Below are 72,089 nucleotides of genomic sequence, written 5' to 3'. Positions count from 1 at the left end.
GATGAAGAATCCCTATTGTTTAGACTAAGACATGTAGTTGAAAGGGAAATCCATTTATTTAATCCATCAATATCTAGCAGAGTAGCTAGCCAACTATTGCTAGGTACTTGCCAGGTAATAGCCTGAGTCCACAGGAGCTAGAGACCTTTCTTTTCCTTCCTCATCCTTTGTCCTGATTTCATTGCTCTGGGCTTGCCTGCCTCCTCATTGGGGAGCTAGGCTCCCAGCATTTCAATTCCACCCCTACCTCAGATGCCTGAGAAAAAAATTAGTCTATGGCTGTGGTCTAAAAAGTCATCTTCAGTAGGGTGCGGAGGGAGAGGAGGAAGTAAAAAAGAGGTAGCCAGAGTACAAACATGAACCAGGTATGGAACAGGCAGCTTTGTTCCTAGAGAGAAAGGCAAATGCTAAGCAATAAAGAATTATAGAATGATTATGATCTAGTACTCAAACCTCACTGGAACATTCACAAAGTGCTCCATATTAGGTTTTTAAATTTTTTTCTTCCACTGAGTATAGCCCAACCAATGCTAAATAGGTTTTTTTCTTCTTTCTTGAGGTCTGTCTGTCTCTCTCTCAACTATTTCTTTTTTCTTGACTCATTAGCCACTGCCTCTGATGCTGGTGACATTGCAATACCTGCAGTTGCTGATACCCCGTTACTTGGGTGCCTAGGAAAAACAACTGCCTTTTGAGATTTCACAAGGCCTTGTACCAAAGGAAAAAAGACACAAGCAAAAAGTAACCCCATTCTAGTCCCAGACTCGCTAGGAAGCTATGAATTCATTCTACAAGACTCAGTGGGAGGAAAGGTATCCTCCCATTGACCCTCTAGATCTCAAAAAGTCAACCTTACACTTTAAGACCTGTAGGAAGAAGAGGCCCCAGGAGCAAAGATTTCCCCTTTAGTATATAAAAGGAGTTTTGTCTCAGTAGTCAATTAAAAGAGTCTTCATAACTGACAAGAAGCCATTAGAGATTATCCATACCTGCTCTGAAGTAGGATATTGGGGGTAAAAGGGAAGGGACCCTCAATCACATATCCCCAATGGAAAGCTAAACTCACATATATCTTCAGCAATGGAAATGAAAGAATGACTAATGATGAAAAATATTTATTAAGTGTTTATTATGTGCCAAGTATTGTGCTAAGCACTAGAAATACAAAAAGAAAAAAGAGATTATCCCTGCTCTCAGGAAGCCAACCAGCACCTTCTATGCTTTTATGTTGGTGAGGACAGATTACTGCATTAGGGGAAGGTCTTTCATGTGACCTGGACTGCATTTGGGAAATAGAGCAGTATTTTCAATGATCTCAAGCTGCTCCCTGTGACAAAAACGTTTTCCTACTAGTAATTTTGCAATGTAATATAGGCATGCATCCTGGAATACTACCATCTCTGAAGAATCATAACTACCAAATACCTCAAAGACAATGGAGAGACGGATGGTGAAAGTCAAAAGACAAAACATCTTACCGGAAATGAATTTCACACCAGAGATAAAAATTGTCATCCAGGAAATACACAATCATAAAAAGAATATGAGCCAATCAAGCTTTGAAAATGAAGTATAAATTAGAAGGAACCCAGATAACTGAGGGAAAATTTTTTACAGTAATTTTCTCTGATAAAAGCTTCATTTCTCAAATACATGGGGAACTGAACCAAATTTCTGAAAATAAGAGCTGTTCCCCAATTGATAAGTAGTCAAAGAATATGAATAGGCAATTTTCAGAGGAAGAAATCAAAGGTCTCAATAGTCATATGAAAAATACTTAAGTCACTATTGATTAGAAAAATGTAAATTAAAACCACCCTGAGATACCACCTCACACTTATCAGGTTGGTTAACATGACAGAAAAGGAAAATTATAAATGCTGGAGAGGATATGGAAAAATAGGGATACTAATACACAGCTGGTAGAGTTGTGAGATGGTCCAACTATTCTGGAAAGCAATTTGGAACTATGACCAAAGGGCTATAAAACTGTGCATATCCTTTGATCCAGCAATATCACTGGATAGAGATCATAAAAAGGGGGAAAAGATCCACATGTACAAAAATATTTCTAGCAGCTCTTTTTGTGGTGGCCAAGAATTAGAAATTGAGGGGATGCCCATCAATTGGGAAATGTCTGAACAAGTTATGGTATATGATTGTAATGTAATACTATTGTTCTATAAGAAATGATAAGCAGGTGGATTTCAGAAAAAGCTGGAAAGACTTACATGAACTGATGCTAAGTGAAGTGAACAGAACCAGGAGAACATTGTACACTGTAACAGCAACATTATACGATGATCAGCTTTGATAGACTTAGCTCTTCTCAGCAATACAATGATCTAACACAATTCCAAAAGACTCATGAGGGAAAATATTAACCACATCCAGAGGAAAAAAAAAAAACTATGGAGTCTGAATGCAGATCAAAGCATACTATTTTCTCTTTTTCTTTTTTGTGGTTTTTCCCTTTGTTCTGATTCTTTTTTCACAACATGACTAGTGTGGAAATATGTTTAATATTAATCAAGTACATGTACAGCCTATATCAGATTACGTACTGTCTTGGGGAGGGAAGAAGGGGAAAATTTTGGAACTCAAAATCTTATAAAAGTGAATGTTGAAAACTAAAAATAATAAATAATTAAAAAAAACATATTGAACCAACAGTACTGCTACTAGTTTTGTATCTCAAAGAAAGAAGAAAAGGACCTATATGTACAAAAATATTTATTACAGCTCTTTTGTGGTAGCAAAGAATTGGAAACAGAGAGGATTCCCACTGATTAGGAAGTAGCTAAAGAAGCTGTGGGCATATGAGTGTGACGGCATACTATGGTGCTCTAAGAAATGAAGAAGGAAATGATTTCAGAAAAACCAGGGAAGACTTATATGAATAGATGCAAAGTGAAGTGAACAGAACCAGGAGAACATTGTACATGGTAATAGCAACATTGTAGCACTGATCAACTGTGAAAGACTTAGCTACTTTGATCAATACAGTACGAAACAATCAATATAGAACAATAATACACCATAATTCCAAAGGATGCTATCCACCTCCAGAGAGAAAACTGATGAACTCTGAGTGCAGATTGATGCATATATTTTCACTTTATTTTTTCTTGCTTTCCGCCATCACAACATGGCTAATGCAGAAATATGTTTTGCATGACTTCATATGTAAAATGTGTATTGTATTTCTTGCTTTCTCAATTGGTTGGGGAGGGGATAAAGGAAGGGAGAAAATTTGGAACTGAAAATAAAAATAAAACAAAATATATAAATGAGACGGAAAAGAGAAAATGAAGTACAAGTTCTCAAATATCACACAAATAATGAGAATGCATTTTAGGGGATTTCTCATGGCTCATTGCCCTCACTTAGGAAATCTGGGAATTTTATTATATGGCTACATCCAGTCCGTTTTCACGACATCCATTTACAAACACATAAGTCACAAGTTCAAGGAAGAAAAATATTTTTTTACAGTTCAATAAAGCACTTGGAGTCTGGTACACCCAAGTTCAAATTCTATCTTAGATGCTTACTAGAATGCCTGAAACTCAAATAAATTGTATTATTTCTTGAGTTTCAGGCACTTATCTGTAAAACGAAGGGGGCTGAGCCAGATGACTCTCTAAGGTCCCTCCCACTTCAAAATCTATGGTATGACCTGTGATCCTATTATCTCAGAGGTCATGGAAGATTTGTGCACCTGCCAGTAAACAACCTTTCCCTAGGGACCTATAGAGTTTCAGTTTCTTATAGTCATGTACCAAGTAGGATGCCTAACAGGCATTATGTCTCAAAGTTTCTTAGCCCCTGGCCTCTGCCATGACTCTGTAACAGCTCCCTGCAAAAAGTGACTTCTATCACTCCACCTCAAGTTTTCCTTAGCCCCCAATAAGTGGTATGGGCAACTATTTTTTCCAGAGGAAAAGCTTCCGTGCTCCCAGGGCCCTACATCCAAAATGAGGGGAATCTTTTAGTTTCCCTGTTACAGTGGGAGGGTACAGCTCTGATGTCATGCCAGATCCCAATGCCTCCACTCTGAAGCTTCTCCCTACCCCTAGGGTTCATTTTAACCTTGGAATAGTTGATCAAAAGGCCAGGAACTCACCACCTCTGATCTATCTCTCTGTCTTGGATTCTGATTCTGATCTGTTAGAATTCATGTTCTAATGAGCTTTTGGCTCTTGGGCTGGATATTTCTCACCTAAGACAGTATTTCCCATGGATCCATAGGTCTACAAATTATTTTGTTTTAATCTCCACCCCCCCTACCCCCATCATCCTTCGAAGTCTTTCAGAGTCCAATCAGGAAGTATAATTCAAATGACTTAGGTCTATTGACCAAAACACTTAGAGTATGGTTCTGGGAGGAAAGACTTGAGCATTCTCACAACATTATTATGTGACAGATATATGTGTGTGTATATCTATCTATCTAGATATATGTATACATGTGTATGTATACATGTTTGTGTAGATATATGGGTGTATATCTATACAAACATGTATACATACATATGTATAGCTATATCTAGATAGATATGTACACATATATTTTAAGTAGTAATATAGTAGTAATAATATATAATTCTACATATCATAGTAGTAATAGTAATAATGATACATTTTATTATAATATAGTAGCAATAATAATACTATAGATAAATAGATATAGATAATACCCACCACAAAGGAATAGATACTATTAACCAAAACATTCCTTAACAATACACAGCAACATACGTGTAGCATTTATCAGACAGGCTTTCTTGACATGAAAATTTATCGTTACGTATTTTGAATCCTCTCCTATGATCTACTATGCACATGACATGCTTTTTCTCCTTTTCTTACTTTGTAATTAAGTGTCAGTATTTAAGTTTATGATATTTTTTTATTTTTTATTTTTTCTATTCTGTATTTGTGTTCCAGTGTTTGAGTCTAAGATAAAATTCAATTTAAAAAAATACACAGCCTGACAGTTGTGAGGCAAAGAAATCAAAAATATCTATAGTCACATTAAAAAAATGCTCAAAATCACTATTGATCAGAGAAATGCAAACTAAAACAACTCTGAGGTACTACCACACCTACCAGAGTGGCTGATATGACAAAAAAGGAAAATTTTGGATGTTGGAGGGGATGTGGAAAAACTGGGACATTAATGCATTGTTGATGGAGTTGTGAACTGGTCCAACCATTCTGGAGAGCAATTTGGAACTATAATTGTGCATATCCTTTGATTCAGCAATACCACTGTTAGGTCTATATCCTGAGGACATCCAAAAAAGGGGTAAAGGACCTATTTATGCAAAAACATTTATAACAGCTCTTTTTGTGGTAGCTAAGAATTGGAAATCAAAGGGATGCCCATCAATTGGGGAATGGCTAAACAAGCTGTGGTATATGACTGTAATGGAATATTATTGTCCTATAAGAAATGACAAGCAGGATGACTTCACAAAAACCTGAAAAGACTTACGTGTACTGATGCATAGTGAAGTAAACAGAACCAGGAGAACGTTGTAGATAGTAACAGCAATATTGTTCAATGAAAAACTGACTTAGCTATTCTCAGAAATACAATGATCCAAGACAATTCCAAAGGACTAATGATGAAGCATACTATCCGCCTCCAGAGAAAGAACTGATATTGATTGAATACAGACTGAAGCATTCTATTTTTCACTTGTTATTTCATTTTTTTTCTTTTATTTGAGCCTTCTTGTACAAAATTACTAATATGGAAAGGTTTTACATAATTGCACATGTATAACCTATATCTGACTGTTTACTGTCTCAGGGAGGGGGAAAGGGAAGGAGGGAGTGAAGGACAGAATTTGGAACTCAAAACTTTAAATAAAAATGTTTAAAAATTGGGGAAAAAAACTATATGCAGAATAAGTGAAATACAAGTGCCTACAGAATGTTAAAAGACCTTGAGGAAAGCCTCCAGTCCAATGGGTTGATCCTCTATGGAGTATTTATGGAATGATGTGGACAAAAATAACACAGGATGAGGTCTCCTCAGTTTCCCCGTCTGTAAAATGAAGGGTTGGACTAAATAAGTCTCTAGTATTTATTTCCTCTGCACCAAGTCATCTTCATTCTCATAGTTTAAAAAAAAATCCCAGACCCACACTGGCCCCCAGTATTTGAGTGAGCTATAATGAGCAGCAACACCAGGAAAAAAATGAAGCATTTTAAGATATCCATCCCTCCTTTTTTCACCTCCCTCTTCAGTCTTGACTGAGAAGACGTCACCAAGGCTTTCTTAGCTCTGAGTTCTACTTCACTGTGGCCATTAACTTTCTGTGTGACCTTGGACAAATTCCCCTCTCTGGGCCTCAGATTCCATCTTTGTGGGGGAAATCTTTGTAAGGTTCTATGATCCTGATGGCCCTCGTGGAAGCCCCTCCTCTGAGCCTGCCTCGCAGCATATACCACGGCAGGCAACCCTTTAGGCTGCAAGAGCACCAGCTCCCCATGCTTGGGAGACCAGCCCTGCCCTTTAACAAGCCCTATAATTAGAAACTAGGTTTCTAAATGAGTGAAAAATGTAATGTTAGCCTCTGTTTGTTCGCTGGATGCTAAACTCTTGTTCCATGACCCAGAGGGGCTGTGACCTCTAGTTTCCAAGAAGACTTAATAAGGTAATGTTTATGAGGTTACTATCTTTATAACTCTGGTCTATTACAACTCTGTAAAAAAAATATTTGGGACCAACCATAATTCCAAAGAGATTTTTTTTGCCCTGCTTAATCCTACTCTGATGTAGACAAAGTAGTAGAGTGTGCAGAGAACTGTCCTCCTAGTCAGGAGACCTGGGTCCTAATACTGCCTCTGCCACTAATTCAATATGGTTGTTAGACAAGTTGCTTTCCCTTTCTGGGTCTCAGTTTGCCCATCTGTAAAAGAGAGGGTTGGACGAATAATCTCTAAAATCCTGTGACTATATGACGATATGGTCTGCATGGAAGAATGGAAAGAGTTTAAGAGGAAGGCAGGCAGGCAGGAAAGAAGGAAGAAAGGAAAAAATGAAGGAAAGAAAGAAGGAATGAAGGAAACAAGGAAGGAAGGAAGAAGGAAGGAGAAAGTGGAAGGAAGAAGGAAAGGAAGGAGGGAAGGAAGGAAAAAAGGATGGAAGGGAGGGAGGGAGAGAAGAAGGAAGGAGGGACAGAAGGAAGAAAGGAAAGGAGAGAAGGAAGAAGGGAAGAAGGAAAGGAGAAGGGGAAAGGGAGGAAGGAAGGGAAAGAGAGAAGGAAGAAAGGAGGAAGGGAAGAAGGCTGGGGAAGGTAGAAGGAAGGAAGGAAGAAAAGAAAGAAAGGAGGGAGGGAAGGAAGAAAAAAGGATGGAAGGGAAGGAAGGAGGGACAAAAGGAAAGAAGGAAGGAGGAAGGGAGGGAAAGAAATTGGAAAATACTTAACAAAATAAATTTTAAAAAAACAATAAAACATAGATAACATTACATTTAAAACTCAGTCAATATGAGGCCTGCAGGATCCTTATGTATGGAGCAGTGGTTGCCATTTCTATTTGAGTTTGATACCACTTCTCTAGATGACCTTAGGCAACTCCCTTCCTCTCTCTCTAACTCAGTTTTTTCCTTTGTAAAATGAAGAAGCTGAGCTAGTTAAGTCTTAATGGTGCCTTTTAGCTCTTAAATTCTGTGACTTTTTGACTTGATATCAGCATCTCTGTTCAATATCCTGGATCATCCCCCTTTGACCTTGGCTTGGCATCTCCCTGTCTGGATATGAGGTTATCTGGGAAGGACACTCTATCAGCCCTGAGGATCTGAATTTATACTGAATGATATGATCCCAGATTTTTTTTTCATAATTTTCAATTTATATATTTTGTTTTGACACATCACTCACTTCCTAATAAACACCACCAATCTCCATAGGACCCTCCCATAGTCAGTCAACAATTATTAAATAACTGCTATATGTCAGGCTTGTCACTGGAGACACAACTTCTCTACAGCCTCTGCCCTATATGAGCTTCTGGTTTGTTTCTGCCCTCATTTTAAAAAATAAATTTAGCAAAATCCCCAATACAGTGATTGCTGCTAATAGCATAAGCCCAGATTCTTTCTCTCTTTCTTAGTGCTAAAACATGGAGTGGGAGAGGAAGGAGTCTAGAGTTGGCAGGGCAACGGGGGTAGTTCTCTGGAATAGGACAAGTTATGGGCCTCCCTTGAGAGAGTGAGGCCTTTGCTGAGGTTAGAGGTCTTGGCAATGAGAGGGATTTTGCTGAGGAAGAGACTGGGGTGGGGTCAGGTGGGGTGAGACCTTTGCTGAGGGGAAGAGAACCTTGCTAAAGAGAAAAGACTTTAGCTAGGGGAGTGAGGGGGAGGAGGGATCTTTGCTGAGGAGTGACGTGAAATGTTTGGCAGGAGAAGACTTCCAAAAAAGAGTTTACAATCTGTCTTTAAGCTCCCTGTCTGACAACTTAATGGCTTGTAGTGAATGCCAGGTACAGACACAGCAGTAAATGTCCAGATGCGTGTGTCCTAGAGAAGGTCCTTCTGTAGTCAGGCGTGGCTCCCAAGTATCTGGCCTTCTTCCTCCAGCACCCTCTCAAGACTACTCCATTACCTATTAGGAAATTATCAGGAGTTCAAATTTATGAAGGCATCCAAATCCACACCAGGGAAAACAGGATTAATTCCCCATGGTCTCTAACAGCACTAGGCTGAGCCCCAACATGTCCAGCCCTTACATTCCAAGTCATAGAGCAGCCTCTCTTGACACAGCTTGGACCCTTGTCAGATGCCTCCTACGCCTTCCTTGCAACGTGGCATCCCAGTCACCCTCCCCCCCATCCAGGACCCTATACCTCATCTCCCAGTCCTTAACCCCTTGAATACAACCCCACAATCCTGAGACTACATAATCTCTTGGCCGGTGGATCCAGAGATCCACCTGGTAGGAATCACCTGGGCTCCAGCTAAGAACAGAGGGATTATGGGACTGGCAGAGCTACCCGATAGGAAGGACTTGCTCACCTCCTTGTCATCCTTAATGTCATCCTCTGGGAACTCTTACAAAATGATATTGAGACTTCTGACTGTAACAGATGAACCAGCAAGAAGCACCAGGACCCTGAGAAGGTAACCACTTATCAGTCTGATGTCTCTGGCCTGTTCTTGGAATCATCCCACAGCCTTGCACTGTGGTAGGCTCTGAGCCAATGAGCCAATGAGCCTATTTTTGACAGCATCTTAGTTGAAAGGGATCTTTGAGATAATTTAGTTCTACTCCCTTATTTTACAGATAAGGAAACTGAGGCTCAGAGAGATTAGGTGATTTATTACACTTCTATTTGCAGAGTGGGAATTTAAGCCAAGGATTCCAGAATCAGTATTTCTTTGATGACAGTAAATGGCCTCTCCTTCTCTTCAGTTTCCAGCTGAATCTCTTTCTACCTGAGCAATTCAAATAAGCAGATAAGGATTTTCTTGCCTTGAATGCTTTCGCTGGGTGCTTGGATTCCCAAAATAGATACAACTAAGACCAGGCCAAGACCAATGTGCAAGGGAGATGACAGCTTTGGGGAGAAAGTTGTGAGTCTGGAACTCATAACCCCAGACATCCTGTAAACTGTGATGGAAGGATAAACATCCCAGGAGGCTGCAAGGCAGGATGTGCTGGGCCAGCCGGCGCCACCGGCTGCTCTGGGGAGCAGACTGTTTATTCCCTGTCAGCCTTGGGGCTCCCTCTAGCTCCCCAGGAAACCAATATGAATGGGAGTCAGAGCCCTGGGGTGTGTGGGAGGCCACATAGGCCCACGTTGGGGAGGAAGGATTTCCCCAGGCTGATTGAACTCGATGTCATCCTTGGACAAGTCACTTTCCATCGCTGGGTTCTTACTTATACCTCTGTAAAATTAAGAGTCCTACTAAGTGGTCTGTAAGGTCCCTTCCAACTTTAAAATCCCAAGTCTAAAGTCCCATCCAGCCACCCACCAGAAAACATAGGCCTACAAGGAGGCGTCTTGTCCTCTGCCCTGTTATTATACCCACAGTACCCAGCCCCTAGCTCCTCCCCTCCCCTCCCCAACCATTTTCCACCTCTTACTCTGGGAACAGTAATCAAATCAATACTCCCATTGCTTCTGGACATTAGACTGTCTTTTGGTCCTATCTGCAGTCCTTGGGATGACCTAGATTCTAGGTCCTAGACCAAAACCATTTTATCCTGGCCACCACTTTCCTTTATTTGCTGTTCTCATCCCTCCCCTACACCGAATTAGAATGTAATCTCCTTAATGACAAGGACCCTTCTGAATTTGTACAGTACATGACTTAATAAATGTCTTAAGCTCAAGTACCTAGTAAATACTTTTTTCTTTCATTTATTTATGTTCCTAATAATAATAATAACTTACATTTCTTTGGAACTTGACCATTTATGAAATACTTTTCTCAAAACAATGTAATAAGGTCAGAAAGACAAATATGATTTTATACATTAGGAAGCTAAGGCTTGGGTAGGCTGGTGTGACTTCCTCAAGGTTCATAGCTACTGAGTATCAAGAGTTAGGATTTGAATTTAGGTGTCTTGATTCTAACTCCTTTGTGCTTACCGCCACGATGCTTCTCTTTGGGCTGCTCTGAGATGGTTTCTTCTGAGAGTGGCAAGCATTGACCAGGTGTTACTTGGTGCTGTGTATTGCCGGTTTTTGGTTGGAGAAATGAAATCGCAAAGAAGAAGAATATACCCTAATGAATCAGGGCAGTGGTGAAATGAGAATATATCCAAACTTATTCTCTAACACAGATGCAGATGAAGAAATCTGGCTTTCCTACAATCCAGATGAAAAATCTAGGAGGAGGGGGAGGAATCTTAGTCAACTAAGAGTTTAGTTGAGCCAATAGTGTGGCATGGCAGCTACAAGAACTAAATTAGCTGTATTAATTAAAAACATTAATGGTGTTTGGTTCGATCATTCATTCAACAAGTGATCATAAATTAAATTCATTTCGACATTGTTTATTAAATAACTACTAAGTGCAGAGCATTGTGCTGAGTGATACAAATCTCAAATAAGGCGCAGCCCCAGAACTTTTCCCAAGATTAAGAAAGTGTATTGTTGCCTGACCATCAGAAAAGGCTTTCTGGAGGAGGTGACATTTGACTTGGGCTTTTAAAGACAGGTAGGAGGGGCAGCTAGGTGGTACTGTGGATAGAGCACAGGCCCTGGAGTTAGGTGGACCTGAGTTCAAATCTAGCCTCAGACACTTATTAGCTGTGTGACCTGCGCAAGTCACTTAACCCCAATTGCCTCCAAATAAAATAAAAGACAGATAGGAATTCCAAGTGTGTGTATATATGTTTGGGGAGGGGGTGCAGTTAGGGGAAGAGCTACTCCAAGCAATAAAAACAAGAATGCATAGGTAAGGAGGGCATGTGGGGGTGGGGTGGGGAGGGTAACAAGTAGTGTAATTTAACTGGAAGGTAGCATAATTAAAAGGAAGTAATATGAAATAATCCATAGGGAGAAGTTGTGTAGTATAGTGGATACAGAGCTGGCCTCAGAATAAGGGATACTCTGGTTCAAGTCCAGGTTTTGCCCTATGAGTGAGTCACTTAACCCTCATTGCCTCCAGGCAAGTAGATGTCCCTTAAGGGGAAACTTCATACTCTGATGACATCACATATCCAATCCAAAAAGAAATAAGGCTATAGAGGTAGCTTGGAACTACCAATTTTGCAGGGGTGGGGAACCTGTGACCTTGAGGCCACATGTGGCCTTCTAGGTCCTTGGCTACGGCCTTTTGACTGAGTCCGAGTTTTACAGAACAATCTTTTCATCAGGGGGATTTGTTCTGTGAAGTTTGGATTCAGTCAAAGGACCACACTTGAGGACTTGAGGCCGCATGTGGCCTCGAGGCCCCAGGTTCCTCCCCCCATAGCCAATGAATGGCCTTGAGTGCCAAGTAAGGGAAATCGAACCTTACTTAGAAGACAATAGAAAGCCATCAAAGGTGTCTCCACAGAGGAGCAACATGATGTGATCAATACACAAAGATCAATCTGGAAATGGCATGAAGGTTGAACTAAATAAGGGAGACTGAAGGTGGGAAGACTTTTTAGAAGGTTCTTACAATAAATGAAGCAGGTAATAACAGAGGCCTTGATGATGGTAGAGGTGATTTTAATAGAGAGGTAGGATAATAATTTTAGATTTAGAGCTGGAAAGTACCTCAGAGATAATCTAAACCCTTTCATTTTATAGAAGACAAAAATAAGGCCTAGAGAAGTTAACTGACTGGCCTAATCTCATATAGCTAGACCAGGATTCATATCCAAGTTCTGTACAAGAAATGAAAGCAAAACATACTGAACAGGTAGAATTACCCGGGATTGGTAACTGATCAGTGAATGAAGAAAAGAAAAGAGTCGAAGCTAACACCAATTTTTCAAAAATGAGAGATTAGGTGAACGGTGCTCCCTTGGATAGAAATAGTAAAGTCAGGAAAAAGAGAATGTCTTGGACATTTTGAGTTTGTGGTCCTGGTAACACAAAACTTGTAGACAACTAGAGATGCAGGTGTAAAGATTAGGAGAGACAATGGGCTGAAGATATAAATTTGAGAATCATCTGTATGGAGTTCATAGTCAAAGTCTTAGAAATGAAGAGAGGAAGGCTGAGGACTGAGTTTTGGGTTTAAGAGACCAGTCAGTCAATGATTGTTTATTAAGCATTTACTATGTTCCAGTAATGGAGCTAAAGCCTGGAAATGCAAAGGGAAGCAAAAAACCAGACCCTGTCCTCAAGGAGCCTATTAATGTAGGAGACAACATGCAAACAACTATGTACATACAAGATAAATAAAAGATAAATTAGAGGTAATCTCAGAGAAGGTACAAGCAGTATGGTGACCAGGAAAGACTTATTGAAAAAGGTTGGATTTTAATTGAGACTTGAACAAAACCAGGGGATTCAGGAATCAGAGACAAGGAAAGAGAATTTCAGGGGTGGGGGCCAGCCAGTGAAAATATATTGAGTCGTTCCCCAATTGATAAATGGTCAATGTTTTCAGAGGAAGAAATCAAAGCTATCAATAGTCATATAAAAATATTCTAATTCACTAATAATTCAAGAAATTCAAATTAAAATAACTCTGACATACTACCTCACATTTCTCAGACTGGCTAACATGACAGAAAAGGAAAATGACAGATGCTGGAGAGGATATGGAAAAACAGGGACACTAATGTATTGTTTGTGGAGTTGTGAACTGGTCTGACCATTCTAGAGAACAATTTGGAACTATGCCCAAATAGCTATAAAACTGTGCATGCTCTTTTAACACAGCAATTCCCCTACTAAGTCTATGCTCCAAAGAAATCAAAGAAAAAGGAAGGGGACCCATATGCACAAACATATTTACAGCGGCTATTTCTGTAGTGGCAAAGAATTGGAAATTGAGGAGATGCCCATCAATTGCGGAATGGCTCAGCAAGTTATGATATATAATTGTGATGGAATATTACAGTGCTATAAGACATAAAGAAAGGGATGGTTTCAGAAAACTGGGAAGACTTATATGAACTGATGAAAAGTGAAGTGAGCAGAGCCAGGAGAATAATCAACATGGTAACAGCAATATTATAAAAATAATCAACTGTAAAAGGCCTACATACTCTGAATACAATGATCTAGCGCGACTCCAAAATACTTACGATATAAAATGTTTTCATCCTCTAGATAGAGTTTTGATGGTCTCAGAGTACAAATTGAATATTTTTTCTTTATTTATTTCCCCTGATTTTTTTCCAGAACTTGGTTAATATGGAAATATGTGTTACATGACCTTATATGTACAATGGGTACCATATTTCTTGCCTTACCAATGGATAAGAGGGAAAGAGTGGAGGAAGGGAGGGAATTTAAAACTGAAAAATACAAGTAAAATTTAAATTTGAAAAAAGAAGATGCATTGAGTCAGTGGGGAAAAACAAGGAAATCATTGTCACTGGATCACAGAGACTATGGAGAACAGTAAAGTGTTAAGAAAATTGGAAACATAGGAAGGAGTAATAAAAGGCTTTGAAAGTCAAACCAAGGATTTTATATTTGATCCTGAAAGACGTCAACCAAATGTAAACAAAAAAATTTACTAAATTAGAAAAAAAATACAGGGCATCTGTCAGGAGTTCCTTCTCCCTCAAGTGAACACTTTAAATCCCTTCAAAATCATTCTACATTCTCTCCTTTGCTTTAGTCTCTGAGAAAAACATCTATCTTCTCCTTGCCAAGATCATCTCAACTCGTCACTTTGATACCTCAAGATTTTGCTACTTTGATAAATCATTGCCCTCCCTTTATCCAGTGGTTCCTTCCCTAGTACCTACAAATGTGACCAGAGTTCCCACTTCCCTTTACCTTGCCATTCCCTCGAACTATTTTCTATATCTCCCCTCCCTTTCATAGCCAAATTCTTGGAAAAATATTTCTACACATCTAACCTCCATTTCCTCACTTTTCATTTTCCTTAAGATTCATTTAATTCTAAATCCTATTATCCTATTGATATTGGAGGAAGAGTTTGAAGATTTAGTGGAGTTACCTGAAAATAGGTCCAGCTGGGCGGAGCCAAGATGGTAGAGTAACTGAAGCTCTATAGCCCAGCTCTCCCAATATTTTGTTCTAAATAACTTTAAAATGAGACCTCAAATTGAATTCTGGAGTAGCACAGCCAACAAAAGGCTGGGGTGAGACATCTTTTTTCCAGCCCAAGACAACTTAGGAGATCAGAAGGAGAGGTCTTGCCCAGCTGATAAATGGTCAAAGGATATGAACAGGCAGTTCTCAGATGAAGAAAGTAAAGCTATCTATAATCACGTGAAAAAATGCTCTAAATCACTATTGATTAGAGAAATGCGAATCAAAACAACTCTGAGGTACTACATCACACCTATCAGATTGGCCAACATGACAAAACAAGAAAATGATAAATGTTGGAGAAGACATGGGAAAATTGGAACACTAATGCATTGTTGGTGAAGTTGTGAAACAATCCAACCATTTTGGAGAGCAATTTGGAACTATGCCCAAAGAGCTATAAAAATGTGCTTACCCTTTGACCCAGCAATAGCACTTCTAGGGTTGTATCCCAGAGAGATCACACAAATGGGAAAAGGACCCACATGTACAAAAATATTTATAGCAGTTCTTTTTGTGGTGGCAAAGAACTGGAAACTGAGAGGATGCCCATTAATTGGGTAATGGCTGAGCAAGTTTCAATATATGAATATAATGGAATACTATTGTGCTATAAGAAATGATGAACAGGCTGACTTCAGAAAAACCTGGAAAGACTTGTATGGTCTGATGCTGAGTGAAGTGAGCAGAACCAGGGGAACATTGTACACAGTAACAGCCACGTTGTGCGATGACTAATATTGATAGACTTAGCCCTTCTCAGCAATGCAAGGATCTAAGACATCTCCAGAGGCCTCATGATAGAAAATGCTATCCACAACCAAAGAAAGAATTATGGAATTTGAATGCAGATTGAAGCATATTGTTTGCTATTTTTTTTTCTTCTGTTGTGTTTTGTTTCCTCTTTCTGGTGGTTCCTCCTATTGGTTCTAATTCGTAGAACTTACAACATCACTAATGTGAAAATATGTTTAATAGGAATGTATATATATAGCCTACATCAGATTGCGTGCCGTCTTGGGAAGGGAAGTGGGGAGGGAGGGGGAGAAAAAATTTAAAACTCAAAAGCTTATGGAAGTGATTGTTGATAAATCAAAATAAATTAATTTTTTAAAAAAAGGAGAGGTCTGTGACACTGGGGTTGGGGCTGGCCTAGAGTGCAATGCAATGGTAACATCAGCTGTGGGTCTTGGAGGTGGCTGTGACAACAGTAGCAGTTTTGGAAACTCTCAGCCCAAAAACAGTAAAGGGATTGGACAAATGAACAGAAAGAGATTGCAGAAGACCCCTGTGCTATCACTGGGTGAAGGACCAGGAGCTGTTTGGCAACTGTATTACCCAAATGTAGTTCCAGGTCACAGTCCCAGGGTAGAGAGGAGAGCTAGGTTTGCAGCTACAAGGGAGCATCAGCTCTTCCTGGGGAAGTACTGTAGCACAGAGCAGTAGAGCAGTGATCATACTTCTCCCCAGATCACATCACCTTGGAAGTACTGGAAATATGTTTTGTATGACTTCACATGTATAATTGATGATATCATATTGCTTGCCTTTTCAATGGATGAGAGAAAGAATTTGGACCTCAAATTTTTAAAAACTGAATTTTAAAATAAATAAAGCATAATTATAAAAAGAAAAAAGTAATAATCAAGAAATTAAGGCAAAAAAAAAGAAAAAGAAAAACTGGTTTGCTACAAAAAAGAAATGAAAGAAACAAAAGAAAGAAAATAGGTTAGCCACAGTAGAATAGGCACAAGGATGGGGAACTTGCAGCCTTGAGGTCACATGTAGCCCTCTGGGGCCTCAAGTGCAGCCCTTTGACTGAATCCAAACTTCACAGAACAAATCCTCTTAATAAAAGGATTTGTTCTGTAAAACTTGGACTCAGTCAAAAGGCCGCACCCAAAGACCTAGAAAGCCATATATGGACTCAAGGCCACAGTTTCCCCACCCCTGGGTTAGGAAAAGAGCAAACCCCATCAGAGTGCAGCTAGGGAAGAGTAGGCTTGGTCCGAATAGGGATGAGAATTTGAAAGAAGTGGTAGGGATAAGCAGTTTGCATCTAAAACAGTGAGAATAAATCAGGATGAGGAACTAGTGTGATGGAAAATAATAATAACAGTTCATGTGTCTGTAGTTCTTTAAAATTGACAAGATGTTTTTCTCACAACCACTCTGTGAGATAAGAAGTACAAAGACTATCTTAACCATTGTTGCCACTCCACTCTCTAAATAGGATTTTTCAAGACCATACCTGGAAGGAGCTGAGCCATTCTTCTCTGAACTCCCTGGGACTATGTAACCTCATCTTCTTCCAGCTATTTTCAGCATTACTACCACATAAGTGCTTCCACCCTTCTTTCTACCTCTTGTTCTGAAAGCTATAAAAAGATCAGCACCACCAATGACTCTGAAAAGGGCAGATCAGTGGACTGGCCTCTTGTTCCATTCATCATCTTTGTAATTTTCTGGACCATTCCTCCTTTCTCTGGACATCACTCTCCTATATTTGTTGTCTCCCAATTAGAAAGTAAGAACCTTGAAGAAAAATACTATCTCACTTTTGTATTTGTATCCTTAGAGTTTAGCAAAATGTTTGGCCAGAGTAAGCACTTAAATGGTTAAGCAATAAATGATTTTCAGAGTAAGCAATAAATGATTTTCATTCATTTATAATGAATGAGGTAACTGAAGAAAGAGCTATTAAGTGGAAGAGTTGGGACTTGAATCAAGGTTCAGATATCCTGATGCCAAGTCTGATGCTTTATTCACTATACCACATGTAGTGGTATGCAGGTAGTTGGAACTTATAGAATTGACTGGCCCTACAGTCCTATAAGCAATATTGGAATGTTGATGTTTCAAAGTGTTTGCATTCTCAGTGTTAAGCAGTAGGATCACCTTGCACAAGAGAAGATACTTCATAAATGATGAATGAATGAATGAATGAATGAATGAATGAATGAATGTAGAAATTCTGAAAATCAAAGAAGTAGTTTTTGAAGAAATTTGTGTGCTGGATTTTTCAATGAACTGATTGTAGAGGCAAATCATTAAGCGATTTGAAAAAATGAGGAGACAGAGCAACACAGAGAAAGAAAGGAAAACTGAATTATAACAAAATGAAAAAGCTATTTCACAGCAAATGAAGAGAAAATAAAGGAAATTATTAGAAATAATTACATAAAATTATATGCCAACTGAACTAAAATGTAATGGAAATGGATGAATTTTTTTCAAATATGTAAAATACTCAAATTGACAGAAAAACAAAGAATTTAAAGAACCCAACCTAAAGAACAGAAATTATTTAACACACTATTAACAAACTCCCAAAAGAATTTTTAAAAAGGGCTCCAATGCAGGCCCCAATGGATTTATAAGTGAATTCAATCAAACATTCAAAGCATGATGGGGGTGGGGGGGGCAGGGTAAGCTAGATTTGAAGTCAAAATACCTGGTTTCAAAGTCCAGCTTTTCCATTTGCTGGCTCTGTGATCTTAGAAAAGTCATTTAACTTATTTAAAACTTAGTTTTCTCATCTATAAAATAAGGAGGTTAGACAAGATAACCTCTTCAGTCCCTTCCAGCTTTAGACCTAAGACACTATAATCTATGATTCTAACACCACAAAGCGTAATAAACTTCCAAAAAATACACCATCTAAATATAAAATCCTCTATTTGGTATTCAGATACCTTCATAACCTAGCCCCCTCCTGCCTTTGCCTTAAATCATTAAAATTTGCCTAAAATCAATTAAAAACTGACCTCCTGGCTGTTCCATGAACAAGACACTCATCTCTCAGTTCTAGGCATTTTCTCTGACTGTCCCCCAGGCCTGGAAAACTCTCCCTCCTTCCTCGTCTCTGCCTACTGGTTTCCCTAGCTTACTTTAAATCCCAACTAAAATCCTACCTTCTACAGGAAGCCTTTCCCAGCCCTAATTCTAGTGTCTCCTTCTCTTAGTTATTGTTGTTCAGTTGTTTCAGTCATGTCTGCTTCTTTGTGAGCCCATTTGGGGTTTTCTTGGCAAAGATACTGAAGTAGTTTGCCATTTCCTTTTCTGATTCATTTTACAGATGAGTAAACTGAGGCAAACAGGGTTAAGTGATTTACCCAGGGTCACACAGCTAGTAAGTGTCTGAGGACAGATTTGAACTCATGAAGATGAGTCCTCTGATTCCAGGCCTAGCACTCTACCTACCACACCACCAAACTGCCCAAAATGTTTATGTATTGACTGACTAAAAGATTGCCTATTTTTTTTATTTAGAGGAGTGTGGAAGTAGGTATCCTGCACAAATGTGACTAGGGGAGTAAGTCATAGCTAAACAAGGATGGAGAAATAGAAGATAAAATGAGCAATTTGGATTTTATAAAATTGAAACACTTTTAAATGACCAGAATCAATGCAGCTAGAATTAGAAGCCAGACAATTAAATAGAAAAAATCTTTGTGTAAAATATTTCTGGTAAAGGTCTGACATATATTATTTGCCATAAATTGATACAAACCTATAAAAGAACAAGATAAGTGTTCAAAGGATATGAACAGCCAACTTTCAAAAGAGAAAATATAAACTATCAACAATCATATGGTGAAAAGTCCTCCAGATTAAATGTGAATTAAAACAACTCTGAGGTTTTACCTCTCACCTATCATATTGGCAGAAATGACAAAAGATAAAAATGATCAAACGTAGAGTGGTTGTGGGAAGACAGGAGTGATTTCACTGTTGGTGAAACTATGAATTGGTCCAACCATTTTGGAAAACAATTTGGAATTAAGCTTTAAAAGTCATTAAACTGTATGTGTCCTTTTACCTATTGCTAAGGGATACAGCCAAGAAGATCACAGGTAAGGAAAAAGGCTCCAGTGTACAAAAGTACTTATAACAGCATTTTTGTAATAATAAAGTACTGGAAGGGAAGTAGGTGCCCATTGATTCAGAAATGACTCAAGAAATTATGACTTATGAATGTCAGTGAATAAAATTATACCATAAGTAATGCCATATAATCAAGAGATTTGTTTGAACCAATGAAGTGCAAAATAAGCAGAACTAGGAGAGCGATTTACATTACAACCATAACTATATAAAGGAAGACAGCATTAAATAGCTTCATAATTCTGATCAATACAGTGGTCAATGTTTATTGACTTCAGAGACCTTGATGCCAGGACATGTCTCCCATCTATCAGAAAAGAAATGGTAGTGAATAGATGTAGAATAAGGCATGCCTTTTCAGACATGGCAGTATGTTGATTTGTTTTGCTTGACTATGCTTGTTTGTTACCAAGGAGGTTTCTGTTGGTGGGGTTGGGGTAAACATTGAGAAATGACAATGATAGTAGAAAAAAAAAAGAGTAGAGCATCAATCAAAAATACTTAAGAGAATGGTGTTGGACAGAGCAAAGAGGTGTCAAGGACTGAATATATTTAGAGAAGAAAGATCTATGCTGTTTGACTAGGGGTATGTGGCAATCAGTTGTAGGAGATGAGGCTGAAGAATTAAGATAGAGGATGACAGAATGTAAAGTTGGAAGACTCCATATAGATCCTTTAGCCCAGACTCTTTATTTTGCAGATAGAGTAGACTGGGACCAGTTTATGGATGCCTTGATTGAATAAAGGATGCTGGACTCTATGACCAGGGGTGGGAAACCTGTGGCCTCAAGGACACATGTGGCCCTCCAGGTCCTCAAGTGTGGCTACCCTTTGACTGAATCCAAACTTCACAGAACAAATCCTCTTAATAAAAAGATTTGTTCTGTAAAACTTGGACTCAGTCAAAAGGCCACACCCAAGGACCTAGAAGGCCACATGTGGCCTCGAGGCTGCAGGTTCCCTACCCCCTGCTCTAGACAGTAGGGACCCACTCAAGGTTAATTTTTGAGCAGAGCAGTGACAACACCAGAATTGTACTTTAGGAGGCCAGTGATAAGTACAGGATATATTGGAGGGGAAGAGAGTCAGGGAGGCCAAATAGAAGGCAGTATTTCAAGGCAGAATTAATAAGGAAATGGACAACAAGAAAGGGCTATAGTAGAGTATATAAGAAAATTAATGTGACAAATATTATCAAGAGAGGTAACTTGGCACATTGGACAGACAACAAGGTTTGAAGTTGAGACCATCTGGATTCAAATTACAATTCTACTACTTACAACCTGTGTGATGGTATGCAAGTTCACATGACCTCTCTAAGCTCCATTTCCCTATTTCCACAATGAGGAGGTACATACAAAATGAGGTAACGTCTAAGGTCCATTCCAGATCTAAGTCTGTGATCCTTTAAGATGCTTTGGTGAAGGATGAAGGCAAAGGAAGAGTCAAAAACAACACAGGTTTTCAACCTGAGTGCCAAGAATTAGATTGCTATTAACAGAAGTAGGGAAATCTGGTTGGAAAAATTGGTTGGAAGTGTTCTGTTCTGAACAGAAATCTGACACCCATATTCTTTGACCCAGAAATACTATTAGGAATATGTCCCAAGGAAGTTAGAGGCAGAAAGGTCCCATATATTCCAAAATATTCATTGCAGGACTTTTATGGTAACTAAAAAGTAGAAACAACATAGGTGTCCATCAGTTAGGGAATGACTGAATAAACTATGGTACAAGAATGTAATTAAATATTATTGTTCTATAAGAAATAATGAGTGTTACAAATTCAGAGAAACATGGGGACACTTTTATGAATTGATGCCAAGAGAAATAAACAGAACCCCCAAAAATATATATACAACTACAATATAAATAGACAGAACAGTGATGGAATAATGTGTGATTATAATGACCAAGGTTGGAGCTAGAAAAGAGTACAGAGAATGCCCCTTTCTCCATTTAATGCAGAGGTGGGGCCCTAGAGTGTGAATAATTATATATGTATGCTCTAAGATGTGGCCAATGTGTTGATTGGCTTTTGCTGACTACTTTCTTATTTTTTAAATCTTTGTTACAAGAGAAGGTTCACTTGGTAAAGGAAGGGGGACACATCCAGAAACAAATAGAATGTAGAGACAGAAGGATTCAATAAAAATATATTTGTATAGCCCCCAAAAGAAATAGACCTGTGCTTATCATGGAACCTCCAAATCAGATGTCCTCTGAGATGCTTGTCAATTCTGAGATTCTTTAATTATTCATCAAGCTGGAAGTGTCAAGGAAGGAGCCATAAAGATAAAGAGGGATCATAGGATTTAGGACTTTAGAGATAACCTAAATTCCAAACTATGTCATATGAAGTTTAGCTTAAGAAAATAGTGATTTAGTCTGGAGAAGATAAGACCTAAGGAAGACATCGCCGGCTTCAAGTATCTAAAGGATTATCGTATAGAAGAGCATCATAGAACCAGAGCTAGAAGGGGCCTTGGAGGCATTCTAGTGCAGCTCCTTTATTTTACAGGTGAGGAAACTGAGGGGCCAAAAGAGTAAGTGGTTTGCCCAAAGTCACACAGCTGGTAAGTAGCAGAGTCAAGATTTGAATCCAGATCCCACGGAGACAGTGTTCTTTCCACTTAACCACATTGCTACCCCCAGGGAATTAGAATTATTCTCTTTGACCTAGAGGTAGTGTGGTACAATGAGGAAAGTAATCAACGTGGAGTCAGAAGTTTGGTTCAAATCCTAGATACTACCTCACAACCTTAAGGAAGACACTTAACATCTCTGGGCTTCATTTTCTTCATCTATAAAGTTAGGTTGGACAAGATGACCTCTGTGTTTCCTCCCAGTCAGAAGTATGCTAATAAATGCTTATCAACCACTCACCAAAAACCCATGTAGGCACAGCACATTTTAAAAGTTTAATCTGTATTATTAACATTTTCTCCAACACTTTCTTAAATCTAGACAATCAACTAAATAATAAATCTGGCTCTGATTTGAGGTGTTTGCAGATTTCCGAGGTGTCAATGGTCAGGCCGAAAAAATTACTAATCGGTTCTTACGAGCTGGCTACAGGCACTCTTGCTTCCAGGTCAAAAATTAATTCTATGAATGGAGGAATGGTGATCAAATATGACATTTGCTACCCATATGACCATTGACAAATCACCTAACTTTCCTGGGCCTCAGCTTCCTTATCTTAAAAATGAGTAGGATTGGTGCCAATGGGCTTAAGTTGGGGACTTAGTCCCCAAACCACCTACCTACTCTTCTCCTGGTTGATTTCTCACCAACAGGTATGAGTATGGAACTCTCAGAAGCAGCCAGCATGTGAGCTCCCAGGCCCAGGACTGTGTGCCTAGGCAGAGTGGGCATGGAGCAGATGGGCAAGTCAGCCAGGCCTCCCTCCATGTTTATATTATCCAGAGGCTCTGACCGGGTGGTTTTCCCTTTTTTGAGAATGGAGAGCTCACAGGCCTGTCTCATTCCCACCAAACAATGTTCCTTTCCAGGGAGCTTAAAATAGCTCCTTTTGGACAGGACTCCAGAGAGAGCAGTGAGCAGGCGTTTGTGCAAATATGGGCCTGGGCAAGGAGCCCCCAAGTGGGGCTGAGCTGCAGGGGGGCTGATGGCAAGAATCCTTGGCCAGGAGTCTACCTCTCTGGACTCCCGCATGCAATGCTGCTTTCTGACTCCTCAACCTGTTCACCCCTAGGTCTTCTGCCCGAGACTCAGATTTCTCCCCTCCCTCACCATTGTCCCCCTGCCCCTTACATTAAAAAAAGCACTAGCTCTGAGATAAAAAGCCTGCCTCTACCACGTATTGCTTGTATGACAGACGTTGGGTAAGTCACTAGAGCCAGGGGTGGGGAACCTGTGGCCTCAAGCACACATGTGGCCCTCTAGGTCTTCAAGTGTAGCCCTTTGAATCCAAACTTCACAGAACCTCAATAAAAGGATTTGTTCTGTAGAACTTGGACTCAGTCAAAAAGCTCTGCTCAAGGACCAAGAAGGCCACGTGTGGCCTCGAGACCATAGGTTCCCCACCCCTGCATTAGACCTTCCCATGTTTCAGCTTCCTCATCTGGAAATTGAGGGTTGGTCTAGATGGCCTCTGGGCTCCCTTCTGGCTCCAGACTATGATCTCTTTACCTGTCCCTTCTCTTTCTCACTCATTTGGAACACGCTCTCCTCTTTCCTTTACCCTACCTATTCTCTGCTCCCAAATCTACTCTGTCCTCATTATCCTAAACTTTGTTCCTTGCCGCTCCCCTCCCTGTAAATTAATAGATCCATTCTCCACCTTCTGTCCCTTTGAAGTCTCCTCTGGCAAATTATTTTTTCCCTCTTCTCTTTCCCACTGTCACTCTCCAATCAGCACTGATTTTGGCCTTACCTCAGTCTCATGCCCCAAAATGCTGCTATCCCCCCTTAGTCCCCTTTTCCTCACCCTGCCCCTATCCCCACCTGATTTACTCTGTCCCTACCCCACTAGACTTTGTTTTTTTACCTCCACTTAAATCATTCAGTCCACTCTCCATATTCTGTCCCTTTGCCTCCTCACACAGTCACCTCTCTGACAAATTCTGTCCTTTCCCCCTTCACACTGAGGCTCCCCACTCCCCACCACTGCACCATTCCCAAAACATAGCTGTCCCTTTCCTCCCTCCTGCTTATTCTACCACCCCCCCACATAGTTTTTAGGCTCGACCAAGGAGGTAGAAACTTCATTTCATCACCCCACCACTTCATATCCCCAGACCAAGGGTCTTAGTCCTTGTTTCATTCCCCTCAAAAACCTGCTCTGCCCTTTTAAGAGCTGGGACAGTCCTTAAGTCATCTAAGGACAACTTGTATGTACACAGCATTGCAGCCAGGCCTCCCTCATTCTTAGGCTCTTGGCATTTAGCGTTGGAGGAACCTTAGAGATAATTTAGTTCAATTTTACTTTACAGAGGAAGAAATTAAGGTCTGAGTAAAGGAAGCAACCTGCCCAAGGTAACACAGGTAAAAAGAAGAGAAATTGCGAATCCAGGTCCATTTAATACCTAGTATTTACATAGTATGTTACAGTTTGCAAAGCACTTTACACATTTATCTCATTTAATCCTCACAACTACCCTGGGTGGAAGGTGGTATTATTATTCCAATTTAACAAATAAGGAAGCTGAGACAGGCAGAGATTAAGGGGTACCCAGCTAGTAAGTGTCCCAAACTCAAGTCTTCCTGGCTCTAGGTCCAGTACTCTATCCACTGTGCCTCCAGCTGTCCCTTATGAAGCAACTGCTTTGTTCAGAATCCTAAGAAAGACACTGGGCCTCAAGCACAAGCATGTGGTGACTCTAGTACAGGATAGAGAAGCAGCATTGTATAGTCAAAAGCAATGGCCTGGGAGTGGGAAAACTTGAACTGAAATCCCAAAGTCAGCTGTTTACCAATTGTGTGACCTCAAGCAGGTCATATCTGCTCTCAGCCTCAGTTTCCTCATAGCTGGCATTCATATCACACTTTAAGGTTTGCAAAGCACTTTACATGTATTATCTCACTGGATCATCCCAATAACCCGAAGAGGTAGTATGTCCTTATCTGTCAACCAGTCATTCAACAAGCATTTATGAATTACCTACTATGCATCAGACATAATTCTAAGTCCTGAGCATCCAAAAAAAGGCAAAAATATGGTCCCTGCCCTCAAGGACCTTATACTCTAATGTGGAGGTAACATGCAGATGACTATGTACACACAAGAACTACACCCCGTAAGTTCCCAAAGTGGGTGATACCATTCCCAGGGAGCACTGGAACGATCCAAGGTGGGTGGTAGAAGCCTCGGGTGCAATTAGGGGGCATTGAATAAAAATAAAGAGGTGGTGGAAGCATAAGGAAAGAAGAAAAGAGAAGAAAATTTTGAAAAACAGTTTGTACATCTTTCATCATTGTATAACAGAGTTAAAGTAGTAATGATTGCATTAGTTTCCAAATAAACACACAAAGTGCAAGTTATAACTGATCAATGGTCAAGTCCACTGAAAGGACTTAATAAGCAAGTGTTGGCAGGTGAGCATATCACGCATTGTTGGGAAGTCCAGCTTGCATCAGCAGGAATATATGTGTGTCTGACTTGTTTACAATATGATTCTATACTATTATATGCCACAATATTGCATCGTCAAAATTTTAATGTATGATAAATTATTAAATTTAAGATATGTCCTTTTTTAAAAAAATATATTATACTTTTTTTGAAATGACACAAATTTTTAAAAAAAACATTAAAGGGTTAAAGAAAGTAGATTTCCAGGGGGCACTGAGTAATTTTTTTTTGGAAAAAGGGGCAATGGGCCAAATAAGTTTGGGAACCTCTGTGATGGAAGATTATTTCAGAGGAAAGGAACTAATATTTGGGAAAGGAGGGCAACAGAAAAACCCTCCTATAGAAATTGAAATTTGAGCTGAGTTTTAAAGGAAGCCAGGGAAGCTAAAGAAATCAGATGTGATGAGAAAGAGCATTCCAGGCATGGGGGGACAGCCAGTGCAAAAGTATTGAGTCTGGACATTGAATGTTATGTGTGAAAAACAACAGGTATGAAAGTGTAGCTGGATTATAGAGTACATTGGAGTAAAGTGTAAAATGATCAGAAAGGTTAAAAAAAAAGGAGGGGGGCTGATTGTGAAGGGCTTTAAATGCCAAAAAATTCAATCCAATCAATCAACATTTATTAAGCACCTTCTATGTGCCAAGTACCTTACTAAGCACTGGAGATACAAAAAGAGACAAAAGACAGTCTAGGACCTCAAGGAGCTTATTTTTATATCTGATGCTGGAAGCAATAGGGAGCCATTGGAGTTTATTGGGAGAGAGAGAGGGGTGATATATTCAGACTGTGCACTTTAGAGAGATCACTTTGATGGCTGAGTGGATGATGGATTAGAGATTATAATACTTGACTATTTACGCCATTGGGTGTTGTGAGGTTCATTTGAGATAATGAATATAAAAGAACATGCAAATATTTACTATTATTATTATTATGAAATATGCTGAGTGCATGAGAGGTACAAACAGATTACTCTACAAAATCAGAAAGAAGAATCATTGCTGCCTGGAAGGATCTCCACTGGGAGAGGCTTGCTTTTGAACTCAGCCTTGAAGACTAGGTAGGATTTCCAAAGGACAGTGGAAAAGATCCCACACAATTTCTGGAATCAGAAGACCTGCCATTAAATTCTGACTCTGAATTTACAACCCAGATGATCCTTGCCCAAATCCGTGAACTTCCCTGGACCACATCCATAAAATTAGAAGATTAAGTTAAACAATATCTGAGGTCCCTTCCAGTTTTAGGTCTATGATCTTATGATTCTGAGTGTTGGGTTGGGGGGTGAGGGTGGAGAACTGTGTGAGCAAAAGTCCAGCAGCAGAAAATGAGTTCCCGACAGAGCCAGGAAACTGACTTTATAGCATCGCCACCTGGCGGCCAAACAAGGCCTCCCACCACCGTCATCAACCTTACGTCCCTAATTCTTCAACAGGTTGCTGATCTTCTCCTTCATTCAACAGTTACCAATGCCTTCTGTGTTTGTTTTAAGGCCCCTGTGGAGGAGATAAAGCTGAATAATACCTAGTTCCTGTTTGGAGGTAGTCCATCCTTTAGTTTGTTGATGTTGTTCAGTTGTGTCCAACTCTTTGTGACCCCATTTGGGGTTTTCTTGGCAAAGATATTGGAGTGGTTTGCCATTTCCTTCTCCAGTTCATTTTACAGATGAGGAAAGTGAGGCAAACAGGGTTTGCCCATGGTCACAAAGCTAGTAAGTATTTGAGGCCAGATTTGAACTTAGGAAGATAAGTCTTCCTGATTCCAAACCCAGTGCTCTATCCACTTTGCTACCTAGATGCCCCTGTCCTCTAGTAGAAAAGATCAGAAATAAACCCAGACTCAGACTGAGAGGAAACAGATCTGCAGTAGTGGAAAAAGTACCAAACAGGGTCAGACAACTAGAACTGGAGGCCAGGTTCTGTCTTGAACTGGCTATGCAATCTGGTGTGGAGGACCTTCGCTGAGGAGACAGGATGTTATCTCAGAGGGAATGGGGAACCATTGAACGTTTCTGAGAAGGGGAGTACTATGATCTGAGAAGCAATTCAAGTACGATTATCCAGACAGAATGTGGACTGATCCAAGGAAGAGAGACTAAAGGTAGGAAAAGTATTACAATAGTTCAAATGAGAGGTGATGGGAGTCTGCACCAGAGTGGTTGTAGTGGAAGTGTAAGGGATAGGAAAAATGTGAGACAGTTTGTTTGGAGGTAGACCTAAGTGGATTTGGCAACAGATTGGCTAAGTGACATATTTTAGGAAAGATATTGATTAATTGGAGAGCCTCCAGAGGAGAGTGAGTAGAATGGGGAAGGGCCTCAAGATTAACCCACATAAGGATCAGTTGAAGAAATGGTGATATTTCACCTGGAGAAAAGAAGGTATAGTGGGAAAAAGAGGAGGAACATGGGCTGTGTTTTTAAATACTTGAAAAGTTATCATGTGTAAAAGACTTTAGACGTGTTCTTATTCAGTTAAGTCATTTTTCAGTCATGGCCAACTCTTCAGTATCCCATTTAGGGTTTTCTTGGAAAAGATACTGGAATGGTTTACCATCTCCTTCTCTAACTCATTTTATAGATGAAGAAACTGAGGCAAACAGGGTCAAGTGACTTGCCCAGAGTGACACAACTAGTAAGTGTCTGAAGCCAGATTTGGACTCAGGAAGAAAAGTCTTTTTGACTCCAGGCTAGCATTCTGCTCAGACCTGTTCTACTAATCCCCAAAGAGAAGGAGTATAAACAATGGTGAAAGTTTTAGAGACAGATTTCAACTTGATTTGAGGAAAAATTTCCTAACTTGTAAGAATGGGCTGCTTTAGCCAATGGTGAATTTCCTATCACTAGAGGTCTGCAGAGGGAGATGTAGAGGAGATTTTCAGTATTTATGAGAATAGGTGGCCTCCTGAGCTTCCCCTCCGACTTTGAGATCCTCCAATTCCATTGTGCAGCGACGGAGGACTGGAGCAAAGGATATTTGCAAAGGGAAGCAAGAAACACCTAAAGCAAGTCTTGTCTATGTCAGACTTTCTGCAAGACCAGCCTTGTCTTGGTGGTATGAGAGAATAAGTGCTGCCATAGAAAAAGCTTTGGGTGGGTTCCAGAGACAAAGTTCCACTTCCTACTTCTGCTATCTTCCATGTTCTAAAGTCTTTTGGCATTCTGTGTTTCGTCTTTTAAGGTCTCTTCTAGCTCTGAAATTCTGTGCTCTGTGTTCTAAATGCCCCTCCAGCTTTGACATTCTATGTTCTAGGTTCCAAAGTCACTTTCAGCTCTGACATTCTATGTTCTAAAGCACCTTCCTGTTCTGAAACCCTGTGTTCTATGGTCTAAGGTCTGGGGAGCACAGGGGATCTATCTGGTAGATAGATCTGATATTCCATGTTCTAAGGCTACTTCCTACTCTGACAATCTGTTCTACGTCATCTTCCAGCTGACTGAAGAACATACTGGATGTATGTTCTATGTTCCAAGGCCCCTTTCAGCTCTGACGTTCCATGTCCTATGTTCTAAGGTCAATTTCAGAGCTAAAATCTATATTCTAAGTCTATAGACTTTGGCAGTCTATATTCTAACTTCTAAGGCTACTTCCAGCTCTGACATTCTATGTTCCATGTTCCGAGTCTCCTTCCAATTCTGACATTCTATATTTTGTGTTCTAAAGCCCTATCTATTTTATGAGCTTCGTGAGGTCTTTGGTTGGTTGTTATCCTCTGTTCTCGAAGAGGATCAAAATGACCTCACTATGTTGGAGTCAAGGTACAGTGTGTCCAATTGTGGCTGATCTGACCGATACAAGCCCAGAAGGTTCTACCACAATTCAGGCACAAATAGTCCATATGAACATTTGGGATGGAAATGTCTCTAAATTTGTACGTCTCATGTTTCTTTTGAGCTATTGCAATTCTACTTTGCTCGTAGAGCACAGTGCTTTCTTTGATGCTGGCATGCCATGCTAGGTGGTCCTGTGCCAGTGTCTCCCAAGTCATGCAATTGATTCCAAATTTGGAAGTGGAATGAAGTCTTTAATAATGAGTAGAATGGAAAGTCACCTGTGTATCACTGTGAACGAGATGATCATGGGAATCATATGGGATCAGAGACCTAGAGGGAAAAGGTCCTCAGACTCCTTAGTGACGGGAGGGATCAGATAGACAGACCCCTGTGCTCCTGCTCAATAATAAAGAATATAGAGAGGGATGAAGAGGCAGAAGGCTGAGGACAAAGTCCCACAGCTCTCCAGTCCTGCCAACCCCCACCCAGGGTTATTTATAGGAAAGGGAAGAAGGCAGGAAAGTGAAGCTCATTTGTAGGACGAGAACCACTTTGGAATGTCACAAGATGGATGGGTCCAGGGGAGGTTTGCACTATATGACTGAAGAGCTGGCAAGGGCAGAACGATATGGGGAAATACCACCATATTTGGTCAAATACCAAGCAGGGCTCAGCTCTATCACTGGAAACTTTGTAAGGAAGATGACTCTGAAAACATGTCCTAAGGCACAACCTCCTTGCCCCTCCCCTTGCTCTCCCACAGATTGTCACCCATTTGGGGGAGGGCATGATGTGCTGCCTCCCCAGATCTATTTCCTGCCTTCCTTCTGCCAGACCCCCCAGGCCTTGCTCACAGAAGAGCCTTGTTGGGAGGCTGGTACAGTAGGAAGAGACCTGGCCTAGCAGGCTGAAGATTTGGGTTCAAGGGTTTCATCTGCTGCTGGCTAGCTATGGGATCCAGAATGAGTCATTTTGCTTTTTCTGACCTTCAGTTTCCCAATCTGTAAAATGGAGACAATAATATTTGCATCATTTTCCACATAAGAGTACAATAAGGAGCATGTTTTGTATACTCTTACCTAAATAAGAAGCAGCTAAGTCTGTGCAGTGGAGAGAATGCTGGACTTGGTGTCAGAAGACTTGAATTCAAATCTAGCCTACAACACATACTAGTGTATATGACCCTAGTCAAGTCACTCTATCTGCCTCAGTTTCCTCAATTGTAAATTGGGATAATAATGGCACCTACCTAAATCTGTGGCCTATGTAGTCCACTTGGTACCTGAGCAAGAATCCTCTCTGTAATATCCCTGACACATGGTCATCCACCCTTTGCTTGAAGATTTCTGGTGAGGGGAAAACTACCCATTCTACTTTTAGATGGTTCTAATTATTAAGGATTTTTTTTTCTTACCTCCAGCTTAAATCTGCTTCTCTGCAACTTTTACTCATTGTTATTAATTCTTTCTTCCAGGGCCTAGCAGAACAAGTTCAATCCCTCTGCCATATGAATATGTTAAGGGAGCTATCATCATCTCTCCACTACCACCCCACCCTGCCCCAGACTTTGCGGCCTGGAAGAGTTCCTTCAACCAGTCATCATAGAATATGGTCTCAATTCCCCCTCACAATCCGGGTGGCCCTCCTCTAGGCATACTTCCATCTCACAGGTTAGGAACTTTCCTCTAAACAAAGTTGAGAACAACTGCAGTCTTCGAAGTCTTTGGAATAATCATGCCACTTCCATATCTCTCTAATTTTAAGAAATACCTGATATTTCCTCTGAATAAAAGGATACATTCTCTATCCCATCTAGAATGCCAGAGCTAAGACAGGCCTTAGAACACAGAACATAGAATGTCAACGCTAAAATTGACTCTAGAACACAGAACGTAGAATGTCAGAGCTGAAATAGATATTAGAATATGGAATGTAGAATGTCAGGGGCGAATGCATCTTTGAACATAGAAGGTCAGAGCTGAAGGCATCTTAGAGCATTGAGCATTGAGCGTTACAGCTGCAGAAGATGTCAGGAACTGTCTGTTCCAGACCCTTCATTTTACATTCAGATAAATTAAGGCTGAGAAATTGGAAGTGACTTGCCCAAGGTCACAGGATAGGTTAGTGGCAGAGCAGGAATTACAGCACAAACCTCCCGATTCTTGTTGAAAACATGGCTTCTTTGCAGAGCTCAGGAGCTGTTTCCCTGTAAGATTAGGCTGGGCTCCAGCTGCAGCCAAAGAAACTGCTGAGGACGTTTGCTCTTCTGACCGCACCTCCCCAACCTTCACCCTCCCCCCAAAGTCCATCCAGGGAACCTGATTGTCTCAGCCTGTGCTGTGGGTGCTGGTGGTCAGGTGGCCACAAGCCAAGAGCAGAGATGCTGTCCAGCCAGGCTCCACCAGACACACAGGACATTGTCCTTTTGTCAACAGCCCAGGCAGCACCTTGGGCAGGTTCCGAGGCTGCCCACGGCCCCCCTCTCTTGCCAACATGAATCTAGGCCAGACATGGTCAGGGGCTGAGGCTCTGAACCATCCCACCCCCCTAGTCCCCACAAACACACCCCTTTTTATCTGTAATTGCCTTGTTCCATCCTCTCTCTGCCAGTCCAAGGGAGGCATCCTTGCTGTTGCTGCTGCTGCTGCTGCTGCTGTCATCGACTGCTTCCCTACAATGCCTTCAGCTCACACTCTGGTACGTGGCTGTCCCTCACCCCTATCCTTCTGCTTCTCTCCCCTTCCCCCCATTTAGGGATCTTGGGGCCCAGTTATTTCTTTCTTATTGGTGCATGGCTGGGACTGTCTGGCCTGGAAGTACAGTCCATCAGAGAAACATTCCTTCACGAGTCCCCTCTTCTCCCTTCATGCCTGGGAGGTCCCTCAGGCCAAGGAAGGAACAGAGCCTAGTTTTATAACATTTGCCAGCGGCTGACTATTAAGAGGGTTGGATCACAGTCCTCAGGCTGCAGATTCAAAGCAATGGAAATGAAGAAAACATGGGTTCAAATTTTGTCTGTCACTTATCCACACTGTCTGTGAGGTCTTAGGTCAATCACTTACCCTTTCTGGGCCTCAGTTTCCTCCTCTGTAAAATGAAGAGGTTAGCCTTGATGATTTCTAAGGTGCCTTCAGTATCTTAATCTGATAATAACACAGTTGTACTATATGATACATAGAGGTTTACAAAGGGAATAAGGTTCAGGAAAGGTGAATGATTTGCCCAGGGTCCCACAGCTATCAAGTTATCTGAGGCAGGATTAGACCTAGATCTCTCATGATTCCAAGCACGTAACTACTTTCAACTCTCCTACCCTCTGTGATGGAGTGGAGTTGGACAAGGCTGAAACTCCCCACTTTGAGGCCGTGTCTAAAAGATACAACATCTGCACGACACCTAGCAAAGTCTTCCCAATCACCTAGTCTTTCCAAAAACGCAGCATATGAACCCAACTAAAAGCTCGACCGACTGCTTCATATTTCATTTTGGATAGTTAATGTCACGCTGGCAAAGAAGGGGAGACAGTGTTGTGTAAAGAAAAGAGCGTGGAATGGTCAAGAGACCTAGGTGCTACTCCAGATTCTGCCAGTGACACAGTGTAACCTGGAGCAAGCCCTGTTCCTTTCTACTCATTTTTTTAATGGGTCCTATGATTTCTTCAAGGATGGCAGGGTAGTGCAGTGGATAGAGTGCCAGGCCTGAAGTCGAGAAGATTCATCTTCCTGAGTTCAAATCTAGCCTCAGACACGTACTGTGTGACCCTAGAACCTATTGAACCCTGTTTTCCTCACTTTTCTCATCTATAAAATGAGTTGAAGAAGGAAATGGCAAACCAGTTTCTTTGCCAAGAAAACCCCAAATTGGGTCATGAAGAGTCATATATGGCTGAAACAACTAAACAACAACAGATTACACATGGCCATATAGGAAATCTCTCCAATGGACTGAGCAAGAGACCATGGCTGGGCCTACGGTAGCTAACCCATTCTCCTTCCAAATATTTGAGTAGCATATCAGTCAATGAATCAATCAATAAGACTTTATTAAACACTTACTTTGTACCAGGCACTGTACAAGGCACCAGGAATACAAGAGCAAAAATGAAACAGTCCCTGTCTTCAATGGGCTTATATTCTATTGGGGTAAACAACAGGTACACATATAAGCAAACACAAAACACATACAAAGTGAATAGAAGGGCCCTCAACCAGGTATATACTCTGTGCCATTTGCACCCAATTCTCCCTGTGCCAGCTCTGACCATGTCCAGAAGCTTCCCCATCACGATGTGGTTCCCAATTTGCCCAGATGACTTTGAGTGGTAGAAAGTTGCATTTTTTTCCAGGATCTCCCAAAGTTCTTCCATTTCCCTCACATGGAAACGAGGATGTGGGGAATGCCCCACTAACAGAAGAGAATTACCAAGTGTGGAGTAGCCACACTCTCCTTCCCTATAGATGCTGTCTTGACCCACCAGCAAGAGAAACTTTCATCCCTACCTAGGGAGCTAGGGATCAGGTCAATATCATCCACACTTTTAATGGGATTAGTTGCAAGGTTATCCTTGCTACATCCTGTCCACAAGTCTAAAAAATTTGGGGGATTCTGGCACAACCCTCATCTCTGATACTCTCCAGATAATAAAACAGCCAGTTCTCGTGGTCTCTAAGACTGGTCGCTAAAGCTGTTCATGTGCTGTGCCGAGGCATGCTTCCATACCTTAAATCCATGTAACCACCTATGGACTACATTCTTCTTCTCTTTGGGAATGTAGAAATGAACATCTGGCTCTACCTAATAACCATAAATCTACTTGTTTATTTTCTGTTATGCCTTCTTGGAAATAAGACATTGTACTTAGTCAAAATCAGAATCCCTCTGGTGTTACCTCATCTGCCACTAAACTGCCTTCTATCCCATCAGCCACTCAGAACAATCATCACTTTCCCTTCAGTAATTTTATTTTATGGTCATGGCTGAATGGTCCCTATATACTACAATGACAGTTCTCCACAGTCTTATTTCATATTATCTCTTCACTCTGGGTGTATTGTTTACTCTGACTCTCCACCTTCTACTATCTCCAACCTACCTCCACTTTAGTGCTATTGGTTTTACAATATTGGGTTTTGTTTTGGGAGTCTGTTTTGTTTGTTTGTTGTGGCAAGTTAGGTGATCATAGGATCACAGAACTAGTAAGTATCTGAGGGCAGATTTGAACTCAAGTCCTCCCTACTCCAAGGCTGGTACTCTGTCCACTGTATCACCTAGCTGCCCCTTATAATATTGTTTTAAAATATACCTATTCAGGTTTGTAGAGCAGCTAGGCAGGGCAGTGGATCGAGCTCTGGCCTTGAAGTCAGGAGGACATGAGTTCAAATCCAGTCTCAGACCATTGACATTTACTAGCTGTGTGACCCTGGGCAAGTCACTTAACCCCGATTGCCTCACCAAAAAAAGAAAAAACAAAAAACAAAAAACCCAAATGGAGTCAAAAAGAGTCAGACAGAATTGAAATGACCAAACAACAACAACAACTCAGGTTTGTCTCAAAAACAACTTATCACGTGCTTACAAAAGAGCTTATCCACAAATATTATTTGAATTCCCAATTCCTACATCAAGAAAAATACCCAAACCTCATATTGTGCTTTAATGCTAGGGAGCACTTCACATATATTACTTCTTCTCAATATCCCTTTGAAATAGGAGCTTCAGGCATTATTATTACCACTTTATAGTAGAAGAAACTGAGGCCCTAAGAGGTTATGTGAGAAACTTCATGCTTCCACAAGTGTCAAAGACGAGATTCAAGCCCAGATTCAAATCCAAGTCCAGCTAGCCTTCCACACCACACTCTCTATGTCCAGATTGTTAACGCCTGGTTTCCCAATTAAATAGTCCATGGGAGATAGGAGATTCACCACCAAAGATGACAAGTGACATGCCACTTCCCGTAGGGAGGACTCCTTTTTCCCATCAGCAGGGTATCCTACATGCCACTGAGGTCAATTTTAATCTAAACAATGAGCTACAATGTAATGCAGGGATGGGGAAAGGGTGGATTTGGAGTCAGAGGACCTGGATTCAAAACACAGTTTTGCAATTACCACCTATGTGACACAGGGTGAATCACCTCTCTGGGCCTCAGTTTCTTCATTTTTAAAATGCGGAGGTTGGGTGAGATATTCTCCCTGATCTATATCTACGAGCCTATTAATTACATCCAATTACAATCATATGAAATTTCAATTTCCAGAAATAAATTAAAATTTCATTCTACTAAATACACATTTAACAAAATTATAACTGTAAAGAATTCTAATTAATAAGACCAAATAAGCAAAATGTAGAAAAAGTTTACTCACAGCTCATATACTGATCCACAAATTTATGTAGCACCACTACAATTAATTAAGGGCTGAAATTTATTGTCCTATGTGGGTCAAGTATGAAAAAGTAGTCATCTAAAAATCAACTTGCAAATTACCAAAATCCAAGGACCTCTGAATTTATTAATCATATGAATCATCACTTCCCTCCCCATGATCACCATTTTTTTTACTCCAGCCCTGATAGAATTTCATAGTTTTTTTTTTTATCCTACCTTCATCTACTTCTGCCCAAGTACTCAGTTAGAAGCCAACATAATTTCCCACCATTACCCAAGGTCTTTTGTACAACGCAACTTGTAAAAAAAAAAAAAAGGAAAAGAAAGAAAAAGAAAAGGAAAGAAAAAAAGTACTTTTCCCAAAATAGAGTATTCTCTAACATGCCAGTGTACATACATTTAAATCATTTTCACATAAGCGCGTATCTGAACACCCACAGATACATTTAATACTGAACCAGCTTTCAAAGCTATCATTTCTTGAACGAGGTTAAACCTTTGTAGACTTTTTTCAGGCTAGAGCACGGATGTCAGGAAGACTTGGGTTTAAATCCTGTTTTAGGCACTTACTAGCTTTGTGACCCTAGGTATTGGACTTAAAGAGTCGAGAGGTAAGGCAGCTAAAACCTTATAATCCAAGCATTTATTAAATGCTGACTCTGGGCTTCAGTTTCCTCATCAGTATAAAAAAGGGAGAGAAGGTATCAGCCTCAATGGCCTGTTAATTTTCTTCCAACTCTAAACCTATAACCTGATGATTACATGAAACAGAACTTGATGCAGTTTGGGGAAGACTTCCTCCTTTTTTTCAGGGCTGCTCACCACTTTGGAAGAAGTCTCCTTTCTTCCACTCTTTGCAACCTTATTTGGCTCCTGCCTACCTGCTACTCTCCTCCATCCCCTATGGGCTTTGACCAGTGATACAGACTCTTCTCTGTGTCTTGTGGATAAGGCACACACACACACACACACACACACACACACACACACACACACACCCCATTTGTAATGGGCAGTATGCCAAACAAAATTCATGGCAAAGCAGCACCGGCTGTTCCAAGTTCCTACTCTCCTCTCTGTGCCTGTTCAGCCTCACAGGATTCCAAGGGCTTTCCCCGCCTTAACTTAACTCGCCTTGACCATGTCACGACTTTAAGCTGTCTCCTAGCCTCAGTCCTTTGCTCTGGGACCTCAGGCCTGGAGCTTTTATTTCCCTAAGATAAACTTATCAGCTATTTTCTCTCTTGTCTCCTTTTCTGGGACAATCATAGAACATGCCCCAAGAGCTCTCTTAGAGGAGAGGATTTATCATCCTGCTTTCAGGGATCCTAGTGAAACAGTCTCCCAAGAAACTCCTTCAGGCTTACTTTTGCCGCGTGTCCCAGACTTTCTTTCTTCCCTTCAGGGAAGTCAGCAACACAATTCATTTATTCTGCAATGCTGTCCCATCATAAACATGAGCTCCTTTCTCCTGTTTCTCCTAGGCATCCTATAATTCTTTCGGTAATGTTTAATATTCCCACGGTCATAGATAGTATGGCAATGAATGAAAGCCTGATATCTTTCAGTCTCTGCCCCCAGCTCCGGATTTAACTTCCACAATTGTTCCTTTGTTAACTCTTGTGTTTCACCAGTTTACTTTCAGGCTTCCTTATCTTGCTTAAGGGGTAACCCACCTAGCTCTTGATCCCATTTCTCCTTTTTATATATGTCTGTTCCTCATTTCAGTGATCTGGGGCATCAAAACCTGCCAGAGCAGCACCCTCCCCCTCCCTTTGCAGATTCCTTTCCTCTTATTACTCAAGTTATAAAGACTACAATGAAGGGCTGTAACTAGGTTAAAGCCACCAGGACTTTGTCCCAGGAAACAGACATTCAGTAGGATAGAAATAACTAATTCTTATATCTAGTTAGCAATAGTAACTAGTTAAATTAGGAAGCATAGTACTTCCTTCCAGAGACCAAATTCTAATTAGGTAAGCTCCTCCCCATAGCAGGAAGTATTTTAGTGTTTTTTCCTCACCTAGGCCAAACTGAATGTATCTTTAAAAAATTGATTTAAAGGCTTGTTTTGTGTTATTTGTCCCAAGCATTGATTTCCAATTGCAGCTCTGCTACAATGTTTATCAACTAAGCTTTCTAATTCCTCCTTAATGGAAGAACAATCTTCTTTCCCCAGGAACAAGTATCTGCCCCACATGTTAACTGTTTTAAAGTAGCTTGTAAATCTCCCTTTTCCCTATCTGTAATTTGGATTCCTAGTATGTAAGTATTATTGTCCTCTCTTCTACAGCATCTTGAACCCACCATATAATCAGCTCCCCGAAGACCAACAATCAGTCAAGTGCCATGTTGCCAACTGCACCAACTCCACCCACAGCTCCCAGACCCTGCCCCTGAGCCCCATCGTAGCTAAGGGGAGTTACAAGAGAAATATGAAGCAAACCTGGATTCATCTACTTTCCTTGAACCTGTACCACTCTGACTAAAGGCTATGAGAACTGAAAGTGCCATCTGAGCCCAACTCTCTCCCAAAACAGGATAACAAATTCAGTAAACCAAACCCCACTCTCCTCCCGCCCATGACACTTGCCCAAATTGCTCCTCCCACACCCATTCCCAAATGTCATTCAAACATTAGTCCTGGATCTCTCGCCCCCATTGCTTGCACAGTTCTACATATGCTCAATCCACCACCCAGTAGGGGAGCACCTCTGTTGTCCAGGTAACAGTCTTACTGCCCATGCATGTTGATGCATCTGTTCATCTTCTGGTCATCTTGACCTGGTCATTCATTCTTGTGATCTGCTAAGTCTCCCTGTTGTATTGGCCCCCTTTGTCCTGTGTTCTCTGCAGTCCTTGAGCTAACAAGCTTACAACAGTGGATTCTCAAAGCCTCCCACCCTCGGAGCTGAACCTAGTGGTCTAGACGCTTGTCGGCCTCCAGTCAGCAGCCATTTTTAATCTCCTTTGCCACAGTAACAGGGATGGCTTGTTTATAATGCTGACAACTTGGTGTGCAACATGAAAACATACCTATTTCTTTACTCCCTGCAAGACTCTTTCATATAGCAGACAGAAAGGAGTCTATGTGGTCTTGCAGAGTTATGCAGTCTTAGTGCTAGAAGGCCATTAGAGACTGTCTTCTTCAATGTCCTCATTTGACAGATAGGAAACTGAGGCTCCATGTGGTTAAGTCACACAACAAAAGGCATAAAGGTTGTAAGGGTCACAAGTGGTAAGGGTCAAAGCCAAGCTGTGGGGATGTTTTCTGTTTTGTTTTGTTTTGATTTGTACTCTGAATCCAGGGTTCTTTTGCTACACCACTCTGATTCCCAAATATATAAAATTTGCCAGTCAATGAACAAGCAATTATTGAATATGCACTCTGTGCCAGGCATTGTGCTAAACACTCTGCTCACACAAAGAAACTCTGGTTCCTGCCTTCAAAGAGCTCACATTTCAATGAATGTTAAAGTACTGTAGAAATTGCTAGGATATATGTATGCATGAATGTATACATGAAAATCCCTCCCTAAGCAATGCTCATAATTGTAACTGTAATAATCATATGTAGATATAAAATCGTATTCCTTTCCTAAGCAATGCTCATAATTGTAACTGTAATAATCATATACATAATCATATTCCTTCCCTAAACAATGCTCATAGCTACTACTATAATAATCATATATAGATATATAGTAATAATCATATATAGATATAATTAATATTATAACTGTAATAGTATTACAGTTACAGCTATGAGCTTCACTTAGGGAAGAATTAGGTATAGACTGGAAATTAAAGGTAAATGTCAAAACTTTGATTTCAATTCAATTTACTAAGCAAAGGAGACAAAAATGAAGAATGACATAGTCCTGTTCCACACACTTACTCTCAGTGTGATCCTAGACAAGTCACTTTGCATCTGCTTGTCTCAGTTTCCCCATCTGTAAAATAGGGATAATAATAGCACCTACTTCCTAGAGTTATTGTGAGGATCAAATGAGATAATGTTTGCAAAGTGCTTTGCAAACCTTAAAGTACTATAAAATGCTAGCTAGTTATATTTATTATCTCTGCCTTCAGGAACACTAATTAATTGGTTATTTAATTTAAAAGCCTTTATTAAGAGTTTACTACATGTCAGGCACTGTGCTAAGTCCTGGGGGCATATATAGAAGAGCCAGTCTCTGTCCTCAGGGAGTTTACATTCTAACAGGGAGAGTAGTAACCAAAGAAGGAAAAGTGAAGTTATAGGGATGATGAGTAGAGCCATAGAGCAATCTAATGATGGGACATTTCCAGAAACAATCGGTATTGATTTGATTACTGTTCCCAGAGCAAGTGAGAGGGGAGGAAGGGTCGTACAGTGACAAGGAATAGCAAGGAGGTGAGTGTCACTGGATTATAAAATACATAAAGGAAAGTAATATGTAAGAAGACTGGAGAGGTAGGAAGTGGCTGTGTTACGAAGGGCTTTAAAGGTCAAACAGAGGATTTTATATTTGATCCTAGAGGTAATAAGGAGCCACTGGAATTTATGGAATGGTTGGGTTGCCATGATCAAACTTGTGCTTTAGAAAGATAAATTTGATAGCTGACTGGAGGGTAAATTAGAATGAGGAGAGACGATTGCAATGGTCCAGGTAGGGGTTGATAAGGGCCTGCACCAGGATGGTGGCAGTGTCAGAAGAGAAAAGGCGTGTATACTAAAAAGTTGACGTGACAGTTGATTGAATATAGAGTGACCTCTCTCACTGGAGTGTTTTAAAAACTGCACGACCACTGATCAGGTGTGCTGTAGGGGGAATTCCCTGTTCAGGTATTCTTCAAGCTAGATCATTCTTGAGGTCTTGAACAAATCTGAGAAACTGTGATTCTGCAACACAAGTTAAAATGTGATGGGGACAGGGGATAGGAGGCATTATGGATAAAATAGAGATCCAAACAAAACACTTTAGGAAAATTAGGAAGGTAGAGATTACTTTCATCTGGAAGGAATTAGGAAAGGCTTCATGGAAGAATTGGCATTTAAACAGAGTCTTCGAGGAAGGGAAGGATTCCAATAGGTAGAAATAAGGAGGAAATACATTTCAGGCATGAGAGAGAGCCAGCAAATGTACAGAGGCAAGAGATAGCAGTAGAAGATTAGAGATTAACTGGTAATGCAATTTGCTTGGAATTTAGAGTGTGTCTAGGGGTGAAATATAAAATAAGGCTGACAAGGTTATTTGGACCCAGATTATGGAGGGCCCTAAATGACAAGTTAGGGAGTGAGCATTTTATCTTATAGGCAATAAAGGGGCAATGGAGGGTTTCTGAGTTAGGGAAAGATAAAGGTGGTAGCTGTGTGAAGGCTGTACTAGAAAGGGAATACAGTAGTGGCAGGGAGGCTAATGAGGAAACTTCCATAATAGTCCAGGTGAGAGATAATGAGGTATGGAATTAGGTGATGTGATTGGAGAGGATAAATGCAAGAAATATTTTGGAGATGGAATCAATAGGGTTTGGAAACTCATTGGATGCATTGATGAGAGAGAGGGAAGAGTCAATCATTACATCAAAGTTCTGAGTCTAGATAATTGGGGAGATAGGGCAGGTAGGTGGTAAAATGGATAGAGTGCTGGCCCTGGAGTCAAGAAGAGCCATCTTCCTGAGTTCCAATCTGACTTCAGACACTTATAGCTGTGAGACCCTGGGCAAGTCACTTAATTTTGTTTGCCTCAGTTTCCTTATCTGTAAAATGAGCAGGAAAAGGAAATAATAAACCTCTCCAGTATCTCTGCAAAGAGAACCCCAAACAGAGTCACGAAGATTTAGACTAAACAATAACAACAATGACAATGAACAGGAACATGACAAGTCCCTAACAGAAGTATGGAATTAAGTAAGATCTTGACTTTGCCACTTACTGTCTATATGGCTTTTGGCAAGGCACTACTTCCCCTCTCTTAGCCTCAGTTTCCTCATTTGTAAAATGAGGAGAACAGACTAGATCATTTTAACAGTTCCTTCCAACTAGAAACTCGAAAATCTCATGATGCTAGAGCAACTCTTCTTAATATTTTGATAATTATTTTGATATAACTGTTTTCCTTTGCAATCTTATGTATTTTATGATAGGGGTGAGTGAGTAGGGGTAAATGTGAACGGGTAGGTATGTATAAAGCCATATGGAATTGAAGAAAGGTATAAGTGAGGTAGGGTGGTTGACTGTTGATGGAAGATAAGTGTGAGTGGTTTTAGTGGAAGGAGAGAATGTGTATGATTATGTGTAGAAATGTGTGAGTGAGGGGCAGCTAGGTGGCGCAGTGGATAGAGCACCGGCCCTGAAGTCAGGAGGACCTGAGTTCAAATCTGACCTCAGACCAAACACTTGACACTTACTAGTGTGACCCTGGGCAAGTCACTTAACCCCAACTGCCTAAGCAAAAAAAAAAAAGAAAAAAAATGTGTGAGCGGGAATGGGGATGGGTGGATAGGTGTGAATGAGTGGTACTAAATATGTTTGTGGGTGGGTAGGGAAAGACAACAGGAGGCCTGAACATTGCAGCAGTCAGTTAAGGAAGAAGGTTCTGGACAATATGGAATCCTTTTCTCCTTGGGCTACCTTGCAGGGTCAGGGCTGTGGGGCCACGGATGCCTCTTGCTCCTTGACCTTACAAAGGTTCAGGATTGTGGCCCTCGGCTTGGCTCTCTGCTAAATCAAACTAGATTGTAACACTCTTATGGGCTCTTTCTTTAGCTTGGACTCCTTGCTGTCTCCATCTTTCTCTCCCTGACACTGGGTGTCCCAGGCCAGCCAAAGACCAAACTCCAAAATCCTAAAGGAAAGAGAAAAGGGACGGCAAGGCCAAAAGTTCTTCCCTCAATGGCTCAGGGACCCTTAGACTTGGTCCAAAGGGTGAAGCTGCCAGGGGAGAAGGTATTTGCCTTAATGGAAGAATATGAGAGGAGCATTCAGGAGATGGTGACCCAGCTGAGGAACAGCTCAGAGCCATCCAAAGGCAAATGTGAGGTCAACCTGCAGCTGTGGATGTCCAACAAGAGGAGCCTGTCCCCATGGGCATACAGGTGAGTCCAGGATCTGGTCCCCAGAATAAGAGAAGAGTGATAATAGAATCTTAGAATGGTAGAGCCAGTAGATACCTTTCTAAACCCTTCATTTTACAGATAAGGAAACTGAAGCCCAGGGAGGGAGTGTGTTTTAGTCAAGACAACATGGTTGTCACCATGAAGCCTGATATCTTGGGTCCAAGCCCAGCCCTCTCTCCACTATACTATGGTCCTGTAGTGTTCCACTATAGGAACTCATGTTCCTATAATATATTAAGATTACAAAGCACTTTCCTCACAACAAACCTATGAGATAGGTTGGGCAAATACTATTATCAAATGAGAGAATAAAGCATCACAGGAGTCGTCACTTGCTGAAGGACACGAGGTGGTGTTGGAACTGGGATAGAAATTCATAGCTATAGAAGAGTGCTAAAATCATAGGATATATGGCAGGAAAGAGACAAAGTCCGTCCTCCTCATTTTTCGTTGTTGTTGTTTGGTCCTTTTCAATTATGTCCAACTCTTCACGACCCCTTTTGGGGGTTTTCTTGGTAAAGATACTGGAATGGTTTTGCCACTTCCTTCTCCAGCTCATTTTATACATGAGGAGACTAAGGCAAACAGGATTAAGTGCCCTGCCCAGGGTCACACATAGCTGGTAAGTGTCTGAGGCCGAATTTGAACTTGAGTCTTCCTGACTCCTGATTTGGCTCTCTATCCACTGCGCCAACTAACAGCCCCCTCCTCATTTTATTGATGTGGAAAATGAGGCCCAGATGAACTTGCCCAAAATAAATCAGGTAATAAGTAGCAAAGCCAAGATTTGAATCTAGGTTTTCTGATTTCAAGTCAAGTATTGTTTTCACCATACTATATTCACGTGGGGAAGAATATTAGACCAGATTACTGCTAGGGTCTATCCCAACTCAAAGGTTGCTCTACCACAGTAAAAACAAAATAAAGTTGAAGATATTAACTATGTAGAAAGAGCCAGTGACAATTGACCTGAGCCTGAACAAATTGTGAATAAAATCAAGTGAAGGTAATAATAGAAAGAGTGCTCATAATGTAGATAGTGCTGGCCTTGTATTTGGAAGACCTGGGTTCCAATTCAGGCTCTGTCCCTTACTGACTATACACTCCTGAACAAGAAACCACTTTTTATGAGCCTCTTTCTTCCCATCCATAAAATGGAGATAATAATTACTTGCTGTTTGGCTGTAGTGAGGTTCCAGAACCATCACTGACATATATTGGCTGTGTGACCCTGGAAAAGTCACTTAAGTTCTAAGCCTGAGACGCCAACTAACTTGCTGAACAGTTGCTGATATACTTGGTAGAGGAAGTTTCTTCTGTAGCTCCCTACACCAATGAAATCACCAGGTTGTTGTGAGAACCAAATGAGACAATGTATGTAAAGCACTTTAAATTCCTACATAAACATGAGTTGTTACTTATTACTATTGTTGCTGTTAGAACTTTCTATGAAAAGAATCACCAGTGAAACACTGATCTCAAAACCTAGACATGTACAGAAGTTGCCTGAAGAGTTTTTTGCTCAACGCTGTCCACATGGGTCTCTTCTGACTAAATTACAGGCTCGAAAAATAGCCTTCCAAAGGACGTTTGTAACCCTCTGCTTATGCCTCCAAAATAATAATCATAGCTAGTATTTCCACACAAGATCTCTTCAAGATAGATGGTCCATGCATTATTTTCTCCATTTCTGTGGTTCAGAAAAAGGAAGTAACTTGCCTCAGTGGCTTATACAGCTAATAAATATTAGAGCTGAGACTTGAACCCAGTCTTCCTACTTCAAGTCCAAAGTTCTTCCCATTGTACCATGGCTGTCTATTTAGAAGGTAGTAAGATGTCACGGAAAGAGCATTAAACTTACAGAATGGAGTCACCACATTCATAATCCTGACCCTGGCGACAGCAAGATATGATTAATGCATTTACTACTTGCTCAGTTTCCTTATCTGTAAAATGGGGATGATAACAATAACACTATTTAGTAGAGTTGTTTTGAGTATCAAATGAGTTATTTGCATTAAAGTGCTTTTGCAAACCTTAAAGGACTACATTACTGTTAGCTGTTATTACTTGAGGCTGTAAAAATTGGGATGTTTGAGGTGGAGAAGATCAGACTTAATGGGGGAACATGACCACCATCTTCAAGCATTTGAAGGGTGGTGATGTGGAAGAGATGCAGTGTTTATTCTGCTTGGTCCTAGAGCACGGAACAGGAGCAGCGGGGCAAGTTGCAGAAAGGCAAATTTCAGCTCCATTTAAGGAGAAACTTGGAATTAGAACAGTCTCTAAAGATCATGAGTTTCCCATCATTAAGAGTATTTGAGTAGAAACTAGATGAACACTTATCAAGGGGATGTCCAGGGGAGGCCTCCTCAGAGCCAGACCAGGTTGCCTCTGACATCCCCTTCTATCTCTGAGATTCTAGGATTCTGCAAATACTTTGATACTACAATGTTAATTGTATGTTTAATATAATTTTTGAATAGAAGATGGTACTTCAGAGAATCATCCTATGTTTAGTCAAAGGCTCTTTATATTACACCAACCTGGGGGTTGGGGAGAGGTGACCGGAGGACAAAGGCCTTGGGTCTTCGTCTTAGCCCTTACCTCTGGGCCAAGGGGACAAGGGAGCACTTGGTGATCAGCCCCTTCTCTGTGGACTTCCCTCCCGCATCTCTCCTGCAGCCTGAATCATGACCCAGCTCGAATCCCTGTGGACCTCCCTGAGGCCCGCTGCCTTTGCCTGGGCTGTATCAATCCCTTCACGATGCAGGAGGACCGAACCATGGTGAGCGTTCCTATTTACAGCCAGATCCCTGTACGTCGCCATCTCTGCTCCTTGTTTCCCCGGGCTGGCTGGAGGCAGCAGAAGGCCTGTGCCCCAAGGCGTGTCATGGAGACTATCGCTGTGGGCTGCACCTGTATTTTCTAAGCAGGGCCCAGAGAATGGCACTCTCTCCTCTCTGATGACAGACCTACGATATTGAATCACAGCAGGGCTGCCTTTAGCACTGCTGATCCAACAATTCAATTTGATTCAACAAATATTTATTAAATGCTTATTGTATGTGAAGCCTTATACTTGGATATGAAGATGGAAGATGGTATGGTCTCATAGGTTTTTGGACATCACCAACATGGGAATTTGTTTTGCTGGGCTATGCATATTTGTTATGAGGAACTTTTTTAATTGTTTAATTGTTGGGGGGAGAGGAAGGGAGAGATAATAAATGCATATAAAAAATAACAAGTCTCTTTTTAAAAAGAAAGCCAATGAACTATAATAAAGACTAGACTTAGGAAAAAGTGGGGAGGAGGGGAGACAAGAGGAAAGAAAATAATACGGTCTCTGACCTCAAGGAACTTTTACACTCTATTGGGAAGTTGGGGAGAGAAGAAATAACAAGTGCATAGTATAATACAGGGTTAAAGCATGATGTGAGAAAAATAAGAAATACATAGCACTCTAAGAAAGCATGAGGCCCAAGAGAATAATTTTAGGTGGGAGTGGGAAGCAGTGATGTCATGGAAGGCTTCACAGAGTTGAACTGAGCTGAGCTGAGTACGGATAAAACGATAAATAAAATTGAGTGAACGTAAAGTATTCCCCCCATCCTGCTCCCTCTCCCCTCCTCGTCCTCCCCATCTCCAGGGCTTTGCCCTCTATTCCCAGTTCAACACTCCACTAGGGTGACGGCAAGAGAAGTGTACGTGTGGGGTGGGGGACGGGGAGGACGTTCACTGTGGGGGAAGGGGGGCAGAGAATTAGTTTTAAGCTTCTTGAGGGAAAGGACTATTTTTTCATTTTCTTTTCTTTGTATTCCCGGCCCTAGTGCCTGGCACACAGTAAGTGCTTAATAAAATGTTTGTAGATTGATTGGCTTAGCAGAACCCCTTGCAGAAAGGAAGGCCATACCCTGCCTAATCTTGACAGCCTTGTGCTTGGATTACAAATTGTTTGAGCTTGGACTGGGAATACTGTAGAGCAGGTCTGACCTCCAGATTGTTCTCTAATTCAGTAAACATCTATTAATTATATACTATTTGAAAGGCCTCTGGGGATACACAGAGAGACATGACATAGACCTTGCTCTTATGAAGTTTATAACTCAATAGAGAGAAAGATATATAGAGATAGAGAAAGAGATAGAGAGAGAAATAGAGAGAGAGATAGGGATACAGGTATGTATAGATAGAAATCTTTGTAGGTATATACACATATATGTATATATACATATCTAGATATCTATAATCTTTCTATATACACACATATGTGTATATATACATATACATATTTGTATATATGTTTATATAGATATCTAGATATCTATATCTAATCTTTATATACATATATATGCCTGTGCATGTATATATTGATATCTACATATGTATATATCTATATATGTATACATAGATATAGATATAACTATCTATATTTATACATATATACACACATACATAACTCTAGTCAGGCCTATGTGAGATAAGTGCAACAGTCAGAGACTCCATGCATAATGGAGGTTTAGTGCATGCCTAGACCATCTAAGATGGGCCAGGAGGTGAGAGGCCCCATAAAGAACTGGATATAATTAGGATGCCAAAGAACTGGGCAGGAGCCGGAGAAATCTTAGTTGTCATTCCAAGCTATGGAACTTCTGGTCCCACAACATACACACCAAAAAAAGGTAGATTTTGCTTCAATAAAAGGAAGAACCTGCTAATAATTAGAACTGTCCTACAATAGTGATCTCCCTGTCACTACTAGGTATGATAATCATAATCATAATCATATAACCTCAAAGGTGCCTTCCAAATCTGAGATTTTATATAGCGCCTACTCTTAGTTGTCCTCAAGGGCCCTAACCCTACTACACTCTTCAGAACAGCTGAATTCTGTGTGTAAGTGCAGACAGCATATGGTGACCAGCCACAGGAAACATCAGTGCTTAAGCACATTCCAAACATGTTGTTTCCAATCCTTCTTTTCTCTGTAAAACAATGCAATAAAATCCTGGTATTTGGGCCACAAGTTCTTCCAAACAATAAGTAGATACCACATGACCCTAAAATAAATGACGAACATAACAGCGTGAGGATGATTTTTATAGCTAATATCTCATTAGGAATCATCAGATTCATTGTTTACACTGCAGGTTGGCCAAAATATAGTCCTCCTTCCCCACCCCTCAGTTGACATTCAGTGGAGAAGTGGAAAGAACACAAGATCTGGAGTCAAGACGATTTGAGTTTGAATCCTGCATCAGAAACTTAAACATTTACACACACACACACACACACACACACACACACACACACGCACTTAGAATCAGACACTTAGACACAATCAGAGATTAGTAACAGCTTAACCCTGGGCAAGTCACTTAATCTCTCTCAGTATCAGTTTCCTCACCAGTTAAATGGGAATGATGATAGCACCTACCTCCCAGGGTTGTTGTGAGGATCAAATTAGTCACCATATGTAAAGTGCTTTGAACATTTTAAAGCATTATATCACAGCTAGCTTTCCTTATATGAAGATAATGATGATAACAATGATAATCATGAGGAGAGCTATCAATAAATATTTAAGCACCTACTATGTGCCAGGCACTGGAGGAAAGTTCAACCATAGCTATATCTTTGCACACATACATACCCAAATTATGTATTTGGACATCACACTTGTGATTTTATTGATGTAGGAAACTTCTGGTGAGGAAGCTATCTTTATTTACCAAAGAAAATCATTGCTGGCTCTGCATTCATCCTCCAGAGTTGCTTGAGGGCACTGAGAGGATGAGATTTGCTCAAGGTCACACAGTCAGAATGTGTAAGAGGCAGGCCTCACACGCAAGTCTTCCTTACTCAGAAGGCAGTTCTACTATCTGTGTGTGCAAATAAGTACAGGGCAGCTAGGTGGTGTGGTGGATAAAATGTTGGGCCTGGAGTCAGGAAGATCTGAATTCAAATGTGGCTTCAGACACTTAATAGCTGTGTGACCCTGGGCAAGTCACTTAACCCTGTTTGCCTCAGTTTCCTCATCTGTAAAATGAACTGGAGAAGGAAATGACAAACCACTCCAGTATCTTTGCCAATAAAACCCCAAAAAAGGATCACAAAGAGTTGTACATGACTGAACAACAACAAAAATGCATGTACATGTATAAAATGCTTATGTGTATGAAAATACATATATGCATGTATAGCCACTCAAAAGATTTTAATAAATCAAGCGCCTGTGATTATATGAGTATATGTACTCCTTCTACAAATAGTATACTGGGAGTTACTGTAAAAAGAAAGAAAAAGAAAGAAGGAAAGAAAGAAAGAAAGAAAGAAAGAAAGAAAGAAAGAAAGAAAGAAAGGCAGTAAAAAGACAAGGGAACCCCTGGGGACCGACCCTTTGATTATTGCATTAGGCTTTTTGTACTTCACTAGGGTAGGCCTTTGATGACAGACCTGGCCTATACCTCAAGTCTGCTAGCTTGTCAGAACTTTGTCAGAGCCTTTGTTCTGGCAGTTTTCAAAACCCCAGGGTGACTTCTATGCTATGTTAAGGCATGTATTATGGGAGAAATATCTCCTTTTTGAGCTCATGTAGTGGGTAACTACTACCAAAATAGATCGACTGCAGAAATTATAGAGGTTAAAAATCTATGTTTAATTTCATTTTACTTATTATTCATTATTATTATTTGTTTTTTTTATTATTATACTTAAGCACAGGTATAGGAGGTAGAAATGTAATCTTGAAAAATTACTAGGATCCTAACAAGGTTTTATAGACCAAATTATGTCAGTGACAGAGAAATAATTCTTTTACATATTGCAATTTCATACATTCTTTTGCTATAAAAGCTTTTTAAAAAGACAGATTCACAACCTATGCTTCCTTCAATGTCATAAAAGTTGAATAAACTTAGTTAAACAGAATCATAATCTCATACATTCCCTAAGGAAATAAACCTAGTTAAACAGATTCTATGGGTAAACTAAGTCAGGTTACAGATTAAACTACATTTAGAGGGTTCACAATGGGCTGATCGAGGGGGAAGATTTACACGTCACCAGACACCAAGATAACCAAGGAGCTGGGGACAACTGAGATCCTTCCTCTGGATCCTTATCTGAGTAATGTTTGAAGTCTTAAATAAATTTTCACATCCCATGAGACTTGTGTCAGTCAACTCAACAACCTCCAAACTGGGAGAAACAGCCCTGATTCCCTCCCATCCCCAGATAATAAAAATTAATAAAAGGAAACCAAAAATCAAAAATTCCTGAACACATGGGAGGAAGACTTAAGTGAGGATAAAGAAAACCTCATTACCCCAGAAGTACCCTGTTGCTTTTCTTTCTATACAAATATAGGTAATTTGATCTTGTCATTTTTATTGGTGTTTTACTAAGAGTGCAAGTATGGATCATCCTACAGTTGTACTGATAAGATTTAGGAGAAAAGTGTAGACTATTTTTTTGACAAATGTTTCCATTTTTGAAATACCCACAGAGCAGATAGATGTCAGAACAATGTAGTAGGAAAAACACTGGATTCAGAGTCAATGGCCCTGGATTCTTATCCAGCACTGCTGCTCACAGGTTACCTCTTTAAACTTGTAAACAAGTCACTTAACCTCCCTGGACTTCAGTTTCCTCATCTGTAAAGGCAGGGGTTGGATTAGATGCCCCCTAAATCATCTGCCAGCCCTAAACTCTATCATCTCAGGCAGAAGTCACTTGTCCATCTTGCTGTAGTTCAAATTAGCCGTAACTTGGACTATGAACATGTGCCAGTCTCCAGTTATCCCCATTCTATTCATTCTGCCCACATCTGCCTTCCCTCCACTCAACAAACAAAAACCCCACTTAACTGTTTCCCACCAATGGCTATATCCTGTGTCTCTATCCTTGCTGCCAAAGTGGGATATACCTTCATTCTCTCAGGAGAGCCAAGAACTGGCCAGTTTGTTGAAGTCTTGACAGGGACCATGGCCTGCTTCCCCAGAGACAAGGAGAAGAGATAAATCTCTCTTCAATTTCTACCTATTCTTCACAGCTCATTTCCTTCCCAGCTTGTTTCTGGAATACATCTCTGCTGCTATCTCATTCTGGAACTTTCCTTAGGAACTTTGCAGGGGCTTCCTCATCCTGGAATATCCAACTACCCTGGAATATTCCTGGTCCCTTTCTCCCATTGTCAAGTTCCTTCTGGGGCCTCCCTTTTGTGGAACAGTCCAGGCTGCCCTTCCTTCCCCTCCCATGCACCTAAGTACCTTCTCACTCCCCTCTAGAACATGAATTCCTTGAGGTCAAGGTCAAGTTTAACACAGTGCCTGACACATAGTAAACAGTTCATAAACGCTTGCCTTTTTTCGTCCCTTGTTCCTTTTTTCCTTCCTTCCTCTTCCTGTTTTCTGAACACTACCTATTTGGCTTTTCAAGGACAAGCCATAATGCTATCTTCACATTTGTCTTCTGACTTCTTTTATGAGAATGTCCATGTTTATGGGTACAGTTGTTTCAGCAGCACATCAATCCAATAGCTGGACAAAGATCTCATATTTAGATTATCAAGAGTTAAAACTGTCTGTAGTCTAAAAACCACGTGATTTCAGCATCCCTTGCCTCCTTTTTTCATCACTCTGCAAAAGCAGGACAAAACTGAGAGTCATTTTGTACTTTTGTTTCATGGTCAAAGAATTCATCACCTAGAGGTCAACCAAGTGGACATAGACCTTTATGAACTTAGCTAGTCTTGTCCTTGATTACTGGACACCATTTGTTTCTTCCTCTTTTTTTAGTATTTTTCCCCAATTACATGTTAAAATAATTTTTTCAAATTTTTTTTAAAGTTTTGATTCCAAATTCTAACCTACCCCCCTCCATGATGACACCATTTGTTTTTAACACCATAGTCAGGGCCTTTCCAACTTGGTAGAAACTGCCAGAGCTCAGGATCAACTGGCAAGCTGGGCCTTGGTTTTCTAATCTGTAAAATTAGGGGGTTGGAATAGATACAGGGTTAACCAGGGATCGATGAACTTGTTTTTTTTTTAATATTTTATAACTATTTCAATATAGTCCATTTCCTCTGTAATCCTATATATTTTGTTTTATTTTATTCACTTAAAAACATTATTCTAAGAAGCGGTCCATAGGCTTCACCAGACTGCCAAATGGGTCTGTGAGACAGAAAAGGTTAACAATACTGGACTACATGATCTGTAAGGTCAGGTATCGGGCTAAATCAATGCTGTATCTTTTCCCACTCCTATCTCCACTCTTACTTTACCCTTCAATCAGGAAACCAGGAGTTGAGTCAATGGCAGATTTAGAAGACTGATTTTTATTTAAAATTAAATAAATAAAAGAGGTGTAATTTTGCCTCCACTTTCCCTTCCCCGAAGGCAATTACCCCCCAAAATCCATGAAAGGCAAGCAGAAAGGTCTGACAGAGGAGGGAGAAAGGATCACACAAGACATATCAAGTGCGTGGGACACAGGTTTCCCTTTACTTTAGAAGCTATCACTGATTTGGGATCAAGAGTCATCATTACAGGATACTTTAAGCTCCAAGAAGACAGAGGCCCTGTCTTATCCACATCTGTATCACATTAAGCCTTTAGAGTACAGGACTCCACAAGAAGCAAGTGCTTAATCAATGTTCTTTAGATGAATGCATGAAGTTTCACAGACTCCTACCCATCTCCCTTTCTTCTAGTAGTTCTCACAATTCAGTCTTAATTTTGTGTATCAAGTCCTTCTGATCAATCTTATCCAGGTCTTGGTACCAGCGGTTATAAGCCAAGAGGGCCACATTTTTAGCTGCCACAGCACTTATTTCCACAGAACTAGCTACCCACTCGAGGGCATTGAGGTAGAAGAGCTGGTCATGGAGGGCAAACAGTGGTGTAGCCATACGAGAACCATACTGTGGATAGGCCTGCCATTGGGCTGTCTGGACTGAGTAATAGGAACGGAAAAGGCTCTTCAGCTGGGGACGTTCCAAGGGCTGGGGGGACAGGACGCGCCAAATGGCTGCTTCCTGCGGTTGCTTCCTTCGGAAGGTAGCTGAGATGTTGACAGGGCAAATGTTGTCCAGGGCACAGAAGAAGAGATTAGGGGCATCTGTAGAAAGAATGCTGGCAAAAGGGAAGAGCTTGGGGTCAGGAAAGCCAAAGTAAGAGGAGTTGAGGTAGCCATGGACCAGGGAGGTGACGGTGGATTGGAAGGAACCAACAAACTCCTCGAAGGGAGGCTGAAAGCCGTCAAAGGTGATGTTGCTGTTACTGCCGACGTAGAGGGGAGTAGCAATGACTACTATATCATAGAAGTCTGAATGCATTTTATCCTCCTTCTCATACCACACCTGATAAAGGGCTCTCCCTTCTGAGGAGAGAGATAAGAGAGAACAAAGATCAATTTATCTCTTGGCTACTACCTACTTACAACCCTACATGTCTACTGGAACATATAATAAAATACCAGACACTTGACTTGGAATCAGGAGATCTGGGTTCACATGCTATCTGAAACACTTGCTGTAACCTTGGACAAGTCACTTAACTTTTTTGGAACTCAGTTTCCTCATCTGTAAAATGGGAATAATAATACCTATATTCAGAGAACCTATTTCACCAAGGAGTTGTGAAGTTCAAGAGAAATAATGGATTTAAGATTCTTTGTAAAATGTAATATACTATATACAAATTCTACATATATACATATCAGTTCTTATCCCAATTTTTTCATTAACTTGCTGTGTGGCTGTACAAATCACTTCACCTTTCAGTTATTTTCTCACCTGTACAGTGAAGGTATTACCTCTCCTTTCTACCTTACAGAGTGTGTAGGATCAGATCATATGGTATATATAAAAACATCCTGAAAAGCACAGATTACACACTGTACCAGTAGACAAGATTAGCATTGCTTCACTGCAGAGTGACCACAACCATTAAAACTGCCCTGATCAGGCTACAGACCTGTTAGTTCTAGCTACACTCATTTTCATTAGTGACCCTGAAGAATTCCCCTATCAAAATGTTCTTCTTTTCAGGGTACAGCTCCTCCCAACCCACCCTACCCCCATTTTTCAATCACCCTCACCTTCTCAAACCCCAATAGTAACTCCCCCCGACTTTCCAAGGAGCACAACATTATTCCCTTTGTCTTAGGATCCTGGGCAAGGCCAATGGCACCCCAGAAAAGATGAAGCCAGTGAATGATTTCCCAAGAAACAACACAGCAGAGAAAAAAGTGCAGTGGAAAGAGACAAGTACCGGGGGCCCCGAAACCTCACAATGCTAGTTCTGACACTGCTAATAATAGGCTGTGGGACCCTGGGCAAGTCACTTCCCTTTTCAGGGCCTCAATTTTCACATCTGTAAAATGAAGGGCTTGTTCTAAGACTCCAAAAGTCCCTTCTTATTCTAACAATACATGATCCTGTGGCTAGAAGCGTAAAGACAGTGCCCTCTAGTGTCTGAAATCACTACTGTAGATGCCTTCTGCTGTTTCCCTAGTTACCCACAAAATAGGGTTTGGAGATTCAAGAGGCAAAAATGTCAAAGCCTCTGAGACACTATAGTGACTTTGCCTGGGCCAAAGAGGTGGCTCACTGCCCTTCCATGCTGTCTACTTGCTCCCTTTGGCTTCTTGGCCACCCACCTGTGTTGTGCAAGGCCACAGAGGTCACCCTGGCGTGTATCACATTGGCCTTAGTCAGCTTCAGCAAGCCTGAACATACTAGCTTATTGCCCCCTTCCACAGCCCACAGGTTCCCCTGTATTCCAGCAAGTGACATCGCTCCTGGAGGAAAATGAGAGAAAAACGTGGTCATTTTACTCTGAGGGTCAACAGGGTGGAGAGGCTAATTTTTAAAAATTACTTCTAGTTTTCAACATTCACTTCCATAAGCTTTTGTTTTAAATTTTCTGCCTCTCCCTCCCCCCCAAGATGGAGTGCAATCTGATATAGGCTCTACATATACATTCCCATTAAACACATTTTCACATTAGTCATGTTGTAAAGAATTAGAACCAATAAGAGGAACCACAAGAAAGAAGAAACAAAGCAAAATGAAGAAAAAAAAAGAACAAATAGTATGCTTCCATCCGCATTCAGACTCCATAGTTCTTTCTCTGGATGTGGATAGCATTTTCCATCATGAGACTTCTGGAGATGTCTTAGATCTCTGCTTTGCTGAGAAGAGTTCTGTCTATCAAAGTTAGTCATAGCACAACGTGGCTGTTACTGTGTACAACGTTCTCCTGGTTCTGCTCACTTCACTCAGCATTAGTCCATGAGAGGCTAATTTCTTAACAAATGTTCAATTCCCAAACACTGTCTACTATGGTTCCTGAAAAGTGCACAGAAGATCTCCCTGGAAAAGTCAAGGAGGGCCCTCCATTTGAGAGATATTGGTACAGGCTAAGAAGACAAGTCAAAAGCCTGAAGCTCACCTGCAAAGGCTGCCATTGTTGCAGACTGCCCATAACTGGCACGCAGCAGAGCTGTGATCACCTCATCAATGAAGCGCTGTGTAACTCCCACTTCGAGCAGACATTCTGCCACAGAGCGCTGGGTCATGTTGATAAAGGTATATTCACCCACTGAGTACAATAGCTCCTCCACTCCTGAAAAGGCATAGCCATGTGCCTGGTACTTATATATTCTGAAAGAAAAGAAGAAACCCCCAACGAGGGCCCAGGCTTGTGAGTATATCCCAAACAGAAGCACTGCTGAGTCACTCTGCCGTAGTAGTGGGTATACAGGGCAGGAGGAGAAGACTTATGGGACCCTCTATAATTCCTGAATGCAGAGGACTTAGGAAGAAAGTTGGTGTGAGGCAATGTAACAGAAAGAACACTGGATTTGGAAACCAGAGACTTGGGTTTGAATCTCAGCTCCACAACTTACTAGCTGTGTAATGCTGGACAAGTCATTTCCCCTCTTTCAGCCTCAGTTTCCTCATGTGTAAAATGGAGAGAACAGTACTTGTATTACTTACTTCATAGGGCTGTAACAAAGATCAAATGAGAAAATGTACAGTGCTTTTCAAACTTTAAAATGCTATGCAAATATCAACTATTAAAACCTTATTATGGTTCTCCTTATTTTCTATGTATCAAACTTGTAACTATCACCATAGTTCAAATACTTCATCATCATATATTTAACAGTAACTTAGATCACTCAATCAACCAATCAATAAGTATTTATACTTATGTGCCAAACACTGAGGAAACAAAACCAAAAGTGAGACCATCTCTGCCGCCAAGGATGGCATTCTAACAGGGGAGACACGGCATATGTATACACATACATGCACATATACACACATGTACAAAGATATATATACACACGCATACATATTTATATGTATACATATATACACACATATTTATATACACATATACACACATATATATATATATGAATATACAAAATGTATACAAGGTGGTCTGAAGAAGCAGGGCACTAACAGTTGGGAGTGGGTGGCGACCAGGGAATCATCTTCATGAAGAAAATGAAGTTTGAGACAAAGACTTTTTCCCACTTGGTTGCTTCCCTTCTTATCCTAGATTTTGTCTGTGCAGAAGCTTTCAGTTTCATGTACTCTAAGTGATATATTTAACCTTTTGAAATTGCTTCTATCCCTTGTTTGATTAAGAATTCATATCCTACCCAGTGCTCTGAGAGGTATAGGATCTGCTCCTCTCCTAAATTTTTTAATAGAATCATCTTTAATATTAATATCACATATCCATTTAGATTGTACTGTGGAAGATGGTGTAAGGTCTAAGTCTCATTTCTGGCAGACTGCTTTCTAGTTTTCCCAGTTTTTTTGTTTATCAAACAGTAGGCTATTGAGTTCCACTGTTTCTGATTCTCCCTTGTATGGCCTATTTCATTTCTCTACCTTCTATTTTTTACCTAATACCGTATGATAACTGTTGTTTTATAATACAATTTGAGGCCTGGAAGTGCTGTTCTTCCTTCATCCATATTTCTTTTCACCATTGCCCTTGATTCTAGATCTTTCTTTTCCCAAATGAATTTTATTATTTTATAAAGTTCTATAAAGTATCTCTTTGATATTCTATTGGTATAGCATTAAAAGTATAAATTAATTTTGGTAGCATTGTCATTTTTATTATTTTGGCATAGCCCATCCATGAGCAATGAATATTTCCCCAGACATTTAAGCTGTTCTTTATTTGTTAGAGGACTTTGTCATTGAATCCATATGAGATTCTTGTGTGCTTTGGTAATCTGATCCCCAGATACTTTTTGTATTTAGTAGTTATTTGGAATGATTTCCCTTTCTACTATTTATTCTTGGATTCTGTTATCCTTATATAGAAATGCAGTTAATTTTTAACTGCATTTTTGTAGCTTGCAACTTTGATGAAGGTATTAATTGTCTCAATTAGTATTTCTGCTGATTCCCTAGGAATTTTCAAGTATACCATCACATTATTAACAAAAGGATAGTTTTATCTTCTATTTATCTATCCGTATTATTGATATTGCTAGCATTTCCAGAACTATGTCAAACAACAGTGGAAAATTGGGAATCTTTGGTTTGCTCTCGTGTTTATAGGAAGAGATTCTAGTGTATCCTTACTATGTGTGATGCTTGCTTTTGGCTTTAGATAGATACATTTTATGTTATTAAAAAGAGAGTCCCAGGGCAGGTAGGTGGTGCAGTAGATAGAACACTGGTCCTGGAGTTGGGAGGCCCCGAGTTCAAATCCAGCCTCAGACACATGATATTCACTAGCTGTGTGACCCTGGGCAAGTCACTTAACCCCGACTGCCTCGCCAAAAGAGAGAGAGAGAGAGAGAGAGAGAGAGAGAGAGAGAGAGAGTCCCTATGTACTTATACTTTGTAGGGATTTTAACATAAATGAGTCTTGTACCTTGTTACAGGCTTTTTCTGCAAGAAGATGAAGCTTGGGCTGAGTCTCTAAAGTAACTAGAGATCATAGCAAGCAACTAACTGCAAACATTTCCTCCCTGGCTGCTCTCCTGGACTTCATCATGGTCCCCAGAAACTCATTTTCCTGCAAGATGGAATCAACTCTAAAACTCACACCTTCTCAGTATCCTTGCCCCTGTGGCCCCTCCCTTTCTCTAACTGAAACAGGTGGAAGGTGAATAGAGGAGACCTCTTCCCAGATCTTCCACTTAAGGAGGGGGCCCAGGGCACAATCTGGCTTCAAGATTTCGACATGTCCCTGAGCCTTCTCCTCCACCCTTTTCAGCTTTGTTTTATGTGTGGCCTTCCCCAATTAGATAGTGAGCTCCTTAAGCCCAGATGCTGTCTTTTGTCTTTCTTTGTATCCCCATTGCATCCCACAGTGCCTGGCACAGAATGGATATTTAATAAATGTTTACTGACTAATATGTAACTAGGCTCCTTGCCTCCAGTTTCTCCTCTCTAAAAAGTTTTCTCATCTATAAAATGAATGGACTAGATTATACGATCTCAAGGGCTCTAGTTAAATTGAGCTTGCTGTTTCCCAAACATATCTTATACTTTCTTGAGTCTATTCTATTGCTTATATTATTCCCTTCATCTGGAACGAACCAGTTTCTCTACTCTACTCCCCTTTCTAGCTGTCTCTACCAAAACCTTAGCTATCCTTCAAAACGCAGTTCTAAGTCCTACAAACACACTTACAGAGTAGTCTTCCCAATACATACATATCCCTTAGGAAATGTTACTTACTCAAAAACCTTAAATGATCCTCTTCCTCTCCCCTTTCCCACTGCTGATAAAATAAGATTAAGTTCCTCATTTTGGCATTCAAGGTCTTCAACCAGCTAGCCCCATTTCAACTTTACTTTTCCCTCATATGTAGCCTACACTCCAGCCAAACTAAACTTGCTGTTTACCAGTCACGTCTTCTACCTTCTTAAATCAGTTTTGCTGTTCATTCCATTCCCAAAACCTGCAATATACCACATTCCCTCCCCTAAGTCCAACTATGTGTGTCTACCAAAATATTAGACATCCTTCTAAATTCAATTCAAGTGCTACCTTCTCCTTCCCTAAGTATCTCCACTAGATATAACACCCTCCTCTAAACTTCTAATGATAACAATAGGTCACACTGCTCGAGTTCTTTGCAATTTATACAGCACTTTTTTTCAAAACATCTCTTTGAAGTAGGTAGTACAACCATTATTGTATTATCCCCATTTTACCCATGAGAAGACTGAGGTTTTGAAATTCCATGCTCTTAGTCACTCTGGGATTCAGTTTCCTCATTCATAAAATGAAGGTTAGACTAAATGAGATTTCCAAAGTCCCTTGCAGTTATGGCTCTACAATATAATCTGAATGAGTGCTCAATGAATGAAACATAGAGCACAACCCTAAAAATAAGAGCTATTTGAAAGAAGAAACGTACACAAGTATGCTTATTCTATATATACTTAAATATACATTTGTCTCTCTGTTTCCAACTTAAGTTCCTTAAAAGTAAGGATTGTTTCATTCTTGTTTTCGTGCCTCCACCACCTAGCACCGTTGGTACATGGTAAGAATTCAATAAATGTTTTGAAATGGAAATGGAAAGAACCAAGAAAAAAAAAATGAAATGTTGAAAATTATAAACAAAAGGCTTGGCCCCAAAGAAGAGATATGAGAAGATACCTCCCCCTCCTTCTTTGCAGAGGTATACAAGGGGAAATTTAGTCTATAAAAACAAAAGACATCAATGAAAATGTATTTTTTTAAATGCTTGTTGATTGTATTATTATAGGCCATACTGAGGTTTTTAACAAGCTAGATATACAAAAAGAAAAGAAAAAAGTATGGTCTATAGTCAAACCAATATGGTAAACTATAAGCTATTTGAGGACAGCAAACACTCCCAGTCTTCTACCACTTTGCTATGTGATTCATAGGAAGTCACTGACTCTCTTTGTGCCACAGTTTACTCATTTGTAAGATGACAATAATACTACTTGAACTGCCTAACTCACAGGACTTTGTGAGGAAAGAGATTTGTAAATAGAAAAATATTATAGAACTAGGAATTATAATTACTATTATCATGATTAAACTTCTTTTATAGCCCCTACTAGTGTGCCCATCACAGTCCTGGATACGTAGCCTAGGATAAACACACAAAATATAAGCTAATATGTTTTCAAGCTGTCAGGGACCTCAGAAGTAATCCAATACAATCTCATTTTACAGATAGAGAAACTGAGGCCCAGAGAAGCTAAGTGACTTTCCCAGTGTCAATCAGGTAATAAGCAGCAGAGCCAGGATTTGAACCAAAGTCCTACTACTCCACATTCAATGTTTTGGTTTGTTTGTTTTTTCCCATTGTGTCAAGACTATCACCTCATACAATTAGCAATTCTCATTCTAGGCTTTCTTTCTAATATCTATGCTAATGTAACTAACTATAGAAGAATAGCTGAACTGACTCTCATTCAATCCACCTCTAGCCAATCTATTCAAAATGGAATGTTCTCACCGAGTCCTCCACAGGGCCACACCTCATAAACTTTTCCATGACTTCCTCTACCCACATCTGCAGCCGCAGGAAGCTGATGCCATAGTGCCACCAGACTCGGAAAAGGTTTAGCAGGTACCAATCTGTCTCTTCCAGAATAAGCTGCTCACCACCAAATATGGCACTCTTCCCTGCTACCTCCCGCCGCTGTTTCAGACCTGAGAAAACAAAGAAGCTGCTCAATTCCTTTTCAGAGATGATCCAAGGTTGGGAGAATCCAAGCTGACATGATGAGGATTTTCAGTGTGACCATAGAAGCAAACATCTTTGAAGGGCTTGAGGAATGTTTCAAAGAATGAAAGACTCTTAAGGCTTGATGAGAGTTCAGAGAGTAACTCATTCAGCTACTACCTAAACGGAGGGTAGGGAACCTGTGGCCTCAAGGGGAGGTTCCCCACCCCTGACCCAAACAATAATCCCCTCTTTTGGCATGTGGACATCTAGACTCTGCTTGAAAACCTTCCCCAAACAGTCCACTACACTTGAGGACAACTTACCGTCACATTAAAGCTAAAAAATGTCTTGCTACAACTTATGATAATAATAGCTAGCATTCATATAGCACTTTGCGGTTTGAAAAGTGCTTTATATATGTTATCTCATTTGATCCTTGAAACAATTCAGTGAAGGAAATGATATTAATATTATCCCTATTTTATAGATGAGGAAACAAAGGCAGAGAGAGATTAAGTGATTTGCTGGGACACACATCTAGTAAGTGTCTGAGGCCAGATTCAAACTCGGTTCTTCATGACTCCAAGTTTATACTCTAACCACTGTGCCACCTAACTGCCACAGTTCTGGCCTCTGGATTCAAGCAGAATAATCACAATCTTTCAAATATTTGAAGGCAGAGTTCCAGCCTTTTGACTTAAGTCATTTCTCCAGACTAAACATCCCTCCCTTTCTTTCAACCAATTCTCACACGTCCAAGTTTGCAGTCCCAATCTGTTTATGCTGTCCAGAGCAATAGAAAGAGAATCATACTCAGAATAAGGAGGCCTGAGTTCAAAATTGACTGTGTGATAATGGGCAAAACCCTTCACCTCTCGTTTCCTAGATTCCTCATATAATTATGTGTAATACCCACCTCAGAGTTGTTGTGAGATAAGAGCATCATAAACCTTAAAGATCTACTATTGTTCAAGATGCTAATTATGGCCTGATAAGCCTTTAGGGAAAAGGAGGGAATGGAGTGGGGGAGAAGCCTGTGGTTTTATTCAGTGGAATCACTTTAAAGGGTAATCTTGCTCTAGTAGTAGGCTTTGCTGATGATTTCATAATAGAGTCAGTGATACCATCATAGCACCCAGGATCTAAGTGTCAAGGACAATATTACATGAATACGCTTGCCTGTGAAAATTCATGCCTGTCTTCAGTAGCTGTGTGACTCTAGGCAAGTCACTTAACCCCACAGCCTAACAAAAAAAAAAAAAATCATGCCTCTCCCACCATCCTTAGCTAGGGAGATTTTGGGCCTATCCACCAAAGTTTCTGGACCAACTTGAAGGTTTAAGTATACTTATCTTGGCCCTAAGATCCAATAATAAACTGGAACCTGAAATTCTTCTGAGACCAGGTCTAAGACTAGGACCAGCTATCATCTAGGGATAGGGAGAAAGACTAGACCTATGATTTCACTGGTGTAGGGAACTCCAGATGAGGAAATCCCTTCTTCCAATGTTGATCAGCACCTTCTCTGTAAGCCTTAGAGGGCTACTTAGCACAGTAAGAGTTAAGACTAGGCCAAATGTAGGGTCTAGGGCAGATTTCCCAAGGACTCAATAATTAAAACAAACACTATCCTTAATAATTATGCCAAGTAACCCTTCCCATTACACAACCTGGAGAAAGGAGTGTTTCTCATCATGTAAGATAACTGTCCTGTAGCCTATTAATTCAGAGAATCGGGAGATGGGAGAAATATCAGAGGTTCGGCTCAAAGAACATCAGATTTGAAGTAAGAAGATCTAGATTTGAATACTGTGTAGAGACTAAAGGATTTCTAAGTTCCCTTTCAGTTCTTGAACCTTTGCTTCCCCTTCCCCTGGCATCCCTAGTCAGCTGCTGCAGCCCTCACTTACCCAGGAGTTTGACAAAGTCCTGCATATGCAAGCTGAAGGAATTGAATGAGGCACCACCACTTTCATATTGCTGTTTGTTGACAGTGATGGTAGCCAGGCGGCCTCCAACAGTGCCCTTTTCGTACACATCAATCTGTACCCGTGGCCCAAAGAGCTGCTGAAGGAAATGGGCCGCTGCTGAGCCCCCAATTCCAGCTCCCACGACCGCTGTTAGCAAGGAGAGAGTGAGAGAGTGAGAGAGTGGAGAGAGAGAGAGAGAGATGAGGACACAAAGGAACACAGGGCAATGATGAAAGTGAAAAGTCCACAAGCAAACCAGAACTTTTGCTTTAAATCATTTATTCATTCAATAACCATTTATTAAATCTTGACTATCTACAAAGCCTTGTATTAGGCTAAGCTAGAGGAGATACAGAGCTAAGACAGCATGCATTCTGAATTCAGAAAGCTTCTATCACAGCACATTGGAAAGCATTAGGTTTGTAATTAAAGGATCCGGACTTAAATCTCCAAGTTATATAAACCTCAGTTTCCTTTTCTTTCCAGATTCTTGGATACCTACAGTCTAGTAGGAAGGATAGGACATGGACACAGATAACTTTAACACAACTTGGGACAATGGAAGTTCAAAGAAGTGGACCAAAAAGTGATAGGAGATCTGAGAGATTCCTTTCAGCTGAATGGCTTGAGGTAGAAATCATACAGGAGGTAGTCTCTGCGTGAGGCTTTGAAAAACAGGAAGTATTATAATTGACAGAAATGGAATCACATAATTTTAGAGTTAAAATAGAAAAACAAAGGATAGGACAACATGAAAAGATGGTAAGAATGTGGAGTGTGAAACGTAACAGTGCAAGTTAAGGTTGAAAAGGTAGGTTAGAGATAGATTGGGGAAGGAGTTGCAGGCACATCAGGAGTTCAGACTTTATTCAGGAAGCCGTGAAAAGCCACTTAAGAGGTTTTAGAGTGACCTGACATAAAAGATGATGCTTTATTTCATTAACGAATTTAATTTGGTAGCTTGTGAAGGATGGAGTGGAAAGAGGAAAGACTAGAGGCAGACAGACAATTCAATAAGGGATCTATTGGAATAGTGTGGGCAAGTACGATCTTCAAACATCTGAAAGGTTATTGCAGAGGAGAAGGACTGCAGTTCTACTAGGCCCTTACAGATAGAACTAGGGGCAGAGGTGGCAGTGGGGTGGGGAGGAAAGAGAAGCTACCGAAGGACAAGGTATACAAAGACCAGATCATTCTAAATCTTGGACAATTCCTGGATTTATCTGCTGGTCTTTCCCCAGCTCCCAAACCTTCTACATGGCTGTCAGCCCCACTCCCTACTACCCCACCTTCCTGAGTCTGCATCCCTAGACTGCTGCTCCCCCCAGCATCTGTCCCTGAGCTTTGCCTCACTATCCCTATGGCCCCATCATCCCCAATCTCAGCTTCAGCCCCTTGCCTAGGACTCCCACGTGAATCCTCCATCCATGGCCCAGACCTCCTTCATCCTTGCCTTCACCCAGGCCTGTATATTTCCCATCCTCCTCATCATTTGGGGTCTGGGCACTCTCAACTTTCTCTGTGGCCTAGCCCTTCCCCACGGAAGGTCTCTCTTATGCATAGCCTGGACTTCCCCATTCTCCCCTGGAGCAATGCCCTGGTCCTCTCCCATCCTCCTCCATCCTCCTCCATTCATTCTCCCCATCCTCAGTGCTTGATTCTTCCCCGTCCTCCTCCCATTCACGGCATGGCCCTTCCCCACCCTCCAGGGCCTCGCCCTCCTCCAGGATCCCCTCCATCCTCCGGCCTGGTCCTCCTTCATCCCCCACCCCACCCCCCGCAGCCTCCGCCGCTCCGCCCCCGGCGCTCTCGCAGGATACCGATTTTCCTGGGCGGGGTATCTCTAGATGCGGCAGCCGAGGCCACCAGGGTGATGAGAAGCACGGCGGCGCCCGCCATGAGGCTGCTCGAGGTGGGGGCCGGCCTAGGCTGGGCAGCGGGCGGGCGGCGCAGCGCCGGTGGGAGACCCTGCGGGCCACCGCTCCCCAGCCTTGGCACAACAGGCGGCGAGCCCCAGCACTCTGCACCCTACCTGAAAGGAGGAGAGGGCGTGGTGGCGGGGGAAGGGAGGGAAAGACTCCCACGGCCGAACCCATAGGCTGCTCGCTAGACCTGGCCCCGCCCCGCAACCGCCATTGGCATACTTGCCCGCCCATCCTGGCTTCGGGTTTCTAATTGGTCACCCTTCTTACCGACTCTCAGAGACCCTACCTTTCATTGGCCTCATAGTCCCTCAAAATCCCGGCCCCCCACCACCACGCTTCTTACTGGCCAACTCGCCTTCTATCCCTCGAGATCGGGACCTCTGATTGGCCCTAACAGTAGTCAGGGAGTCGGGGGGGAGGGGGAAACAGGGTGTCGTCTGAAGGGTCTTTGTCCCCAGATATTATTTCATCCTTAGCCCAAATTCTAGATCCTGGTCCATTGAGCAGGGGATCCAAAACCTTTAAAATCATAGGACTAAGCTCTAAGTCTTACAGATTCTGACACTCATTTTGCTAGTAAAATATATGATCCCAGAGAACAGACTGTTTTTCCGGTCTTTGGTGCCCAGCAAGGTGCCTTGTAAGGAGTTGGTATTTAATAAGGCAAGAATTGAAACTGAGGCACAGAGAGGTTGACTAAGCATGTGCACTGAGGTAGCCAAGGCACTGAATAGCAAAGTCTGACTTCAAACCCATCTTCTGACTCCAAAACCCAGCTGAGCAGACTGACTCCCAACAGTCCCTTCTCCTATGATTCACGGGGATTTCTGGCTGATAGAACAAGCAAAAGTGGAACTGACACACCGAGGATCAAAAACAGGGGAAGCTAGATAAAAAATACATAGAGTTAGATCACTGGAGACAGTCTAGTGATGAGGAGTGTTGATTTGCAGCCTATTCCTCATGGGGCACCATTCCTAGTCTCTTAAAGAACGTGGGTAGTCTGAGTACTAGCATATCTCAGGTATTGGAATATATTGGAATTTGGAGGTAGTTACTAAGCAAAGCTCCTGTGTATTGAAGAATAAATAGAATAGGGGGGTTGGGAAGCGAGGAAGATAAAGCCAATTACTTTTCAGAGAGGAAGAAAGAACTAAGCAAAAAACTTTAAGGCAGTATAAGGAATTTGTTCTAAGGAAGTAAGGGAGTTCCTGGGTGAGTGACTACATCTGAATGCTGTCAAAGTCAGAATTCCTAGGAGGGAAAACAACTCAGTTGGGGATGTGTCTCAGAATAAAGAGAAGTTTGATTTACTGGGTCTTTTTTTTTTCCAGAGGAGGAAACTCAGGTCCAAAGAGGAGAAAGGATTTGCCCAAGATAACACAGATTTCAAGTCAATGAATTCAAATAAACATTTATTAAGCACCTAATATGTACAAGGACCTAGGTATTAAAAAACAAAACAATCCTTGCCCTCAAGAAGCTTATGATATTACTGGGGAGATTCACCATATATCAGCTAAATAAATATAAACAAAGCAGTTTCAAAAGGGAGGGAGAAAGGAGATAGAGACAAAGACAGAGACAGAGGGAGGGAGGAGGAGGAAAGACCTCTTTTAAGAGAGGTAGAATGTAATGTATGGGGAATAGCTAGCAGGCTAGTTCAACTGGAACAGAGTGCATAAAACATAAAAAGAATAATATAAGACTAGAAGGGTAAGTGGAAGCCATATTATGAAGGGCTTTAAACACCAGGCTGAAGATATAGTATATGTCCTAGAACAATGGGGAATCACTGAAGATTTTTGAGTTGGAAAGAAGGTGACATGATCAGATCTATGTTTTAGGAATATCAATTTTGTAGCTTTGTAGAGAATCGAGTGCAGAGAACATAGACTGGAAGCAAGGATACCAGTCAAAACACTATTGTGATAGTACAGATGAGAAGTGATGAGGGTCAGAACTCAAGAAAGAGGCATATGTGAATGGAGAAATGGAGGGAAATGTGAAATGTTATAATAAAGTTAAAAAAAAAAAGACTGGGCAAACTATTGAATATGGAGCTTGAGGAAGATGGGTGTTTCCATCAAGTTTCCAACCTGATGGATTGGAATCATGGTGCCCTGACTTCCATTTTGGACTTGAGTCTGAGGTGCCTACAGGACATAAGCAAGCTGATGGGCCTGGATAGAATCCTATAGGATACTCACATTTAGCAGGTGGGAAAAGGATGATGAGTCAGGTAAGCAAATAACCAAGAAATAGCAGTGTCACAGAAGTCAGTGGAAGAGAGAATGCCAGAATTAAAAGCCAGCTTTCTGACTTCTAGCTTAGTGCCCAAACAAATATCAGTAATCACTTAATACTTACTGACTGACTATACCTCAACTTGTCACATCTAACAGTTGCCAAAAGAGGTTGTGACAGTAGAAGAGAAATTACAAAATACATAGTAACCCTTTAACCTAAAGATCCTCCAGCAAGGCATATGCCTCAAGGAGATTCAATACAGAAAGGGAGATTCCATATACATATTAATAGCAGCCCTTCTTGTTATAGCAAAAAAATGGAAATTGAGTAGATGTCCACTAATCGGGGAACACCTTAATAAATTATGTAAATGAATGTACATTACTAGATTGTAAGAAACAATGAATATGAAACATGAAAACTTCACAGAAGCATGGTCCCTCTTTGAAGGAGGGGAGGGACCTTAGGTGAGGAACAGTGCATATACTGTCAGACACAACTGATGTTTAGATTAGTTTCATTGAATTGTCTCTCCCTACCCTTTTTTTTTTCCTGAGGCAATTGGGGTTAAGTTACTTGCCCAGGGTCACACTGCTAGTATTAAGTATCTGAGGCTAGATTTGAACTCAGGTCCTCCTGACTCCAGGGCTGGTGCTCTATTCATTGAGCCACCTAGCAGCTCCTTTCTCCTCTTTTCTTTTAAAATCTTTGCTGCAATGGATAGATCTCTGGGTAGGGAAAGGGGAAATGAAAATAACATAGACACAAAATCAACAAAAATAAAATTTATTTTTAAACAATTTTAGAAATCAAAATACTTTCATATATTGAACCCACATCAAAATTATTTAAAGTAGATTTTATTCAGGATATTCTGAGCATATTTAATGCCTTGATTTTCACTGTTAGATTCTGCTTCAGTTATCCCATGATGATAATCATCAATATCAATAGGAAAGAACATTCTTTAGCATGAAACTTAATGTTGGCTACAAAAATTATTTTAAATACATCCAATTATGTGGCATGCTCAGGTCACTGGGTAAAGACAATGTCATCATAAAGAAAGAGTTTTAAGAATCCAGCTGCTTAATCCCCTAGCATCCTTTCTTCACCCTCTAAGAGGTTGCTACTTTCTTATAGCAATTTTTCACACTAAGGCCAAAAAGCTTATCACTGTCGTAGAAATAATTCATTAAGAACACTTATAATATGCTCTTGCCTCTAAAGGATTAAAATGTACATTTCTGTTCAAGGCAGGGACTATAAGGTTCAAAAATCTATGAAAGATCCAGGTCAATTTTATTGACATTGAAAGAATTATAAAACTGAACCCTGATTAACCAGAACCCCATTCTCTCACCCCTGCCTCTAGCTTTGAAGAAAAAAAAAAAAGGATTACAAACCAGAATCCAACATGTTATTTACAAGAAACACACTTGAAACAAAAAGACACACACAGAGTTAAAATAAGAAAAAGTCAAATCATAGCAAAAGAGAAAACATAAACAAGTAAGAAATTTACAAAACAAATCCTTGGGCTTAAATGGAGGTAACACAACTCTCAACTCTTTACAGCTACACCTGCAGTTCTGTACAATGACCAGTAGTTCCCTAAGTCATAGAAGCATTCACTGCAAGTTGCTAAATCATAAATAGAAAAAACTGTTACACAGCACAGGAGAAAGAATACTGGATTCTGATTTATGATTCTAAATTCATTTAGGAAGGGAAAATCTAAAAGCATGTCATTTTGCACTAGAAGGATACTTAATAATTGGTTCAACTCCATTTCACAGATGAGAAGGCTGAGGCCAAAATTAGGAGTGACTCACCAATAGCTATACAGAAAATTAATGGTAAAGCCAGACTGGAACTCAAATCTGCTAACCCTCAGAACTGTTGTTTTTCTGCTTTTTTTTTAAACACTAGACTTTTCTACATTCCATATAATTCTTAAAAAATTAGATCTTCATGTCACAAAAGATGCTGAAACCTGTATCTAAAGACAGAACAAAGGCATCAATGGTATCATGGAAAAGTCTGAAGACCTCCAGGTCCTCGTTCCATTACTCATTAGCTGTTTAACCTTAAGGAAGTCATTTCACTTTCCCTGGCCTTAATTTTCTCTTCTAGAAAATGAAGGATCTATCTGGATTAGATGTGCTTTAGGGCCCCTTCAGATCTGAAATGTCCATGATTCTTTGAACAGGTTGTGGAAATGGCCCATCTAGTAGAGAAGGCCTTGTTGGCAAAGGGTCACATGCTCAGAAATTCACGGAAAGAAAAAAGCGGTGTAAGTGCTGCTGGCTACAATAACAGATTTAAAGTTTGGGGTCAAAACTGTTCAGTCTGAGTTACTAGTATTACCAATCTTCCTTAAGGATATCTTAAGGAAGAACAAACTACATAAAATGAAAAAAAAATAAGCTGCCTGTGACCCAACTCTGCAACAAACTATTTTTAGTTAAAAGCAGGCTAAGTTTGGAGGGATATAAGTCCAGATTAGACATATCATCACTACACAAGTGATTCTAAGTTGATGAATTGAAGCCCATAACCCTACAACTAGGGTTACTAGGCTTACATGATATGTTTTCCATGAATACTGGCTGTATGACCTGACCTAATCTAGTGAACTTATGATTGATTATCTAATTCTGTTCTGTAGTGACACAAGAGAAATGGTTAGAAATAGGACAGGCTCATGAAAAACCTATAGTAAGAAAAGTTTAAGTAGGAACTTTATTTCCAAAAAATATCACTCAGAATCTTAAAAGTAGAAGGAGCCCCAGAGGGCATCTAGCCCAACCCTTAACATCCATACAGTATTCCCAATAGTGCCTGTATAGGCTCTGCCTGAAAAACTCCATGGCCACCTAGCCTTTGCCTGAATTATTACTCTGAGGTAGCCCACTCTGTTTTAGGACAGTTCTAAAAGTAAGGAGATGAGTTCCAAGTAACTGGAGGTATTCAATAGAGACTAGATGACCACTTTGTTAGGGATACTGAACAGGTGATTCATGCTTCAAGTAGGGTTTGGAATAACTGACCTCTAAGTTCCCTTCCAACTTTCGGATTCCCATTCCTCAACCATGCTAACAAGTTTTTTAGCATGGCTGGAATATTTTCAGGGACTGAATTCACATTTCCTCTGGTAGTAATGTGGACTAAGGTAACCATTAACTTATTCACATTAAGTTTACCTTCTGGGGGCAGCTAGGTGGTGCAGTGGATAGAGCACTGGCCTTGAAGTCAGGAGGGCCCGAGTTCAAATGTGGCCTCAGACCAAACACTTGACACTTACTAGCTGTGTGACCCTGGGCAAGTTACCTAACCTCAATTGCCTAAAAATAATAAAAGAAAAATTTAAAAAAAAGTTTACCTTCTGTATCTTAACTCATCCAGTGAAATGAAAAAAAGATCTGCAACTCTTTCCAAGATAACTATGATTATTAACTTCAGAAAGACATGGAGTTGGCCTGAGGTTTCACCTTATATCCTGTAAACTGACAAAAAATGACAAAAGATGGTAATAGTCAATGTTGGAGGGGTTGTGGAATACTAGGCACACTAATAAATACATTGTTGATAAAGCAGTGAAACTTTCCATTTTGGAAAGCAATTTGGAAAAGTCTTCACATACACCAAAATATTTATAGCAGCACTTTTTGTTATAGCAAAGAATTGGAAACAAAGTAGATGCCAATCAAATGGGGAATGGCTGAATAAACTGTGGTGCATGAATGTAATAGAATATTATTGTGCTGTTAAGAAATGGTATCTGTAATGAATACAGAGAAGCATGAAAAGATCTATGTGAACTGATAGAGGGTGAAGCAAGTAGAGTCAAGAAAACAATATATACAATGTAACAACCACATGCAAAAAAATCAGAAGTGAATGTAACAAAATTATAAAACTCAAATATGACTTGAATAAACAGATACAAGAGGACATTCCCAACTCAACCCTCCATGGGGGTGGGAAGTCCATCGGTGTTACATCTTGCACATTTTTAAACTTTTTCAATATATGGATCAGTTGTGCTGATTTTTTTCCTCTTCTTTTTCTTCTCTTTTTTTTGTTTTAAAATTATCATTTGTTATATGGGATGGCAACTTGGGAGAGGAAGGGAAAGGAATACTGGGGAAAATTATGATGATGTAAAAAACAGGAGACATCAATTAAAAACATAAAAAAAATAAGAAAAAAATTTAAATGTCTTATGACTAAAAGCAGAAAGACACCTCTATGAGATCACAGATCTACTGATTATTAAGTACAAATATCGAAAAAGATGAAAAGGATGATTTTTTTACATTTCAGGTAAAATTCACTTAGATAAATCCATATATTATAAGATAGAATTGGTTTTCCTTACCAAACTCTAACATGTTTTCATATAAACATAGAAATATTAGCATTGGTAGGAAACTTAGAACAGACTGTCAGAACTAAAAGGAGAAAAAGCAGGTCAAATTAATTATAAGGAAAAAAATTAATCAACTGATCAATAAATCATAACATATATGATATGAGAGCAAAAAAAAATCTTAAAGAGCTGGTCTAACTCCTTTCATTTTATAGATGAGGCTCAAAGGAGAGAAGACTTGTGCGAGGTCACATAACAAAGGCAGAATATATAACAAACATGTCTACATATTCCTGGCCCAGTACACTTTCTATTAAGGTAATTTTGAATTTCGATTAAGGAATATGGGGAAGTGGGAAAGGGTGGGAGTAGGACATATCACAGAATTAAATTCAATTATAAACACATACCATATTACACTTTGTTTTGTCTTTCCACCTGAAAGACACCAGGGTACCGTTATTAATAAATAACTTTCTCCAACATACATTTTAAAGAAGGCCAATGACAGGACTTCTGATGAAGTCAGGTTATATTAAAGCAACTAAAGTCATAATATTGAACTAATAATCACATGATCATAAGATTAAAGCTGCAAAGTACCTTAGAAATTGTTTAGTATAAACCCCTCATTTTATAGCTCCGAAGTAATATGACTACTCATTATCACAGAGCTTTATGTCAGAATTGAAATGAAAATGCATGTCTTCTGACTCTTAATGCAAATTAAGAATACGTTTTTTTCACTATATAGATTAAACTCAAAATAGATCAGGCAAAATGTCCCAATTACAATACAAATCTGTGTAATAAATAAAGGAAACCCAAGGGGCTGTGTTCTGTGCAAGAAGAATGTTAATTTATCCTGGTCCCTGACCCCATCATTCCTGTGTCTCAACGGCCA

At 40.5% G+C, this 72,089-nt stretch overlaps 3 protein-coding genes across 3 annotated transcripts in view; 1 reads left to right on the top strand and 2 right to left on the bottom strand.

Annotated features, from left to right (window-relative positions):
• Window positions 1-31,112: 31,112 nt before the first annotated feature.
• IL17B (interleukin 17B) lies at window positions 31,113-46,101 on the top strand. Its single transcript, XM_027841659.1, has 4 exons — window positions 31,113-31,126; window positions 32,067-32,153; window positions 42,599-42,927; window positions 45,634-46,101. The coding sequence occupies exons 2-4, from the start codon at window positions 32,133-32,135 to the stop codon at window positions 45,878-45,880; spliced, it is 597 nt and encodes a 198-aa protein (XP_027697460.1). The 5' UTR covers window positions 31,113-31,126; window positions 32,067-32,132; the 3' UTR covers window positions 45,881-46,101.
• Window positions 46,102-52,273: 6,172 nt separating this feature from the next.
• On the bottom strand, window positions 52,274-64,552 carry PCYOX1L (prenylcysteine oxidase 1 like). Its single transcript, XM_027842033.1, has 6 exons — window positions 64,456-64,552; window positions 62,576-62,782; window positions 60,475-60,649; window positions 55,413-55,624; window positions 54,619-54,759; window positions 52,274-53,337 (listed from the first exon to the last, which is right to left on the bottom strand). The coding sequence occupies exons 1-6, from the start codon at window positions 64,532-64,534 to the stop codon at window positions 52,676-52,678; spliced, it is 1,476 nt and encodes a 491-aa protein (XP_027697834.1). The 5' UTR covers window positions 64,535-64,552; the 3' UTR covers window positions 52,274-52,675.
• Window positions 64,553-71,034: 6,482 nt separating this feature from the next.
• GRPEL2 (GrpE like 2, mitochondrial) overlaps window positions 71,035-72,089 on the bottom strand; it is a 14,577-nt gene continuing 13,522 nt past the window's right edge. The window contains exon 4 of the mRNA XM_027841909.1: window positions 71,035-72,089. This exon is cut by the window's right edge and continues 333 nt beyond it. Within this exon, the coding sequence (XP_027697710.1) occupies window positions 72,067-72,089 (23 nt within the window). The 3' untranslated portion in view covers window positions 71,035-72,066.

Source organism: Vombatus ursinus, unplaced genomic scaffold (genome assembly GCF_900497805.2).
Source record: "Vombatus ursinus unplaced genomic scaffold, bare-nosed wombat genome assembly UNPS02014863.1, whole genome shotgun sequence".
NCBI lineage: Eukaryota > Metazoa > Chordata > Mammalia > Diprotodontia > Vombatidae > Vombatus > Vombatus ursinus.
The sequence above is the reverse complement of the archived record's forward strand: the minus strand, read 5'-3'. Positions and strand labels throughout refer to the sequence as shown.

Coding starts and splice junctions, on each gene's coding strand:
- IL17B (XM_027841659.1), top strand. CDS start 32,133: ATGCCTTCAGCTCACACTCTG. Junction 32,154..42,598: donor TGCCTTCAGCTCACACTCTG/GTACGTGGCTGT, acceptor CTCTTTCTTTAG/CTTGGACTCCTTGCTGTCTC. Junction 42,928..45,633: donor CTGTCCCCATGGGCATACAG/GTGAGTCCAGGA, acceptor TCTCTCCTGCAG/CCTGAATCATGACCCAGCTC.
- PCYOX1L (XM_027842033.1), bottom strand. CDS start 64,534: ATGGCGGGCGCCGCCGTGCTTCTCATCACCCTGGTGGCCTCGGCTGCC. Junction 62,783..64,455: donor TACCCCGCCCAGGAAAATCG/GTATCCTGCGAG, acceptor CCTTGCTAACAG/CGGTCGTGGGAGCTGGAATT. Junction 60,650..62,575: donor GGACTTTGTCAAACTCCTGG/GTAAGTGAGGGC, acceptor TTGTTTTCTCAG/GTCTGAAACAGCGGCGGGAG.